At 42.9% G+C, this 66,399-nt stretch overlaps 2 protein-coding genes and 1 long non-coding RNA gene across 5 annotated transcripts; 1 reads left to right on the forward strand and 2 right to left on the reverse strand.

Annotated features, from left to right (window-relative positions):
• Window positions 1-36,731: 36,731 nt before the first annotated feature.
• Window positions 36,732-43,044, reverse strand: C13H5orf15 (chromosome 13 C5orf15 homolog). Its single transcript, XM_085073534.1, has 3 exons — window positions 42,889-43,044; window positions 39,389-39,972; window positions 36,732-38,336 (listed from the first exon to the last, which is right to left on the reverse strand). The coding sequence occupies exons 1-3, from the start codon at window positions 42,989-42,991 to the stop codon at window positions 38,205-38,207; spliced, it is 819 nt and encodes a 272-aa protein (XP_084929660.1). The 5' UTR covers window positions 42,992-43,044; the 3' UTR covers window positions 36,732-38,204.
• A 933-nt stretch (window positions 43,045-43,977) lies between these two features.
• VDAC1 (voltage dependent anion channel 1) lies at window positions 43,978-59,168 on the reverse strand. 3 transcript variants are annotated; one of them, XM_085073535.1, is made up of 9 exons: window positions 59,039-59,168; window positions 52,934-53,003; window positions 52,325-52,374; window positions 51,954-52,106; window positions 51,810-51,862; window positions 49,453-49,680; window positions 46,303-46,453; window positions 45,751-45,808; window positions 43,978-44,917 (listed from the first exon to the last, which is right to left on the reverse strand). In XM_085073535.1, the coding sequence occupies exons 2-9, from the start codon at window positions 52,998-53,000 to the stop codon at window positions 44,826-44,828; spliced, it is 852 nt and encodes a 283-aa protein (XP_084929661.1). In that variant the 5' UTR covers window positions 53,001-53,003; window positions 59,039-59,168; the 3' UTR covers window positions 43,978-44,825. The 3 variants fall into 3 exon arrangements, with proteins under 3 accessions (XP_084929661.1, XP_084929664.1, XP_084929662.1); XM_085073538.1 differs by having other exon boundaries at window positions 59,072-59,120; XM_085073536.1 differs by lacking the exon at window positions 59,039-59,168 and adding an exon at window positions 58,546-58,693.
• Window positions 59,169-59,285: 117 nt separating this feature from the next.
• Window positions 59,286-60,469, forward strand: LOC146431179 (uncharacterized). Its single transcript, XR_014855010.1, has 2 exons — window positions 59,286-59,386; window positions 60,283-60,469. It is a non-coding gene; the product is annotated as an uncharacterized LOC146431179 (long non-coding RNA).
• Window positions 60,470-66,399: the final 5,930 nt, after the last annotated feature.

The raw sequence follows: 66,399 nt of genomic DNA on the forward strand, positions 1-66,399 counted from the left end.
TAGAGTCACTTGAGTTTTGCTGTGGTTTAGAGTGATGTAGCTGGAAGCTACAGGCTTTAGCTGGCAGATAAAGTTTGGCAGAGCTGTCCCAGATTCTGCAGCAGCTGCCCTGATTCACATAGGAGAAAAACACACAAGAAAAGTCGAATCTAAAAGGTAAATGTATCAAACAAGATGAAATAAGAACTAAACAGAAGCATCCATCCAAGGTTTAGGCAGCAAATAGTCCCAGCCCTGCTTTATGATCTCTGATCCAAGATGTGTTAATTCCTCTTCTCCCCCTTCCCAAGCTCATTCAAGAACATCTGGCACAAGGGACAATGCAGTAGTGCCACACAGACACAACATTGAGTGGAAGCCAAGGCCCTTCCCTGACCAGCTTAAATGTTAAGCAAATGCACAATATGCATCTTAATCACCCTCCTTTTTTCTTTCTTCCTGCCTTCCTCTCTTTTTTCCTCCCTATTCAGTCTATTTCCATGGATCCTGAAAACCTTGGAAACAGCTTGGGTTTTTAAGCTGCTGACACCAGTCCCAATCCTTCTTACCCCCATCCTTCCTTTGTTTCCTGCTGGACTTAAATCCATCCCTGGCTGGCTGTTGTCATTTGTCTTGTTGTTGACTGCAGGCTCTCCAAGACAACTTTCCTGACCTTGTACTGGGCTTAGTGAGGTCCTGGATCATGACCAGGGCTTGAAACAATATGGGAATCTCAACTAGAATAGATTTCTGCAGTCACAATTTTGGTGACAAAAAGCACCTATTTTGTCATCACCATGAAATTCTCCTTTTTCACTCCTTGCTGCCATGATACCCTCACAGTGCAGAATTATACCACAGCAGTGGTTTTCTTGACTCAGGGTTAAACTCTAAGTGGTGAAGAAAGATGAATTCCTTTTGAACCTTCTTCCCTCTCAGCTGGTGGAATGATGTCCATGATCCTCAGCAGATGGTGTGGTCACTGAGGTTGGTAGGAAGCAGCTGCAGTCCCTCCCCATCAATAACAGTCAAGCACATGGCTTGACTTTGGCTCCCGAAACCATCATTAGTAATGATCCATCAAAAAGTTTTTGATGAGTGAATGATAAAAGTAAACAGGACATGGTAATAATCAGGCTTTATTTATAGCCAGGTAAAACACTGCTGTTGTCAATTTTACAAAGTGACTTTGAAGGAACTTTTTAAAGGGGATATTGAGAATGTTTCCCCCCCCCACCTGCAAACAACCGTAACCATTATTGATAGCATTTCTAGAATGGCAGGTACAGAGAAACAGAGACTGTTATTTTGTGTCAAAATTGGTTTATGGTGCCATATTTTTTCCTTGTTTAAGGCAGCACCACTCATTCACAACATTAAACAATGTGATTTATGGACTTTAGCAGAGCTTACTACATTTAAATGTTTTAGGCATTTCATTTTTACAACATACCTTGTTCCAATATAATCAATGTGCTTTTTTCTCGGGCTGTGATAGGAATGCAGTTTGTGTTTTATAGCAAAATCAATATAAGAATTAATGGGTGACGAACAAAGTAAATTGTAAAAAGTGCAGCGAGGTTGTGAGATCTCTTTCGCTGTATTGATTCCATTAGCATGAGGTTGCCCAGTTGTACAGAGTTTCATATTTGATAAGCAAGCAGCAGACCTCATATTCTGTGGAAGACAAAATGGGCAAAGTTCAGCGCTGGAATAACTGTGCCAAAGTCATTGAGGTTAAAGCAAGAATGGAGACAAGCCAAGGTGGCTGCTGAAACACAATGAACTTCAGAGGCAGCAGCCGTAAACATCAGATGGTCACAAACGGTGCCACTGACTTTTATTAAAGGCTGTGATACTTGAGAGATGACATTCTTGGCTGTTTTATGCTGCTGGGTTATATGTCTTTTAATTAATTCCAAAAAATGATGAGAGGAGAATGCTACTCACAAGTTTTTCTTGCTAGTAGATGAAAAGCAACATTTTTTTTAAAATGCATGCAACCCAGATTTCTTGTTAGAGACATAAGCAGGGTGGAGCTGTAGCAAGCTACAAGCAATGTCATCTGGAACAGATTTTTTCTTTCTTCTGACATCTTTTCACCCCTGAATTTTACTTTTACTCTTGACAAGGGTACGTGTGCTAGGGACTGGAAAGGCCTCCTTTGAAATATCTCTGGAGTCTGTCTCCCCACTGGGGACCCATAGCAAAGCTCATTCCATGCTTTCCCATGAGCCAGGAGAGAGAAAGCATCGCAGCCCCTTGTATCTGGGTGTTCCCATGAGCAGAGCAGCAGCACCCACGGCACAAGGGATGCCAAGCAAGGGATGTGTTCCCAGCCCCATCCCTCCTTAGGGTCCCTCTTTCCCTCTGCTCTCCATCACCAGCAGCACAAGCATGCTCCTCCCAGGGCTTCCCCCCAGTGCAACACAGTCTGCCCCTGCGGTATTCATGCACTCAGGTTTATGGAAAACTAACAGATTGGGATCAGACATCTTTGCAGGTGTCCAGCTGTCCTGGTTTCAGCTGGAGGAAAATTACCTCGATCCCAGCCAGGACCAGGACACCAGTTAACTCTGATTATTACTTCGCGCCCCGACTCGTATTTCTGTTTCACAATCTGTATCAACAAATTGCAAGGGTGCCCTTCCACCCTGAAAAGCATCTATAATCATTCTTATTCCAAATAACAGATTAGATGCATCTGTTCATGTTGCTACATTACTTTTCAAAGCTGTGACCAAACAAAGCAATTACTGTTCAAATCAGACTCTGGGTATTTTCCATAACCAACAGTAAAGCATTCTGGGGTGCTCTAGCATCTGTTCCTATTCTCATCCTCTCCCTTTCCTTTGGGAACACCTTTTTCATTTCCATAACCATCAACAGGTTTTAACTGAGCCCAGTAAACAGGTCCAAGAATGGTAGCCATGACAAATATTTTCTGCATGAATGTTATCCTCCAAATGTTGAAAATCATCCTTACATGGCACCTTTTGTTCGCTCTTTGTTGTGAAAGTCTGAAAGTTTATTGCTCTTCAGGATGTACTTGGAGCAAAATAATTTAATTATATTCTATTTCAAAACAAATTGTTGATACAGACTCGAAGTGTCAGTAATTAGATAATTTCACAGTGCACATTCCATTATTACTGCCATGCCTAATGACTGTTTATTTGAAGAGTCCTTCCAGCACTGCAGCTACCCCAGTACTAAATAGAATAATAGATGGTGTGATTGGGAAGGTTCACCCATTGCTCTCATATTTAAAGTAATGAGCTCTCCTACTCAAATGTGGAGATTTAGATGTCAAGGAATAAAATGCTGGCCTTAATGGAATTGGTAATAAAATACTCATTGGCTTCCCAGGGCTTAAATATAATCAGTTCCTTGCAAGTAAAGATGATTGGTGACATAAATTAAATATTAAATAAACAATTATTATGATCTCTACCCTGACTTTGAGAGTCAAGAGGGCTAATGTAGGAAGACCCTGTTTATTCACTCATGGACCCCTTAACCCAATTAAAAGCAGTTCTACACACACCAAATCTACATAACAGCTCCTATCAAAAAGCTTAAACCAACACCCTCAGATCTCTGTGAGTCCTGTTCATTCTCACGTGGCTGGAGATGGGGATGAGGTCCCTCAGCAGGGGATGGGAGCAGAAATTGGGATGGGAGTAGAAGTCTTCAACCACATCCACCACATCTTCCACCAGTTCCGGCGCTGGCAGGGAGAGGATAAACCCTGGCACTGCCACAGGAAGAGTGCTGATATCCCAACACAGCCTTCTGCTAAGGGTGCAGAGGGGCTGGGAAGGGAGTCCATTCCCTCTTCTTGCTCTGGGGCTTCCTACCTACTGCAGTGCTAAACTCCCTGAGATTTTGTGTCATTATGCCATGAACTTCCTCTGGGCCATTTCTGGAGCAAAGCATAGAAAATTTCTAATTTCTCATTTAACAGAAGTTGTATTTTTAAGATTTTTCATTTTCTGATTTGCTTTTTTTAAAACAACAAGATATGCAGATAACAGATTTTTTTTTAATTTTTCTATTAAAGTACTGCATAACTAACCACCTATATTTTTGTTATATCTGATTTTGGTTCCTTTTCAAGTTGTTGATTTTAAATACACCGAGCACTGCTTAAACCACACACATCCAAGCGCAGTGATTGCCAATCGCATGGCAAAGCATCTTACAAGTCTCATGTTATTCAACAAGACATGGACTAAATTTAAGCTCACTTAGCAAGGCTGCTTTGAGGAAGCACCAGCTGAAGTATCTGTCAGCATGTGGTGATCTCAGCCCTGAGCAGCTGGAACTTTCAAAGGAAAGCACAAGCATCATTACAGGCTGATATTAAAGATGGTTTATTTTCAACAGCCTTAGCTTAGCAAAGCGTTGGGTAAATAGAATTATCTACTTTTAAAAAGGCCCTGTTCTATTGCTGAAGTGGTGCACTAGATCTGGAAATGAGAGGGAGCTCCATAAAATGCTTTTATTTTAGTCCACTTACCCCAGTGGAGTAGGAGCCAAGGTCTTTATTATAATAGAGTGATTCAAGAAATGTGTTACTGTTTATTAAGAGTGAGATGTCTTTAATGACCACAAAGAAACACAGGCAAGGAAAACACACTCTCCATTTTCAGACATAGTTCCTCAAAATGCCTTGGGAGATGTTTATGCCCTACATGCCAAGATTTATCCTTTTTAATTTAACTTAGGCATTCGTTTGAGCAAGAGAGGTAACTTGCCTATATTTCTGGTCAGCAAAATAATCTAATGCCAGGTTCTAGTGACACAAGGGATAGAGGCTCAATTTCCCAATGCAGGGACAACCACTCTCCCAACATGACCTAAGCATCACAACATGTTCAGAATTGCCCTTCAATTTCTGAAAATTCAGTATTTTCAGTGGCTTTTGGATTCGTTTTGGTTTGCTGCATTTGCTGCAGCCAGCCCCTTAGATGCCAGCTAATAACCTACATATTATCAGCAAAAATGCATAATAACCAAATTTGCCCTGGTTTTACCTGAGCCAAATTTTTCTTCACCACTTATTGGTGCAGTGCTTCCAGAGATTTAATATCTCTGAGCCTTCATCTCGTGATCAAATTAGGGTGAGGCTGGTCAATGGATTCAAAAGACCTGGGGCAGGAGGTGAAGGAAGGTAGAAAACACACTCTCATAGCTCTCATTTACATTAAAAAAATAGGCCTGCAAGGAAAAAGGAATCAAAATATAAAATATACATAAGAAGGTTACAATAACAGCTATCTCAATATGCAGGATGTCTCTGCAGCCTCTTTTTCCCTTAAAGTGAGTAAAGAAACTGTCAGATAATGACCAAATAAATCAGTCAGTATTATCAGCCACGGCTGCTGCCCGTGCCTGTGAAGTGCAGCATAAGCTCTGCTCCAAGACTTAGGAAGCACTCCAAAATTCAGATTGTTCTCCACGAGGCATGCTGAGATCTGGATATCATATTTCACTTTTTAATTAAAATATATTTTTCACTCCCGATCTACAGAAGGAAAAACAACATAAAAGTAATTGAGACTTCACATTTCACATGTCAAATCATGATAGCTTTTCTTATTCACTGGCATGCCAAATAAGTACTTATAGCAAGATTCACCATCAAAAGCAAGCACCCTCCTTTCCAAGGATGACGGAATCAGGCTTAGATAAAATAGGAACCAGCTCATGCTCAAAATGAATCCTGGTGTCAGGCTGCTGCACCTTTGCAAAGTCCTTCATCTCTCTAAAACCTGCCATACTTCATTATAATATATGGGGAAATGCACCAGCTTCTCCAGGCATTTCACAAAAATTACCTACCAAAGCAGACAGTATTCAGAAATTAATGCCTTTAGTACCCATGAGCAGGACTGAGCCATATATTGCAGGCTGTAATTTCAAGGTCTCATTTATCCCTCCCTGGTATCAAGTATTTTGTTGTAGCCTTTTTGTGGAAAGCTTTTATTTCTAGGGCTTCTCTGCCACTAATACACCGTTAAAAGGAAAAGCATAAAAAGGAAAGAAAAGAAAATAATTTCCTGCACTTGAAAGGCACTGCAGGTCAGAAGGGATATGAAGCCACAGGCAGAGAGAGCTGGGATTTTTCAGCCTGGAGAAGAGACGGATCCAAGGAGATCTGAGAGCTCTTTCCAGGGTCCCAGAGAGCTGGAGAAGGACTTTACACCAGGGTCTGGAGTGACAGGACATGGGACAATGGCTTCACACTGACACAGGCCAGGATTAGATTGGGTATTACAAAGAAATTCTTCACTGTGGGGCCCTGGCACAGGGTGCCCAGAGAAGCTGTGGCTGCCCCAAAACTGGAAGTGTCCAAGGCCAGGCTGGATGACATTGAGTAACCTGGGATAGTGGAAGGTGTCCCTGTCCTTGGCAGAGAGGTGGAACTAGATGAGATGTTCTTTAAGGTCCTTTTCAACCCAAGCCATTCTGTGATGACCTTTCAGCAATGATGCAGAGCTGAGAGGGTCTGACAGCACAGGGACTGCTCCTGCAGCACAGGAGGGGTGTGGCCCTCAAAGGGATGGATTTCACAGGGGTCTAGCCTGAAAATAAGCTTTCTTTTTATACACACAAACATAAACAGCATTCAAAATGAAGGTTCAACATGCGTGTTTATTCTTATGGGGATTTTTAACAACCCTTCTAGTGCTGGGGGTGGGAACTCCCTGCCCTGGGATAGTAAATTCTCCTAAACCAGTAAGTGCAAAACTTACTATAATTTAAAATGTACCTGCCTCTGCCATGATGCCTTGTCAACTGCAGAGGTAATTTGGCAATATATTCTATGCAAACTTAGAAAATACGGGACTGAATGGTGCAGAAATAATGATTAGTGTAGTAAGATTTGGAAGAAACCCGAGATCACTGTTGAGGAATGCTGAATTTGCCCATTACCTCAGCTTAATGGAGCGCTTTCAAGTCTAAACAATTAATTTTCTGGAGATTTTCCACAGCTTCCTGAAGATCAGAGCATGATCACAAACTCCCAACACCAAACCAATTTCCTCTCTGCAACAGCTTTTCAATTAGTCTAGGTAGAGTAAGTGTAGAAAATACAGCACTTAGTCTATATACCTTTACAAAACTTTCCAAAAGCAAATAACTGGTGTCAAGGCTAGATAAATCATAAAGGAGAGTTATTGTACTGGATCTAAGACATTAGAAACCTTTTCAATTACTGACATTTAATTTCCTTATTATTTTCATTTGTTAGTTCCACCTCATTTTGGATCTATTCTTTTATTTCACCATTAAATCTGTTTAGTTCAGAGCCATGATCAGATCACGTTTAAGGTCTGTGGATAGCCCAGACATCAGACACAAAAGACAGGTGATTAGAAACCCCACACTTAGCATGCTCTGTCTCATATCTTCTGAAAGGTTGTTACCATAAATGCAAAACCAATGTGGCCTGACACTGGTGAAAGTTGGAAGAGTAGGAGACATAAAATGCATGAGTTATTTTTTACATTAGGTAGCAAACTGAGTTCTTCTTTAACCACTTAATTACCTTTGCCTGTCAGGAAAAAACATTGCGATGAAAATTAGTATTATCTTTATTATGGATGTGTCCCTGAAGATGCTGATGCACTGACATATCTCCATGTACGAGGCCTGCAAGCAATGAAATAATTCTACCTTGTGAGCAGATGCAAAGGTTTTGCACTATCACCAAGGATTTATTACGTAGTTTAATGGTCGTTACTTAGCATCATCTGCTCTTTTTATATATTCTCTATCAGCATACCCATTTTCGTCTTTCAGCCTTATTATCTTATGTATATGAACAAAGAATATGTGATGGGTAGTGGGAATTTAAACCAGACCTAAGTGGCCAAAGGCAAGTCAAGCTCAGTTTCCCTGAGCTCAGGTAGAACAGACTCAGCATAAGGAGTACTGTGTGCAGGACAATGTGAGCACAGTGCCCAAGGGAAGGACAGCCTGACACTTACAGCAGGATATCTGCCTTGCTTCACCCATTTGTGGACACTTTCAGACACCTACATGATTTTTGCAGCACCTCAGGTCTCCACCCAGTGAACAAGGACATTCTGTAGAATTGTTTGGGTTGGAAAGGACCTTAAAGCCCAGCTTGTCCCACCCCTCCTCCACCAAGGGCAGGACACCTTCCCCATGACCATGTAAGCCCCATTTAGCCTGGCCTTGAGCACTTCCAGGGATGAGGCACCCACAGCTTCTTTGGGCAACTGTGCCAGGGCCTTACTACCTTCACAGGGAAGAATTTTTTCCTAACATCCAGTTTAAGTCTCTTCTCTTTCAGCTGTGCACCTCTCTCCTTTCCTGGAGGCTCCACACTCCAGAGCTGATGCTGCCAGACAGGAGTATGAGGTGGACAAAAATTAAAATCTCCTTACTGCTGCTGAGACTGCAGGTCCCTCTGTGGAGAGTTGGGTATGGCATGTGGGACATCTGCCCCAAAAAGCCTGTTTGCTCCAGCACCAAGATAAAGAAATGGTCAGAACCATCTCTGGTACTGTCTGCTGCCATGGGACATAGAATAAATCATTAATATCTCAAAGGAGCAGAATATGTATTGCAGTATTAGCAGCTACCTGTACACACACAATATTTTCCCTCTCAGTACTAGTTTTTCCAGAAATCCCCTCCATCTAAACACTCTGAAGTTAGTTCTAAAAGATTTGTTTCATTTTTCAATAAATTTCCAGCCCCTGCTCCAGATGGACTGTAATTTTTCCTTTGTGCAGGTCACAAGCACAAAGAAGATTCTGACAGACTTTTCAAAAAAATTTTGAGATTTAGGGCAGCAGAAATAAAGACTCATTGTGAATTCTCTATTATATCACCAGGAGAGGTGAAATACAGAGAAAAGCTGTTGGACAGAGACCTCTCCAAGTGCAGATCTCCCAAGTGCACAGGAGATCTTACCATGATTTCAGGCTCAGGTCCTCCAAGTTCTGACCCAGACCCTTCCTGCACTCCCTAAAGGCATCTAAAATCCGACTTTGAATCCCACAGGGAGCAGCAATAGCCCTTCAGTGGTGCAGCCTAAGTGCCTTTACATTACCCTTCCTCTAAAAAATACATGGCTGGGAACAGGACACCTCTTCCTTTTGCAATCCATTTGAATTCTTGAAACAGATGCTGCTGTGGAAAGGCAAACACAACCTCAGTTACCTGTGATGGCATTTCCCTATTGCTTTTAGGATCCCTGTAGCCTCCACATTTGGTTCTTATCACCAGGTTATGACCTGGTTGTTTCCCTGGCTCTGCCAGGTATCCTCCTCTCCAAAACCTGCAGGGACAGTCCCAGCTGAAGTTCAGCCTGTGACAACAAGTTCTTACACTGTGACCTGGGTCACTTTTGAGCCTATTGCATTAGAACTGAATTAAAAAGGGGAAAAAACAGAGATTAATCTGAAATAAAAGCATAACTAAATGATGTGTGAAAACTAAATTGCCATATCACAGCTTAGTGCCCAGCCCAGATCTGGGTATTATGGCACTTATGATACAACAAGCCATTGACTCATCAGCAGCAGGACAGTTAACTGCTCTGCTGACAAGCATAAATCTATTCCACCACTATTTTGTATTATTAATTAGGAGAGGGGGGAGCTGTATTTGTAGCATATATGAGTGGCTCATCTACTCCCTAATGTGAAAGGTTTTATTTGGCTTGAAAAATCATCTATTTAAATTGTGCATCAAGGTCATAACACATGGGTAGTTTCACTCACCGTGGCATTTTGATGGTGGCTCTGCAAGGTGGGAGCTCATATGCCATATCATTATTTCCCACACATCATCTGAAGAGGCAAATAAACTTTTGATTCATAATGGGAACACAATGGAAGCAAGCTGAAAGCCTGCCTCCAACAGCTTCAGTTAAAGGTATTAGGAGTTAAGGTACAAGATTGCAGAAGGATAACAACATAAATCTACCCAGACTCTACAGAAATATCTATCACTATTCCCCAATATTCCTACCTGTGTGTGGATCTGATCAATATTCAGTATCGCCTCCACTGTACCCAGAGGCTGTGCAATATGCTAAATTAGCTTTTTCTATTACCATATCAAAGGTATGCTTGAAATTGAACATCACTGTAATTTAGCTGAAATTACAGGCAGACCAGGTCTGTCTTGATCAGTTTGCAAACCCCTCTACATTAATCATATTAAAGACACTGCAGATGAACAAATCAGCAATGCAGGCAGAAAACTGCCTGCCTTGAAGAAAGTCCTCACATGCCCCTGACACTGGGAGGACTAAATGTCCTTGCAGATGGCTGTGGGCCATGCCAGCACCGTGGCAACCATGCTGGTCCCACTCCCAGTCTCCCATCACCCAGCAGTGTCCCACCATCCCCACATTTCCCATCACCAAACCCTCACCCAGACACCAAAGGCTGGTCACAGGTTCACTCACTCGGGATGTGTTGGCCCTATCTGAAAACACCATCATTTCCCTCAGGGTCAGCAATCCATCTTTCCAATACCTGCCCACAGCTGAAGGTGGTGGCACTGTGCAGGTGGCCTCAGCCATGCAGGGGCACTGGCGGGCTCAGGTCACACACTGGTGTCTCCAGCACAGTTTTAAGCAGCTGGAGGAGCAAGCACAGGAGATTCTCTGCATCCAGCTGAGCTCAAACAGCCCTTCCTGACCCCAACAGGTGTTTGGGTCCTCATTCTGCCCTTTTCTAAGAACAGGAACTCCTGCCTTTGGTTTCTCCAGCCTTTGCTGCCCACCTCCTGCTTGGCCTCAGGCATTTATTGTTCAGTAGAAATTTCTCTTTTTTCTTTCAGTGACTTCCTTTTGCTCGGGATCTCTCTGATTTTGACAATCTTCAAATTATGTCCTTAAAATAAACCTGACAATCAGCAATATATAAATTATAATTTCCTTCTCCACATGCTTCAACTATTATCTTAATCAAGCAATCATGTCACTTCACTTATAGCCCCCAATTATCCAAGTCGTGCCCTGTTTGTATTATATCATCCTTATCTGATGGTACACCAAACCATCTGCAAATCCTCAGGGCTAATGCAATCCTGACTCCTTACATATTTTCCAGTTCTTTGATGCTGCAAGAACTGATTTCTATGTAGAGCAATGACTATTAGGTGACATCCAGGTGATGAGAGGGCTTTTGTTAGATATCCACCATTTTATCTGACTTTTTAAATAAGACTTAACAGAAGGAAAGCATCACTCTGCTAAATACCAGTGACCCAGGGTAGCAGTTTATCTTAAAAGGAAACTCTAGAATCAAAAGGTCTTTGCTGGGATTACTTACAGAAATGAAGCTGGCAACAGTCACGTGGTTTTGGTGACATTTTAAAAGCAGAAATTCTCTGTGGAAAGGCCATACACTTGCCTGGGACATGATCCTCCAGCTCCTCAGTCCCCCTCCTCTTCATGGTCCTCAGCTTATCAAATTCCCCATGGGATGGACATGCATTTTCCTGGGACAAGGTCCTCAGGTCCTCCAGCTGAGCTCTCCAGTCACCTGAGCACCAGGAACAGAACACCTGATCAATGAAACACAGACTCCTAATTCTGCAATCACATCTGACCACTCAGACCTGTGACTTTTGCACACAATCTCTGCCTGGGAAGAACATTTCTAACGTGGGAATGCCCCATTTGTATGCTTGGAGCCAGCCTACCTGCTAACCCAACACCCAGCCTCCCTCCATGCATTATTAATGAGCAATATCAGTCTCCAGTTTGCAGTCAGCTAATTTGTTCTCACAGTCATGACTCCAAATATCACACAAGTAATTCATCAAGTTATTTTAACTGTAGTTAGATAAGCCTGTTAGCCATCATAAATTTAAATAAATTATCCTTTTCTTGGACATGGAGGTGCAAGAGGCAGAGCACCTTGGCTGGTGAGGTTTACCCCTCTGCATCTCTAGTGACATGTACAGTACTGGGTGACCTATATCTGTGAGGAAGTGTGCCCCAATGAGCCCCTCTCTGCTCTGCAGCAGGGAACAGGGGAGTCAGCCCTGGCCACTAGCCCTGGGCCACAAGCCCTGGCCCACCATGAGCACCTCAGATGGGAGGTTTCAGCTGTGAGACTTCAGTGTCCCAAATTTCTGGAGTTGAATGATGAACACACCCCAAAGATGGAGAGGCTTGGCTTGGTTCTACCCCTCAGGAGCTCTTGGTTTTCACTCAGATGCCTCATTTCATTTACTGAAGCCAAACACCTTCTTCCCTCACTTGCTCCACTCCTTTGAAAGAGTGATTTGACAGTAACTCAAGATTTCAGGTATACATCTCCCTTAGGCTTTGCATTGCAGGATCCCATTCAGTGCTTTGAAAGTCTTTCTCTCTCCCCTATCTTTGAGAAACAACAAGGTGTATCGATGCCAGAGCCCTGGGGCTACAAAGGGAGACATACAGCCAGGCAGTATCTGTCACTGTCACCACTTGTTTGATCATGGGGACTCACCTTGCTCTAGGGAAGAGGAATAGCTCCATGTGACCCCAAATTCCTCTGAGGCTTAGTCTCCCCCAGAAGGCTACAGAAGAGGGTGAGATACTGCAAAAAACCCAGTGCACAAACAAGCCATGTGAGCAGCTGTTACAAACACTGATTTTCACACAAGTAACCTCAGCAGGAAGTGACATTCCCCAGATGTAAATCATTCCTGACTTTGAACACGTGAGGAGCACCCTACGCTGCCGCACAGTCATGTGAGGGGTTGTCACAACAAGTTAGCAGCTGATTTTTGCAGAAAAGCCACAAAGGTGTTGTTTTTATTGTTCAGCAGGATGATGGTAAACAACTGTACGTAATATATAGGGAATCTAATTTTAGTAGGCGGAGAAATGAAATTACAGTCTTAGTTTAAATTGCTGGGATGAGGTTTTTCCAAGGATTTTAGATGAAGGTGCAGACAATCAACCCAACTGGTGTGAAAGATGTTTAGTTTCTTAATATCACAGATCTAAAGAAACAGTTTTAAATTAAATTCATACAAGTGCAGAAGGAGCTTACTTCCAAATATTGCTTAGGAAGCATAGACAATAAAAATGTCATTTTCAGTCTAATTGTTCGATTTATTTTAAAAAGAGAAAAAAGGCAACAAAACATATGAAATCTCTGTGAAAGGGAATTAGCCTGTGGGTTTGGATTATTCTCATTTCTGAAGCAAACAGAATGTTGGCTGCCTCGTATCTGTGGGCTACACAGACAGATTCAATAACCTGAAATATTGTGGACCTTTTCCCTCCCATTCATTGTCACACACAATAGGCTGCAGATATGCAGCCACATCAGCCGTGGCAGGGCTGTTCTTTAGCACATCTTTTCAGGAGGACAGGGAAGGACCTGCTTCTCAGCACGGGCATTGATGGGGTCACCCTGCTGTCCTGGCTGGAGCTCCAAGTGCCAGAGCAGGACAGTAGAGACCCTGCTGCTGGGTGGTCCCAGACAGAGCCACCACCACACTTAACCTGGGTTAGAAAAACACCTACACGTCCCTAAAAACAGGAAAAGTGCAGACTGACTCAGCTGCAACCACCTTGCAGACAGAGCAGCACACAGATGCTTACAGGTGCTTTCTAATCCCTTCTGGTGACTCTCATTTTCTCAGACCATTATTTTTGTCAATATTCAAAGATCTTTTTCCTGCCCGTTTCTTGTCACCTTCCAGCTCCTGCTTTTGCCATTCTCTTCTCACTCAGGTCTGTCCTTCCCTAAACTCTCCTGTCTAATCTCTATCCCTTTCTCATCCATAACTTTCTGCCCCAAGATAATTCAGTTCCATCATTCCCAGGAGAGCTGAGAAATGGGACACAATTTTTGACCTTTCCTCCATTCCAGCCCCCATTTTATCCCTCCACTGTACCAATCTCTACTCTCCACTGTGTTTAATATTGCCTCCCCTCCTTAGGTACCAGATCCAAAGCTTTCCTTTCATTCTCACAGTGCTGGAGGCAGCCAGAGGTGCTAGGAGCTCTGTCAGCAAAACCCATAGCACCCCAAGGAGAGAAATGAAGGTGAGAAGTCCAAAACACGGTGCCTGTGTCCTCACACAGCAATTAGCAGGTGGAAAGAGGAGCTGAGGTTGTACCCCCACCCTGCCACAGACTCACTGCACAGCGAGAGCCCCTCAGGTCTGAAATGAATCTCAGACCACACCAGACTATCACAAGACTCAGTTAATAAATATTAGTGAAATGCAGAGATCCCTGGATGAAAACTGGAATGGAGTTGTAGACTGCCACGTTTCATTAATTTCTTATTATCTTATAAGGGCTTCACTGGAGCCTAGAGGACTGCATGAATAGTGCATGAATCTGAAGAGTTTTGCTGTCATCCTCACCTTCAGCTTGAAAATGTGGCTTGTGGGAATCCAGACCTGAAGGATCCCTTGGCTGAGGACAGAAAACGTGCTCAGGAGTTGATCCTGGCTGTCGGGAGGGGGCTGGGCTCTCAAGGCTTTTGAAATTCAGCACAATGTAAATAAAACACATTAAATTAAGGGGGAAACCCTTCCTGGAGTGAGCATGCTGGAGTGATGCAGGAAAGTGATGGACTGTGCAGGTAAAGCAGGAATAGAGTCAGGGACAAGATAGGAGGTGGCAGGAGAGGAAGGATGGTGGTTTTTAGACAATCATAGAATCATTAAGGTTGGAAAAGACCTTCAGGAGTGCACTCCAGTAGTCAGCAGAGCAGCCTTACCCAGCACCTCCAGTCACCCCAGCTCCCATAAAAGATTTCTTTTGTCTTCTCACTGAGAAGGACAATATCCCAGCTACCACAGGAAAACACGAAGGTTAGCATTTGCCTCTTCTAGGAAATCTGCTCTGCCTCCAGATCAGATGGGATCTGGTAGGAAAACAGCACTGCTGCAACTGGTGATGCATCACACTGAGCAAATAAGTCATCTCTCTCACTGCTTTACAGAGGCTTCCCAACTACTCCTCTAATCAGCACAAGGTAACTCTCATCCATTTATAAGCACTTCACCATGTTATTTTAAAGGAAAATTATCTCTCTCTTGTTTAGCTCAGCAGTCTGAAAGTTCATTTGGCAGAAACATGGGAACATCTCTCACCAGGAGAGATAGCAGAAACCAAGTTCTGAAAACAGCATTTTAAATCACCATTGGCATTCATTTTATCCATATAATAGTACTGGTAGCAGCTCATGTGCTAAGAACCACAGTGCTACTGCAACATTCACGTGGAGAGTATGAGGAGACCTGTTAGCCATTAAATCTCACCTTCCAACCGAATCCACTCTGTACCTGGTGTGTATTACAGCTGAAACCCAACTCCCTGCAGAGTGCAGGACTCCAGCAGATCCAAGCAGGAATGCTGTGCAGTGTGAAAAACACCAATTCACAGGTCCTGGCTTTGGTTGTTCTTGGCACTGTATATTTTCTTACCCTTAATTTTGAAATTTGTTGTATTTTATTCCTAAATATAATCTGATCCTTACCCCTCTCTATTCTCAATCAGTGATCTCAGAATCATAGGATCATAGAATCACAGAATAGTTTGGGTTGGGAGAGACCTTGACCATCTAGTTTCAAGCCCTCTGCCATGGGCAGGGACACCTTCCCCTATCCCAGGTTGCTCCAAGCCCTGTCCAACCTGGCCTTGGACACTTCCAGCTCATCTCCAGCTGCTTCCTGCTAAAACACACAACAGGAGATGAGGGCAAACACCAGCAACACAGACTCAGGGTCTGGGGGTGTTTTTGAGGCACTGGTGGCACATAGTGGCACTGACATCTCAGTTTGAAGCTGGAGCAGGATCTGGGCACAAGGGTACAGCTGGAGGAGAAGGAGGAGGTGTTGCCTCCTCGACAGACACCAATATAGCTCTCTGTGTTCGATGTGCTAATTCCAGGCAGAAATATGTGTGTATCCTGCTGCACAAAGCCCTTTCAGATGTTAATGACTCAAGCATTACAGGGCTGGTCTTGGTTAAAAGTCTTTTGATACTGCCTTCCCTCATTTCACTGCCTGCTCCTGCTCAGCACTGGGTTTTGCTTTGGCCCCTTATTTTCAGGACAAAGCTTTTGCACTTTTATAAATACAGAGGCTCCTCAGGCTGCTGCATTCGGTGAAATACAGACATTGATGAACTTTGTATTAGTGACAAGGATAAACCTTTCATTTTTCTACAAGACCACAGGACCTTACAACGCTTAAAGATCTGCTGAGTGTCAGCAGCGCAGGGCCAACAGCACCCAGCAGAGCTGCTCTTCTTCCAACTGGCAGAGAACATCAAACCTGAGAGAAAGCATCCCCTGATGGCACTCCCCAGCCTGGCTCTGGTGCCAGGCAGAGCCCTGAGCACACCCCAGCGACTTTGCAGCGACTTTGGCACTTGGCACAGTTTGCTTTCCCAGCCGACATTGAAATAACTTTGCAGCAAGCAACCCACAGACACCCCGTGCTCCATTTACCTCCCCCGAAACAGAAAGACTGTGCAAAGCACTTTTCTCCATCCAAACATATCATGGAGATGCAGTAAGCATCTTTGCTTCCTAATTGAAATCATACATCACTTACTTAAGTGATACTAAATCAGACGCAAACATCACTGGCAATTCAAGCATTAATAACCAGTTCCCCGCTCCAAAGACAACAGGTCCTCTGCCAGCACAACCCTCACGGCTTCCCACAAAGCCAGGTCCTACCCTGCTCGGGCCAGCCTGTCCCCACACCGCTGCTGTGCACGCTGATCCCACAGACGAGTCATTCCCTCAGTGGTCATGCATTTTAATTTTAGGTGGTGGGAGAAGGCTGCAGCTGAGCTGTGCCTGCTGTGGGACCAGAGGAAAGGGGCAATGACACATCCCTGATCACTCTTGCCTGGGGCTGTGGGCTGCAAGGTGCCCTCCTGTCACTCCCAGGGCAGAGCAGACTGAGGCCACCCCAGCCTCTCAGTTGGCAGAGGCAAACCTCAGCCTACCCCAGCAACCTCTCACGTGAGGAACAGAGCCATCCCAGCACCCTGTCCTGTGCAAATCCCAGCCCCACAAGGCATTGAATCACACAATTATTTGGATTGGCACTTTAAAGCTCATCTCATTCCAGCCACCCTGCCATGGGCAGGGTCACCTTCCATTGGACCAGGTCTCATCACTGGAATGCAACTTTGCCTTGTGGGAGCCATGCAAGAGATTTTTATCCAGGCTATTCTGACCCACAGCTCTTAGAAGCAACAAATGACTTCATTTCATTTTTTTAGAAACACCCTAAAAGATTTTATGGTGGATTTTTAACTTCACTTCCGGTGAAAATACTCTTTTATGAGAAGTAGAAACAAGTTCTAACTCACTTTTTAGTGTGCGGCTCTTGTCCATCTCATGGACCTCTCCTTTAATTATTCTCCCTAAATGCTACTTTTGACAAGTCATATTGTATCCTACAGATGACATAGAATATAGATCATACAGAATATAGATAATATAAAATCAATCACAGAATTGTTTCAATTGGAAGGGACCTTAAAGATCACCCAGTTCCAACCCACCTGCCATGGACAGGGATGCTACCCACCAGATCAAGTATCTTAGAATCCCATCCAAAGCTTCATAGCTTGAAACATGAAGGAAAGACCATCTCACTCCCATAAGAATATTTTGCATTGCTTTCTCCCTTAATTTGACTTTTTGTACTCCAGTAATAAAGAGAGCCCTGCACATGGTTATGAATACAGCTGAGTTAATGTGAAGCAAGCAATTAATTTAACAAACTTTTCCTCTTCAAAGAGGTGCAATCCCCTGCCCAGGCAGCCTCCTTGGACTGAAGATGCTGGAAGAGCTGCCAGTGGGAAGTGGAGAGCTGACATCACTGAGCTCGCTCTCCCCCCCTCCTCTGCTAATAGAGATGTCTATTTAGTTTACCTGTCCTGTGTCATTCTTCTCAGCTCAAGCCTCATACCAATAATAATAATAGCTATTATGAATAATCTCTGTCAATTAACTAATTTACAAGACTATTCAAATGGTCTTCTGAGCTGAAATGTAATTTGCTTGTTACTGAGCCCTCTCGACTGCCCTGCCCCTGTGCCAGAGGAAAACCAACTTCATCTCTGCTTCAGAAACAAAGCAGTTTTCCCCTAACTTTGATTTTCATTTCCCATTCAGCTATTAGAAGAAACCCATTCATCACAGCTATAGGTTTTCCCTCTGAAAACCTTCAGCATTTAAAAGCTTTTGACTGAAATATAACATATTAATGGAAGCTGTGATTGCACAGCCCTCTGCTGACCTTCCATAGGCTGAAATTGCTTATTTTGCTAAATTTATTTGCTAGCCATTTATCAATCTAAATCTAAGGTGGTTTTAAAGGTCATAAACCAAGCAGCTACTGAAATATGATTAAGGAATATGGAAATAAATTATAAACTCACAATGTTATCCCTTCCTGTGACTTAGTGGCAGAAGCTTGAATGAAGTATGGGAACTTTTTTAACATCTTAAGTATTTGGGGATTCATCTGCCTCTGAAGAGTTGCTCAAGCTCTGCTAATTCACAATGTGCTGCTTTGTGCCTACTGAAAGGAGGATTAGGGGGGTAAAACTCTGGGTCAGAAGCAGACTAAGAAAAGGCTTTCACTTTCCTTAGAGGGAAAAGTGTCTTCTCGATGAGCAGACACATTCCAAGAGCTTCCCATTGAATGAGCAGCACCGTTGTTACCACGTGCAGTTCCCAGACTGCCTCCAAAGTAATTAATGGAGCATTAAACTGCCTTAACACTGCAGGATTAATATGAAACACACTGAAGGTTGTAGGAAAAATGAGCAAATCTTTGTGTTCTGTCTGGAGGACACAGGTAAAGGTGAATCTTCACACGAAGCTCTGAGGCATGTTGAGCAAAGTTGGTTATGGTAAAATAGCTAAAGCAATTCAGTGGTGAGTGCCAGGGTGGAGGAGTTTTGCACAGCTGAATATGAGGAGAAGAAACATCATCAAACTGCCCTGCAGGAACTGTCAGAGGAGCACTGGAGGCAGCGTTGGTGCTTAGACAGCATTTATTTGGGAGCATTTGGATATGAACACAAGAGCAGTGATCCTGCTCCCTTCTCCAGCTGCCATCCAGTTGCTTTCCCTTGGGTGTTCCACAGACCATTGCCCTGGTCCTGCCCTGCCATGGGGTGCAGCTTCTTGAGAAGCTGTGAAAGTCCCATCCCTGGAGGTGTTCAAGGCTGGGCTGGATGGGGATTGGACCAACCTGGTCCATGGAAGGTGACCCTGCCCATGGCAGGGGGTCGCAACTGGATGATCCTTAAGGTTCCTTTCAACTCAAACCATCCTGAGATTCTTCAGAGTGAATTGGACCAAGGAAGCCTGTTGTCTCTCCAACATGTATTAAAAGTACCTGGTAAATGATATTGGCTGAAAAACAAACTGCCTGCTCAGAATTAGGCATTAATTCCTGCATGTCATATAAATGATTTTGACTTCATTACCAGAAGCTTTAGTGAAATGAGTGTTCAGGCACTGATGAATTTTAATTCTTGATGAACCTGTAATTGCTTTGCCCAGCAGACTCAGGTAAGCAAACAGAAATGTCTGCATCCCTGCAAAAATCAAACACCAGCTCCAGAAACACAGTGCCATTTCTGCTCAATATCACTTGATTTCGCATGGAACATATTTCCATGTAGCAAGAAAGAACTTTTTGGGTGGGTTTTTTTTTTTTTTTTTAAGCAGATTTACAAAACCAGAGCTCTAGTGCTCTCTGGCAAGAGTATTGCAGGTACCACTAGCAAATGATCCAGCCTGATGTGCAAAATATGCACAGCGCCATTCCTGAGCAGTGATCACTTTTAGCTGTTGGTTTTGGTGCCTTTTTTTCCCCCACTGGTCTAAATTGATTAATGAATTATTAATAAAAGAGACGTGCATAGCAGATAGACACTGTTTCCTAAAGACCTCTTTAGAGAACAGTGGGATAAAGACAAAAAGAAGCGAGGCAGTAAAAAGGCAAGATGAAAGCAAGCAGCAGCCTTGTGAGTGTATTATCAGTAACAATAAACCCAACAGAGGAACAGGAAGGCAAATACTGCCTGGCACAACCCCTGCAAGGGGCTGCTTAAATGGATTGCTGAAAAAAATGAGATGTACCAACACACTACAGCAGCCAGGAATACAGCCTTGCACATCAGACCAGTAATATTAAGATGTGCACACAGTGAAGCTCTCTGATTGCTTATTTCTGGATAGACTCCAAGGCAAAGAATCCAAAGATAAAATAGAGGGTATGAAAGATGTCTTATACCAATTAAGAAAAACAACAGGGCTTGTGACTCACTTGGAAAATCCAGCTCTTCTCCTACTGATCTAAACAAGCATTTCTGCTAGAGCCAGTGCAGGCTCTGCTTGCCTTTGAAAGCCTGAGCTTTGGGAGGGATTTCTGCTCAAATGCAGCACCCCTGCAAGAGGATCCCTCTCTGCTGATTCCCCACTGCTCAGCAAGGACTTGAAGTAATGCTTTAGCCTTTCTTTGGTCTAAATCTCTGAAAAGGATTTTCTCTGCTGCCTGTTTGTTTTCACTAAATTTGCAGGAATATCATCTCTTCCAAGCCTCCACTATCAGAAAATAGAGCTAAAATGCGTTAATAGGTACAAAAGTGGCAAGAAGAAAGGATACAGCCCCACACAAGCATAGGCACTGCCAGCCTGGCACCACAAGTGTAGTTTCTTCAGGAAACCAAGCTAAGAAACTCAACTGGTTCTTGCTGTGACCTGGATCACTTCTGTCGCTCTTAGCCAGTTTTTAATTCTGCGCTCTGCAAATCCAAACTATGTGGAGGCTATTCTGGGCTTAAGGAGCTGGAAAGGGACCAGATGTCAGGAAATTGATTGCACTGACACAGATCCAGAGGAATGCTTCCGTGGATCAGACCCAACTTTCATAAGATATTTTAGCAATTTCTCCAAGTCCAATTAGCAGCTGATGTGTAATGCATTGAGAAAGCCTGTGGTTAAAGAGTGTTTTCCTATTAACACGCTTATTACCTGCAGAGTTTGACATGTTGTCAGCTTAAAATGAATTGTAAAAAACTACATTTTAACTAAGGGTCAAGAAAAGGAATGAATAGGCATAAACAGAATTTTACAGCTATCCATAATAGAGTTGCAGCAATAAAAAATTAGTTAGAAAGAATACATAGCTATTCTGAATTATATGATCACAAAATTATGTCTTGATTGACTCTTAGCTTTAATGCTTGCATTGGCTGGCACAGTTGGATCACAAAATTTCCTTTGAATATATTAACATTTATTTTAAAAATGATCAATTTTGAAGTTATGAAATGCCTTTCTAATTTACTACACTGCCATTTACTGCTAGGGAGACAACCATTTTTCCAGACAGACACCCTGGGAGTGCATTCTGGATTGTTATTTATTTTAAGAAAATGAGTTTGAGAGTAATGCTGCTGGAGGGCAGCTGGGAGAGATGGTGCAAGATGGGCAGCAACATACCAGTGGCTGTTAGGGACTGCTTTTTTTCTTAAGAGCGGCTCAATAACAAAAATAAAAAGAGATTATTCCTCTGTGAGAGGAATAGCAGAGAGAAATTATTGCCCAGAAAAGCCATGGATGCTTCATCCCTGGAAGTGCTCAAGGCCAGGTTGGACAGGGCTTAGAACAACCTGGAATAGTAGAAGGTGTCCCTGCCCATGGCAGGGAGTTGGAATGAGATGAGCTTTAAGGTCCCCTCCAAACCATTCTGTGACTCTATGAAATCAGAATGGAACAATTTTAACTCATTTTTGGGACATGCAGCCAGAAACTAGGGCTTAATCCTGACCTCATAGATATGAGTCAGTGAGACATCCAAAATAAAGATATTTTCTTTTTGCTAAGCACTTGTAATGCTCATGAGCTGCACTGGACACAGATGGAGCACACTGTGCCTCTAAACCCTGTCCAGCTTCTACCAAATAAAATAAAAACCTATAGCTCTCCACCCTACCAGTCACCTGAGCCTCAGCCTATCACCAAGGAGATAGAGAGCTGAACTCACATCCAAGAGACCACTGGATGAACTATAAATCTCATAGCCTATAATGATCCAGGAACAATAGTCCCCATCCCCTGTGAGGCTGATAGACATGAATTAAGCATCACCACCATGAGCAGATGGAGGCCCAGCTTTCCTCTCCACCAGAAGCACTTTGGGAATAGCTTCCCTTCAGCACCAGAAGAAACTTGGATTTGAAGGAGCTGCAGCCCTAGCCCAGCCCAAGACAGTGGTGCCCAACAGCACTGCCTGACTTGGCTCTTCTCCTCCCAAAGCCTGCACAGGCAGGAAGCTGGTCTGCAGAGAAACAGCCCTCAAATGTGGGTTTGGGGCTCAGCTCAGTTAATGATGGCTGTAGGTCAAGATCCACACAGTCCATGTTTCTTTGGAGTTACAGGAATTCATAAGTCTCCTGACAAAAGGGTGTTTATTTGGTAACATGCCTTTTTCCAGATTAAATAATAGCCACATCATTTAAACATACAACTTCAGAAAATACAACATTCCAAGACAAAAGGTCTTCTACCTCACTGCTGAGATTTTCCAGGCTGCCAGCGATTTGATTGCCAAGATCTCAGTAGGACTTGAAAAAATCAATTATTGACGTTGCAATCCAGCGCCTACAACAGAGCTGTTCACTTTGCTGGAGATCTGGCAGCAGGAGAAAGCACTCAACAGCTCTGTAAAACATCTGGACAGGGAGCTCAGCCCACAGCACCCCGATGCCAACAGCTGCTGTCCTGGGAAGCTGGACCAGCCGAGTGGGAGGAACAGGGCAGTTATAAGGGAGATGCTCCAAACCACGTGTTTTCGGCTTAGTAACAGCAAGCAACTTGCAACACATTTGGCTCCCAATCATATGCATCCCAGTTGTCTCATTAAACATTTTGTGTAAGTTTGGAGACTCAGCTTTAGTGTATGTTACTACTAATTGCCTTACTCCTCAGCTGTGCAACAACAAACGACCCTGAAACTGAGTTTTCTATTAGCACCAGGCAGGGATTAACTAATTAGCCAAAAAAAGGAGATTTTCTTGAGATAACACTATAGATATATATTAGATAATTAAAACTCAAAAGCTATATCCAAAAAGGACAACTCTTTTCTTTGCTTTATCTTGGGTATTCCCCAGTCACACATTTTCTTTTTCCCTGCCACGTCTCAGGCATAATAAATCACTAAAACTGGACATGTGTCCAATTAAATAATGAGATATTATTTAGTCTCATCTTCAGGTGTCAAAAAGAATACTTACCTACTTCCTTTATTTATTAACAGCAGTTTGCTGCTCACACAGTGGTACAAAAGGCCATTTCTGTACCTGTTGGTTTAACCAACAAACCCACAGTGTGCAAAGGGCTGTAAAGCTTTTACCTGGGAGAGACCCATAGTTTGCCTAACAATAATTCCATAGTTCAATAACTCAGAGGTGGGAAGTTGGAAGGAGAAGGAGAAGGAGGAAGGGTGAAGGTGTGGCCCAGACAGGCAAATGCCATGAAGGAGGCAGCAATCCTGTCCTGGGGAGAGCAGGATGGTTTGGAGAGGAATGAAAGCATCCCTCCAAACCTGGGAGCAAAGGGAGCAAGGAAAAGCTAAGGAGTTTTGCTCTACCCTCAAGGGGATTACTCTGCAGTGAATGAGAAGATGACTGAGTAGGACCATTATTAATAAGCATTGGTGAGTCTGAAACTGTCTGACTGCAAAGCCTAAAATCCATGAGCGACTGTTCCCGGACTCTGAGAGCATTTGGGATTAGCCATGGCCTCTTCATGCATCCGCTCACATTGTTGAGCTGTGAATCCAATTTCACAGACCACACTGACTCTTTGAAAGGAACTTGTCCATATTTTCTTTACATCAGCCTCTGCACTGATCCATTTGCCACAGCTCTCATTTTGTCTCCCAGATTCATGAGGTTCAGAAATTAGCGCTCAGGAAAAAAACTAATCCAAATCAAAGGGACCTAAAATGTCTTCCCAAATAGATTAGTATCTTTTTCCACCATGGAAAGAACTAGCACACATCCATAAAGTCTAAACAACAGGCTTCCTTCACAGGAATACAATCAAAAAGTTCTCCTGGCTGGCAGCAAACTCACCTCTTGGCTATATTTGATAATACCTGTTCTTTATGCACAGACAGGAGAAGGGTAAAGAATGGCATTATCTCATTACTGACACTGATCACAGTTCAGGCACTAAATCCTGCCCAAGAGAATATGCCTCCAAATATTCATAACTTCTCTTTGCATGAGAAGAAACCATGATCAGTCAGCAGCACAGAGAGCCACTGTCCTGTGATATTCTGAAGAAGACCAGAGCATCCCCATCTAGTTTCATGACCAAGACCAACATTTTCCAGAATTTCATTATGATCCATTAACATTACGAGATCACAGGAAGCATATAGCAACAGGCAGAATAGATTTATATTATTATTACTATTATTGTTATTATTATTATTACTACTACTTCTATTCTTATTATTTCTTCAATGTACCCATAACAAGTCAGCTCTCTTACATCCCAGGGCTTTCCCTTTTGCTTTCTAATCTCATTATGAGCACACATTTGAGTCCTGCTCTTCTGGGAAGAGCACCAAACCAGTAACACACACTGCATCTGTGAACTGAACCAGCAGCCAGCACAGCAGCCTCTGTGGGACACATGTTCCTGTGATTCCTAATGTTTGGAAATCCAGTAGCTGGGAGGTTTATTTCACCTAGGATTTAATTCTCCTGCTTTGTAACACTGTGCATCCATTTACATGCATGTCAACACATGCAAGACAGAAGTGAGGACTCACTGCTGCAGCAGCAAAGCCCCAAGATGAATCCAATCCTTTAAAAGTTCCCTTGAGTGCTTACAAATATTCAAGTATCTATCTAGCACTTGGGTTTTGTTAAGTGTTCTGGTAGCGTGGGTTTTGAAACTCTATTACTACATGCTGAGGTATGATTAAAATGCTTGGCTTTCCATGGTAATATTACCCATCTATAATCTTGTTTCTTAGTGAGATCTGAGGCAACTGTACCAGTAATTTCCTTTAATAATAACTCTTCGGTAATAACTCTGCCCTTTAAACCCAAAATCTGAGGCAACACATGATTGACAGATATCATGGCTTTCAGCTAGTTAAGTGTTCTGAATACTCAGCCATGGGAGGTTGGTTTTTTTTATGGAAATAATTTTAGTTGCCAGACTCCATGTGGCAGCTCTGCCATCACCAAAACTCTGGCACAGCTCTGGGGTGATGCTGCTGAGCAGTGGAGCTGCTCTCCCTCGTTACAGGGGGGCTCACCAGGCTCCCTCCACCTAACTGGAGGTAAATGGAACTCCACCCTCAATTGCACAAAGCACTTAAGCATGCTGGGTTAATTAGTTACAGCAAGGATGATCTTCTACACAGGCAATGTGCTATTCCTTGTAAATGATGCTGCCACTGAAGTGTTGATTCTCTTTGAGGATTAAGCTGCCTGGGTATAAATCAGATGCTGCAACTGCCCCAAAATACCAATTGCTGTGCAAAGATCATAGTCAGAAGCAGGAGGACAAAATGCCAAATGCTCTGCACAGCCTGGATAGGCTTGGAACACTCATGAGATGCATCACATGGATGGGCTAAGAGCAGCTTAACTTTATTTTTTTTTTTATAGTGTAATAGCATGTTCAGCTCATCACAGATTTGAGTGGGGTTTGGGCATTCAGACAGCACTGCAATAAGGTTATTTGCAGTAAATTCTAGAACTTGAACAACTCTAGAGCATGGCCACTTTGCAGGTGTCAGAAAGGATGAGCTCTGCTGGAGTTTGTCACAGCTTCAGCCTCACTGCTGCAACTGCTGCTCTTCTGCCACTAACACCTTTGTACACCTTCTCACATAGCTAAGTATTTGAGAGCCCACCTCCAGCAGAGATGATTTGTTATGATAAATCTCAACCAAATCATGCATTTTGCCAACAGCAGTTGGAAAGTGTCCATGCTTTTATTGCCTGCACATTCTACATATCCCATTGCTACTGTTCAGTAATAAATGTATTCATAGCTCATAGCAGCTTCCTCAGATTCAGAGAGCATTGCAGCTGGAGACGACACCTGGGTGGACTGGAAAACACATTCCTAATTTAACAGCCTCTCTCCCTCTACTACAGAGAAGTCAGGTGATGTTCCAAATTTTGGTGCAAAGAATTTCATCTAGAGCCTCCAGGTTAGCCATAACCTGGGGTACCCCAGGGCTCTGCAAATCCTTGGGCTGAGCTTTGAACAGGCTCCCTGGAAAAAGAGGTGAGCAAAAGGGGGAAAAAACAACAACAACCAAAAAAAAAGGGCAAAAGGTACATCCTTCAGAAAAATGGTCTTTACAGCCTCTGCAAAACTAAAACTGCTCACTTGGCAATTGAGCCTCGGGAAAGTTTTAGCTGCTCTGCACAGAAGGAAGTATTTACATCCTTTAGTCACAGGATGCAGGTGGTGATATTCTGGAGATTACAAACAGATTGTAGGCATCTTGCAGTTTTATTGCTGTGTTATTGCAAGGAGATGTAGGTACATGACAGCACACCCGAGCCCAGCTGGGGCACAGGAGTCAGAAACACCCCCTGAAGGCAGCAGCAGCAGCAGCACTGCCAGGAGGGAGCTGTGGTTCAGCCCCTCGACCCTCCCAGGGATCACGCCAGGCTACAGCACGTGCAGGGCTTGGATCCTGCTGCTTAATGAGGATGTGTGGATCAGCTGCACAGGCAAGAAAAGGCTCATCTCGCAGTTTGGCATCAAATAAAATACATGTAGCATCATGCTGTTAATGAACACACATCACTGACAGGGCTGCTGCATAATTTATCACCACAAAACCCATCTTTCTCCAGAGTTTTCATAATTCTCATATCTTTATTTATAAAGTGTTAATCGGTCTTAAAAAGAAAAGGGGGGAGGGGAAGGCAAAATTTCAAATGTAAGCCCTAAAATGTGGTGAAATAGTGAAAACTCCTCTAAGTGGAGAGGAAGGGATTCAACTACATAATTTTGCAAGTTTCAGATGCCATGTGTTCCTGAAATTTTGACTTTTGAGGCAGTTACACTCAGTACACGAAGTCTAAACCATGCCCTGAGCTTCAGTGGTGCAGAAGAGGATGAGGAGGTTGTGCTAGAAGCAAAAGGTTTTTGTGTGTTTTCAATGGAGGAAAATATTTGAGGGTTTGGCTTTTTTTTTTTTTTGCTTTTTTTTTTTAAGAGGTTTAATGGTAATAGGAGAATACATTACGTAGATCATTTTTGTAGTGAAGACCTTTATCCAACCAGGGATTTCCACAATAAATTGTAAATGCTTGTATAAAAATCTGTAAATGCCCCACTTAGCAAGCAGAAGGAATTGTGACATTCAAATATTCTCACCCAAAAGCAAAAAGACAATCTTTAGCAGACCAGAAATGCAACAAGCAGATTATGTCCCCAGAGACAGAAGAATATGTTTGGAAAAGCTTTTAAGTATCTCAAGAGCAAAGGGCTATTTGAAAACCAACATGTCAGTCAGACATTTTGACATGAACATGCTGGTTCCACCAGCACCTCTAGAGTAAATATTTCAAGATAATCTTGTCCCAAAATAGAAGAGCTGGCTGCTTGGTTTGAATGCCCTCATTCATTTCTGCTGAGTTCCTCACAGCAAACCAAGGCTCAGGAGGACCAAGCTGGTCGAGCTGTGCATTCCTGGGAGTGGGGAGAACACAACCAGGCTGAGGGGAATGATGGCAGCCTGGGGAGGTTTGCTGGTACTGCAGAGAAACCCTCAGACCCAGAGACTTGCTGCGAGTTTATGCAGGAGCTCTCTGCCCATCTCCTGCCCTGAACACTGATGTGACTCCACCTTCCCAAGAAGACTTCCCTAATTTGACAGGAAATCCAGGCAACCCCTTGCCCCAGTCAACGAGGCATTGTGAGTCATGTTTTGCAGCAAGTGCCATGAATGGAGGAAAAAGAATTACTTACTTTTAGAGAAATGGAATCTTTTTCTCCTTTCATAGCCAGCAGCTCCCACCCATACCCCCAGCAGGGCATCCTTCCTCAAGCCAATGTGTCAGCAGAGAGACGGGGAAAAAACACATTCCCCCTGCTCAACCCAGGGCCAAGCAGCCAAACCTCCCCTTGATTTTCTGCATTTGTTTTTCTTCACTTTCCTCACTCAGTCAAAATGTTGCCCCTCTGCTCCTCACTCTCGGAGGAGCCTCCTGCAGAAACCGCTGACATTAATCTCAGAAGCAATTCAGACAGAGGGGGGAAGAGCTCTGTAAACCCAAACAAGATTGAGACCATCTGGCAAAAAGAAGCAAACCTGTTAAGAGACCACTTTGTCCTTCCTGCAACTTCAGCACAAGCTGTCAGTGGTGTTTCAACAGGAACAGCTTTCCTTTACAGGGCTGCACACAGTGCTCAGTTTAGTTTAAGCTTTTTTTTTTTTTTCCCCTTTCAATATTGTTTAGTTTATTGTACCAAAGCTGGTGGGATTGCTTATGAAGTAAGTGTAATCCTGAGTAACAGCATCAGAGCCTGGACCATCATCTCTAAAGCCTCAGCCCTCAATTACCTAAGCATCTGTTTGCAATTCATTGTAGGGAGGGAATTAAACAGCACTCAGAGCAACAAGAAACTGGACACAAATACATACAAAAATTTTAACATCATCTCTGCTGATGCTATTTCCACCTCTGGATCCAGCTTTATGTTCTAGGACTGGCAAGTTACAGAGAAATAAAGCAAGAAGTGAACCCAAAGGCTTGGTAGGTGCCATCATGATAGTTTTCCTTTTCTTTTAGTAATTCTGATTAACATTTGTTAGGAAATCTATCATCTTAATCTTGGGGAAAGAGGCTTGTTAATGGCTGTACCAATATGGTGACCCTTTTGACTTTTATATTCAATTTTATTTTTTGCATGGACCATAAAGAGGAATAGTATGAAGGATTGCCAGGATTTGGAGGCACATCAGAGTCCTCTGAACATGAGCAGAGCTCTGCTCTGAGTGCTCCCTGGTGGGAGTTACAATCAATTTTAACAGAAGTTAATTGCAGCTGTAAACATGAAAATGAATCAGCAGTACAGGATTGACTTGAGTCGCTCAGGGACTGAGGTTCCTGAGGATAGGGATGGCAGACCCTCTAATGCTCTCAACAGTTATGTACTGAATAACTCCTCTGTGCATCTTCCACAGACCTCAGAAGGGTTCTCTTGACCTTTGGTGGCTCAACAGCCACTGGAGGACCCAGCTGGATCATGTCAAGACTTGCAGAAGGAGAATGACAAATGGATACTGCAGATGATGCACAATTCCCAGCCTTGCTCGTTGGTCTGGAGCCTTTTCCAGCACTGGGTACTTTTCCTTTAGCTCTGGGGAAGGAAGGAGGCCTTAACTGGACATTACCCCAGATAAAGCAGTTGCTGTAGAGCCAAAGAACTTTTATATTTCTCCCAAATGGAGAAATTTCTTCCCTGAGTTTCTAAGACATCTTTGCCCAACATTGCAGCTCCACAAGCATTAGCAATTCCCATATGATGACTGCACATGTGTGTAATTGGAAGGAGAAATGGCTAAGCAAGTAATTAGGCAGGCAAACTATTTACAGACATAAAATAACTGTTTTTCAGATAGCAAGTTCAACAAGAACTGGGTATTAGCACTGTGCATATAATTAATCTATTAACTGGTGGTTTGGTGACATATTTCTAAATCTGTATTTACTCAAGCACGTAGCAATCATTTGTATATTGCTCTGAAAAAGGTTAGATGCTGTCAGGTAAAATTCATCATATTAAATCCCATAAATAGCAACATTTTTTTTCTATTAGTTTCTGTTCCCATGAAATAACATTTAGGGAGATTGGTGTCTTTGTTTCCCAGTGTTTTCCTCTTGCATAATAATAGAAATATATGTTAGATAGAGGAAACAGATTTATTTTTCCCTGAGTTAGAGAAGAACAGTGTGATTTCAAAGCTAGACGTTATTTTGCTGAGCCCCCCAAGAGTAAAGATAGTTTTTATTCTTATAAACTCATTACAGCTGAGATGGATTAATACATAAGACTCAGGATGTTAGACACACACATTTTTCAGGACAAAACTAAAAAATAAAGGCCTGGAGATGCAGTGCAAGAAGATAAAATCATTTAGATTGGAAAAGACAGTGTAAGATCACCGAGGTCATTACTCCAAGGTAAAAATATCTGTTTCTTGAGGATTTTTTAAATAAAATAAACTGGGCTTTTTAAAAAAGTAAGTAAACACCCCTTAACACCCCTCCACATCTCGGTTGCTCGATGGGCTCATGCTGTCTGTCTCAGAGTGTCAGTTTTGTCCAAAGGAATTTATCCTAACACTGATTCTTGAACTTATTTTGCACTATTCCAGCTCTTTGCTGGCTGCCAGGTGATTTCCATGGCGCAGCCACACTCCCCCCTGCTGGCTGCTCCAAGAGCTGGCCAGCATCAGGGAGAGTCGTGAAAAATAAATTATTTTAATATCTAAACTGATTATTATTTTTCTTCTGGGTATTACTTCGAGAAAAGTTGTCCTCAGCAATGACAGTTTCACAGCACCAGCAAGGGAAGCTTGCTTGCCAGATAAAATACCTTCCTCTGCCTCACCACTGAATTCTTTTTACAATACAACTTTTATTTAATTCTTTATCTGCTTACCCAGGCCCAGGCAGGAGCAGGCAGCACTCCAGACAAGTGCCAGAGATGACAGCAGGATCCTTTTGTTCTCACAGCCGCTGCCCACCAGCAGCACAACACATCTTTGTGTTGTGATACCCAAAATATTCACACTGAAATGAGAAAGGGTGAGTGTAGGGCTTTTCTGGGCTGGGAAGATAAAGAAACCGCCCAGTTCTCTGGCCTGGTTTTCTTTAACAAGCTCTCCCTGCAGATCAGTCCCGTGCCGACCAAAGATGATGCTGAAGGACATCCTTGACACAAACCACACGGCCACAGCAGAGCACTTAGATGCCACCTCCTCCCCCAGGCCCTGCACTGCTCCCTGTGAGTGTGCCACAGTCACCCCTGGATAAACTGCACACCCTGGGTTAAGCTAAAATTATAACAAATTGCACCAAAGAAGGTTGCCTCACAAAGTGCCCCAAAACTGCTAAGATACCATGTGCCACAGAGCCTTTTTTTCAGTTTGTGGTACAACCCAGCCCAGAACCACTGTACTTAGATAAGATCAAAGACAGTTTTCCTTTCTCTAGAGATCACCTATTCAGATGCAGAGAATCTTTCCCAGAAATGATACAGAAAATGTGACACTGCAGCTTGGAAGATTTTGGCTTTATTTCTGCATGATGCCATTATTGCCTTCTGCTCCAACCTTCTTTCACTCCCCAAACAACGTGGAATATAATTCCCCTCTTCTGAATATCTGGCATTCCAGCTGTTAGGATGCACAATCAGCATGCATTAGCAATTAAAACCTATTCCAGGTTAACGGGTAGAATTTGCCAGCTAATGCTAAAAGGACAATTTCTAGATGTTGAAAGAACTTTGCACCTTTATAAAGGGTAATCAGCTGTTCCTTGCCCCAGTGGCTGCAGCTTCACCCTGTTACAATTTGGAAATTTAACTATTAAGAATAAGTAGGAGTTAACCTGAAAAGATACATCTAAAGCAAGTCATTGGGGCTTGTTAAATGTAAAAACTATGCCATGTGGGTCCTTTTGAATATTTTAGTCACTGTCCCTGACTTGCAGAGGGGGAACAGTTATGTGGAGAGCATAACCATTTTCCCCAGGGACAAAAAGGACTTCCATCAGTCCTTGTGACACAGCAAGATGATGTGGAGGGTGCTGACAAAATCAGGAGGGTGCTGACAAAAATATATAACATAATCCCACTGCCTTGCAGAGCCAGCTGATTATGAGGGTCAGCTTTTTGAGAAACACACACAAGAGTCTCCCAATTCATATGATCTGAATTTTAAATATTTCAGCAGCCTGGGTACACCTGTGAAACTCAACTCCAGTTCTTAACCCCACCAGCTTCCTTAAATAGCAGCATTTCAACATTGTTTACAGAATAGTACAAAGGGATTAAATCTGTTTTCACTTAATCTTTAATAAAGCCTCAATGAGTGCACCTCAATAAAGATAATACAATCTTTGTATCTTATTTTTAATCAAGATAGGAAATTGCATAGATTAGTGATTTTCAGTGTTAATAACAAGGCAATAGACCTTGTAATTAAAAATAACTTTTAGTAGGCTGCTAAATGATTTTGATAATGATTTAAGGATCAATTACAGAAGAGGTGTCATTCTTCCCTTTCCAGTTAAATATATTGGAAACAGTGAAGCTGAGAAGTTCTCATATTAACCATTTTTTATTACAGTGAGGACATTTATATGGTCTGTATCAGAAAAGTTTAACAAAAACCAGTACAGGGACTTCTCTTTAAAGGACACTTGATGGTAAAAAAAAAAAAAAAGGCATAAAAATGATGTTGTTAGTTCTGCTGCTTTGTGGTGCCTGGGATATATGGCCTTGAAGATTACTGCTCTATCAGCCTTACATGAGGATTTAGCACTCCCATAAAGCTACTCAGCCTTGTAGGAGCACAAAATGCAGCTTCAGTTTGGATTTGGGACAGGACAGGGGGTGCTGCGTTGGGAGCCCTGCACACACAGGCACTGCCACAGGGCAGCACCCTCAGCCTCCCCAGAGTCTGCTCAGAGATTTCCCCACAAGAACATTTCCACAAAAAACAACACAAACCAAAAGAGACCCCAAATCCTCCATCTGGCTTGGCCTCTCAGCAACAAAAATCATGATGCTGAGACTGTAGCAACCATCGCTCACCTGGCCTCTGCGGTGTGAAATGTTCTTGTTTTGGCTTGGCTTTATGAGACAGCTGAGAAACAGATCCAGAGCCACAGAATGCCAGTATGGTTTGGGTTGACAGAGGCCTTAAAGATCATCTACGGCCAACCCCTCCTGCCACGGGGCAACACAAGGTTATGAGAACCTGTATGATGTAACTGTAACCAGAAACGAAAATGAACCATTTGCTGCTGCTGAACTGGGATTGGCCAACATTCCATCGCTGGCCTCAGCCAGCTCCAGCACCAGTGTGGCTGCACAGTGAACCAGCTCAGCACCCCAAAATGACTGCACCTCAGCCCAGGAGTAAGATTCAAAAAGGAAGAGGAAGCCACTTACCTTCCAGAGCAGGGAGCATGGCGAGGCAGGGAGGGCAGGAGGCTCCCCTCAGGGTTCAGACCCTCAGTGACCCAGGTGTGGCTAACTGCCCACACCACCTCCCACCACACACCTGCAGCCTTCAGCCCCTGGCAGCAGCTCAGGTGAAGAGCTCTGCCAGAGAGCCTGCTCCTTTCCCTCCAGAGCAAGAACAGCTGCCAGATAATATGTCCTTCCTGCCCCCCAACCCCAGGAGGCTTCACTGCCTCCAAATTTAGGCAGAAAATTGAGGCCTGAGCAAGTACCTGCTGCCAGCCCTATTTCTCTTTGCTCAGCATGCCAAGTTCCCACCAGCAATAAAAGCGAATAAAATCTCCCCCACTGTGGCTCATCACAGGTTTCCTAAACTGACCATAACTTGGAAAACCCCTGACCAATGTTTTTATTAATAGCAGTCTGTGTTAGAGACACAGAACTCTCTCTTCCCTTTCTATTATTTTTATAGCATTGAAATTCATTTAAGAGATACCACATTTTTCACCTCCACCTTGCAAATTAATTTCCCGTAACTCAAAGCACCCTGCTCAGATAAACCCTTCTCTCTTCACCCTGTACACAACTGAGCAGCAGCCAAGGACACTTGACTTAGAGCTGAATAATATGCACTAGTGCTAAATGAAAATTAAACCATAAATATTTTAAAATACCTGATTTCCTGGATAGTAAAAGTGAAATGTATCATTTGTTTAAACTATCCTATTCATTATTTCTTTCCTCATTTCATAAAACCCAGCCACTAACAAGAACCTACATAAATAGAGCTTGAACTTTCATCTCGGGAAGTTTAATCAGAAAGCTCTTCAGGAATATTTTATTCCTTTTATCAGAATATTGATGGAAGTCATAATTCACCTTAATGTGAGAAAGTTTCCTTTCTTCACTAAAGAAATTCATCAAGACATTTCTTGTTGGTAAGATGTGACATAAATCCGCTTGCTTTTTCCTCTGTTTGATCTCAGCACTTTATGAATTTTTGATTGCCTGCTCTTAATTTTCCACAAGCAAATTCAATTAAAGAAATTAAAACCCAGTAGTTCAACCCTGATTGCCTCATCAGCAAATGGCTCTTTTATTGCACAGTGGATGACATATGCCGCACTCTCCTGGTGCTGCTGGAGCCCTTGTAAAACCGGATCAGGAAAAACCTTTCCCTCTTTATTGGTGCTATTAGGCAACAGCTATTGACTGCCCAAGCCAATTCAGCAAGCACTTCCCTCGCTCCGGCAACAGTCCAAGGGCTTTGAGAATGAAAAAGGTATCCTTGAAAAAAAAGTCAAAGTCATTGTGTGCATATCAAACCTTTCACCTGCACGAGGGCGAGGTCCCTTTTCCATGGAAGAACGACATACAAGCGAGCTGGAGAAAAGCTCAGCACAGCCTCGGGCCAGGGTGGAGCTGAGAGATCTCTCTCTGCTTGCCACCTTTGTTTCCGGGATCACCTCACTACAAGTGCAGGTTCATTTTTATATTGCAACACAGCAGGTACTGGATGGAAAGATGCCTTCTTTAGGATACAAATAACTGCTGTTAATTGGCACTGCAGCCTCTGTTACTGACCGCTGGGCATCAGCAGTGGACAGGTTTTAAGAACATTGATATTAACATGACATATCATTTGCTGTGATGTATCCACAAACTTTGGTGTGACCAAACTATCTTCTGGGGCAACTTGCTGCAATAACCTGATGGAGACAGACTTGCACAAGGACTTAAAATAAATTAGTATCCTAGAAGAGGATGTGTTTAGGTAATTCCCCAAACTAAACCCACTGTTTAAACATCAAGGATTTCAAATTAATAATAATTCCCTTTGAATCTAAAAAAAATTCTTATAAGCTGCCCTTATTATCATTAGAGAAGGACCTAATTTTTAAAAAAATTTGCATATTAAAAAGTTTTTCTTACTTGTGCGCAGAAGATACACACCATAGTAGAGCAAACAAAGAACTGCTCATCACAAGTGAAGTACGTGAGTGAGGCAAAGCTGTGCTCTGCTGGAGAAGACACATATGCAAACCATCATTTCATTACCTCAATATCACTTACCCAACTCTAAAGGTTTCAGGACTGATATGACTTCCACGAGCAAAAGGCTCATAGTGTGATTTTCTCCTCTAAGGTAACCTCATAAACAGCATTTTCACAGAACATCTATAAGGACAATTCAGCAGAGACTTGATTAACACTTCCAGTCCAGCCCAAGGGAGCTGCAGGTCATTAACCCTAAATACCTAATGAACATCCCAGATCTGTGGGACAGGTATTGTCATGGCACAGCTAAACCCACGAGCATTTCAAAATGTGACTGAAAAACAACCCAGTTTAATATATGAGTTTATGCCAGGCCTTCTTTCTGTGAGCTTTTTAGGGAAAGCTGTCACTCTTGCCATTATCTGTGTGCATTTCTCCTCCAGAAGTTAGCAGAGGAGCTTAGCTGTTGTAAGAACAGCTCAAAAGCTGTAAAGATTAATACCTTTCTCTCCTTAGAAAGAGTTTATCCACAAGGACAAACAATTTGAGGGAAGGAGGGCAAGGAAATGCAAGATTATTGCACAAACATATTAACATACAGTCTTAAAGAGGACAGTGTTATTTGTTCAGAAAGCCTGAAAGAACATATTTACATTGGTTTTATTCCACCAGTTGAACTGTGCTTCAAGAGCTTTGGAAGACAGTGAACATGGAAGAAGTTCATATCTATGAACTCCAGAAAATGACAGAATATGCCTCATTTCTACAAACTCAGATGGATGTTAATTTTCTGTATTTTTTAAACAGTCCTGTAGCTATAGTGAGGGAGGTGGCTGAAAATGTAACATCTGCCTTCATGGCCTAATTCACTGGGTAGGTTGAAGAGAAAATGACACTTTAAATGAAACCTCTCACATGGGTATCACTGTACTTCTGCACAGTCAGGTTCTTCAGTACCTCACGGAGGGTTTTGTGTAAGGTCTGTGGTACCAAGGTGAAAGGAACACAAGCGTCTGCCATGGCTGAACGTACTAATTTCTACCATAAAGATCACTACACTTTATGAATATTGCTTAAGGACAAAGTTACTGAATTTCTTGGGTGCAAAAACATTAGCTACCTCCTCAAATTCCAATATTTAAACATCCTAAAGAAGCTTTGCAAAGCAACCTTTCCCTTTAGATCTTGACCACAGCAGGGTTACACTTTAAAGTAGGTATGTTCAGGTAAGAATTTCAAGTATCTTCCACAATAATTATTAACTATATAACTCAGGCTAAAAATCTGCATGTTAAAGAATGTATTAATCCCTACAGCTTAAAAGATTTCTTTTAAGTCTTGCTATCTACCCAACACACCATTTAACAGATGCAAAAAACAAATCTTCATACAGCCAGTATGGGTAACAGAGAAACCGGTTTTGAATTGGTTTCCAATTCCAAGCATAAGCAAGTTCTTTATCATAAATTACTGTATAAAAGCAGTGAAATATTTAAGAAACACAAGCTTATTATTGTCATTTATTTTAAAAACCTTATTCAAAATATTAAATGATACAAGTCCAAATACAATAAAAATTACTGCAAGAAAAGAGGTTTGGGATATTTTGTTTGTGCTTTACTTCCTGTGGTTATGAAAAGAATGCATTTAACAGTAGCATATAGAACTTTTAGCACTTCATTCCTAAGACAGTATCATGCCTTCAGACTCCTCATGCCAACAGGCGTGAAGTTGATTTGTTTCCAAATGTTACATAACTACTTGAATACCAAGTCATTAATCATGGGGTTCTGATTCACCATTATTTACAAATTTATCAGTTTGAAAACTAAATCACAAACAGAATGTACAGAAAACTAAAATTATATATTTTACAACTCATGAAAATATAAATAATGGAAGTACAAAAGACAAATTAAAAAAAAAACAAACCTAAAAAAAACTACTGTACCAGTAACTTGATTTACACTAATGCGTAAATGTTTGTCAAAAATGAGAGTGCACTGTCCACAGACTGGTAGCCCCCACACCCTCACTTTCACCTGTCTGTTACCTGGGTCAGAAGAACAATCAAATAAATTATTCTTACAGCTTCTCCCATTTATAAAATAAGAAATCACATAGCTATTTCCCAACTGTCTTAAAATTCAACAGAAAGCTTTGATGTATTGAAAGCATGTCAGCTATCTATATTTTAGTAAGATTATTCAACAAGGCTTATTTTCCACTCATTAATTACAAAGACAATGAAGTAATCATAAATAGCATTAGCGGGAAAAAAAGAAAGGAAGTCAGGAAGCGGCATACCTTCACAAACACCTTAAACATTTTAGGAAATATATGGTATAAAACTTCTGAAATAAAATGGGTAATACATAATTATTTTTAAATTATTTACTGTATGAACACATACAGTAATTATGAAATTGCCTTTCTACCTATTTTGCCTAAAATAGGATCAAATTATGCAACAAGAAAACAGAATCAGAAAAAAACAAGATGAAAGACTTGCAGCATGAGGATTTAAGCACAGAAAAAAGTAATTATGTTTTAAGTTTGCAATATAGTGGAATTTATGAGCCATGTAAGTGATTAGTAAAGAGATCATTAATTTGATTTAGTGATACCAAAGTCATTAATTTATTAGACCTAAAATATTTTATGCTTATTTTTTTGTAATGTGACTATTCAGACTGCTCCAGACAGAAGGGATGATGCCTAATGAATGGAAAAAGCACTAATTTATTATACTCTGTATCTTTATAGTTGATATAAAACCCGACCAAAGTAGCAAACAGATGGATCATGCCCTTGATCTTCCATCAGATTTAATCTCCAAAACATCCAGGTCACAGAGAGTACATCTCATTTCTGTACAAGCAGCTTATTTAGAATACCTGAATATCATTACATGACTGGGCAGGCAAAAAGTGATAAGTTCAGCAAACTCAAATCACAGTGCTTTCAAAACACATAGTCATTGGTTATCTTCAGGGAAGGCATTGCTTCATTAACATTTTGATCTAAGCGATGATATTCCACTGTCCTGGAGCACAGGCCATCCCTCCACCTTCGGCTCTGCACCAGTAAGAAGATCTGAAAGAAAAACAAACAACTTATAGATGCTGTGCAGAAACATTTTGGGTTTGATAGACAGCTTCACAGTGGTACTGACATCACAATTCTGCCCCCCATGATGGCAAGGGCATTACTGTGGCAAAGACAAGGCATTTTTAAATCACTTATTTGAACTGCTCTCAGACAAATTTTCAGATGCAACAGTCTTCAAGATCTTCCCCTATAAAGAGCTAGCAATGTACATTACAAATAGGCCACTGCACAGTAAAGAAGGTTTGGGGGTTTTAGCTGCTTTCTTCGCAGAGTTGTGCAAATCCTCACCCAAATCAGTGTTCTCCCCAAAGACAAACACTAAATTTTCCTCATATCTAAAATCTAATCCACAGTTGAATGCAAATTTGTGCATGCACCTCTACTGGGTCTGGTTGGGCTGAAGTTAATTTTTAATGCTAGCAATGTATTTTTAAATAATACCAGTCAGGCTACTTTTGAGATACAGAGGATTAGCTTGTACTGAAGAAACAGTTACCTGAAAATAGTACCTTCTCCATGTAAACCTGGATGCAGCGTTAAACATTTTCTAAAAGTTTGCAGTTAAGCCCTCAGAATGTCTACGTTATAAAGCCCATCTTAAAGTGAACTATTAGAGGGATTATCACAATCATAACAAGAACATTTCTGCATGATTTGCAATTAACCCTCCCTTAATTTGTTGTTTATAATCCTGTGCAGGAGAAAAATCAGTTAATCATTCACCCCCACTTGACTTGGCTCAGGTCTCCTTTACAGAATTCATGTTATGCACTGCCAGTGTCTATTAATGTACTGACTGATTACCAACATCACCAATTAACTCATTTTCTAATCGAAAATGTTTCATTTGAGTTCATTTTCACTGTGCAGATAAATATGACAGTAATGGTCTGCACATTAGTATCACCACAAGACTAAGTGGTCAAAGATTTCATTCTTCAAAAAAGCTAAGCTCCTCTTCTTAAAAAACTGTACAAGGCAATGCAACTTTATTTTAAACTCTAGCTATTTTTCTTAACCTTTCAGAGCACACCTACCTTCCTCTTATTGTGATAGGTGACATAAACAACAGCTACTAAGAAGGCAACTACAACCAGATGAAAAAAGAAATGGCTGTCTTCTTCTTCATCCAACCCTGAAACAGAAACACCTTTTATCTTCTCGTTAAGGGTCTTGATCTCCTCATTGTAATTACTGATGGTGTCAGAGTTGTCATCTTCTGCCATCTCAAGAAGGTCTGGGTTGTACCTGGAATTAGGTGTCATTTCATAAGCGTAGTCATCTCCATCTGACTCCATAGTTTCTTTTATGATGGGTGGGGAACTACTTAGTGTGTCTTTCAAATCTGTTAGAAGATCCTCTTCCTCAATGTTAGTATCTTCAGAAGCATCAACCTCTACTTGTGATACTGGACTAGCAGGGACAACAGGTGACAAAGAGTCACCATTCTCTGTAGGTGGCTTTCCTGCAGTCACCGAGTTGGTTTTGGCTGTTGCAGGGAATGCCTTCTTTCTTGCTGAGGTTAAACTCTGTAAGCTGTCTGTCAAATTTTGGGATCTACTCAGTGTTTCATTCTCATTAGAAGAAATATTGTTTTGAAGTACCTCCGCTCTCACAGGACCTGAGAAAAAAATGAGAAACGGTCAATACTGTGCACAAGGCACTGACTTTTCCTGCAACAGAAAACTACTGCCACAGATTTCCTTCATAGACAAGAAACCATATGAAGAACACAGCACATGTCACACTGCAAACTTTTTAGCATTCATATGCAGAAATACACACTCCTGTACTTTGGCAACTTCCAAAGAGAAGGCTTGAGTGGGACAGGAACTAAAGCTTGGAAGCACTTGCCTTCTAGATTAGTATGGCAAAGTGTCCCTGAAAAACTAGCACGCCTGTTTTCCAGACATAAGAACTTCAAAGACATTTCATTCTTCCCTCGGTGGATTTATGATGTCTTGTAGAATCACATAAGAGTAGCATTTTCTCCATCATTGAATTCTTCCTCACGCAGAATGAGCTGAGGTCTACAAAGGAGGATGTTCTCAGGAAAGCTTTTCCTGCAGTTAAAAGTTCTTAATCTTTCACCATTGCATGTTTTAACCAACAAAACAAGAGAGGACATTGCAAAGTCCCCTTCAGTGAGGACACAAGGTCCCAGCACTTCTTGCCACTAATTTTTATTGAATTTGTAGAGAACAACACTGAAAAAGATTTCCAATCCTATGTTAACTCAAGTGAAACCAGTGAACCACAGGTTAAAAAGAAACACTGAAGAAAGGACAATCTGACTGCCCACGCTCCTGGAGGAAAGCCTTTTGTTGGTAGTAATTATTGTAATAAAATAAGTCAGAAAGAGCACTGTAACAATAGAACCTCAGGCAAATTCAGCATCTTTCTAGTGCTGGGATGGCTTTGCAGAACAACATAAAAAACAAGGTGAGCATTAAATCCAGATGCAGAGCCCACTGTCCCTCTTCTCTATCCAAAGGATAGTAAAAATAGATACAGAGAAAGCTTATAAATAGCCAATTTTTTTTAAAACTAAAAATCAGCAAACTATGCATGTTTACAGCACATGATTTCCAGATTCAAATCCAGAGGCACCTTTAAAAAATGTATTACAAATTTTAGACTTTCAGTCTGCATTTTCACCTAAATCAGGGAACCACACTTGCCTTGTATTTTGGCATGCCAAACTAATTTTTCATTTTAAAAAAGGAACAATACTTTCATTAAACACTTCCAAGGCTCACTGGAAAGTTACACACTCTAGAAACAACGCAGTCAACCAACTGCTTGTATAAGTAAAATATTATAGAGGGGACACTGAATCACGTTATTCATGAAACTTGTATATTTGCTGAAGCTCAGTTACAACAGAGCTCTCGTTTACACGGCACACTTTTGCAGTATGAATTACTCTTTAACCAACTGTAAAACAGAAGACTCAACTCCTCTCACGAGCCAGACACCATGGTGCCTCTCTGCTGAAGGTCAAAGTGAACTATTGCACATCTAACACACTCCTTGCTGTTGAAAAAACTACTTATTTAATTATGAGTTACCATATCAACACTAACTTGTTCAGTTCTTGTCCAGAACAAGTTTAGGGAATTCTGATCTCCCCTCAGGAGACAAGCCAGCTAATTGCATATGCAGAGATGAATATGAGGAAAGGCAGTTACAAGACAATTTCATATTTAAAGCTAATTGGCATATTGTGAAGTCAACCTTACTGCCACCCTCCCCAAACAGACAAAAACGATTAGAGAGTAATAGCTAAACTGTTTGAAATGAAACAAGCATATGTGAAACAAGCATATTTCTCCTGTAAAAATATGTTGCATCTGGCACTACACTTCAAATCATTCTTGAATTCATTTTAACACGGAAGTTTTAGAAAGATATATGCTTAAATGCAAGGGACTCCCACCAGCTATTGCTGCAGCTTCAGACTGAGAAAGAGCAATTTCCTATTATTCCTAAAATAAGCTTGGGTTTCTTTGTTTTAATAGCAGCTGGAAGTTTAGCAGCTAAACCACAACTGATTTATTATATTTACCCAAAACTATTTGGCATTATAAACGGTGGTTGCACTGCTTACGGTTACACAACACTGTCAGATGATTTTAGATCCAGAGATGCCTCAGCTGCAGAAACAGATATTAATGTTCAATCATGGTGACAGAATTAGCAACACCTCTCAGTAAACCGCTTAGTAAACACCACACATAAAAAACATGTCACAGTTAAAATTCACTTCCAGGAAAACTGCTTTTAGAAAGCAAGTTGTTTCATGACTCCTGAAGTTAAAAACTCTCTGTTTCCTACACATTTCTGTCCCAAATTCTTACTGCCTACCCATTAGAGCAGCTGAGGGGCAACACGAATAGAGCTGGTGTGGATATACTGACTGACAAGCATGGAAGGAACTGATAGATCAAACAGTTCCCTTTATGTCCTTCGCTAATTCCTTTCTCTTCACTGCCCAGCCAGTACTCCATCTAGAACAAAGAGAAACTCAGTGCCCCTGAAGCACGCATTTCTTATTAGCCTTCGGTTACAGCTATCTGCAGGTTTAAAGTGGAGAAAGAAAACACTTAACTAGGAGTCAACTGCAGAATAACGTAAACTTAATTTCTAGGCGAGGGGGAGACTAAAGCCAGGCACACAGCCAGAGTATTCAGGGAAAAAATCCCAAATCTGATGAATGAAGTAACCAGCTACAGTGCTCTTCCCAGCAACAAAAGCCTTGCACACCTGGCAGGCAGGCAGCCTCCCGCCCTCCGCCCCGGGCTGCCCTTCCCCTGCACACAGCCCAGCGATCGCTGCCCCCAGCCCACTCCCACACACGAGAGGCCGAGGCCGGACCCGCTCGCCTCAAGGCACGACCCGCCCCGGCCGAGGCCGCACAGCGCTGCGGGCCCAACCGAAGAGACCGGTGAGAGAGACCGGCGGGGCGGCCGCGCAGCGCCCACAGCCCCCCCAGCCAGCCCGCAGCCAGTCCCCCGCCCGACCCCGCGGCGCTCACCGGGGGAAACCTGCCCGCGGGCCGCCAGGGCCCAGCCGCAGAGCAGCAGCACGCACACAGCGCGGCCCGCCGCTCCCCGCCGCTCGGCGCCGGCCGCCGCCATCTTGGGCCCTCCGCGGACGTGGCGATGGCGCCGCCCCTCGCGAGGCCCCGCGCACGCGCACGGCGGGAAGGCGGGGCGGCGCGCAGGCGCTGAGGGAGCGGGGCGCTGTCAGAGCCGGGGGGTTTGCAGTGAAGTCACGGACTGATGGAACTGTACAGGCAAGGAATCGTCAGAGCTGGGAGAGACCCTTTAGACCGTCCTGTCCAGCCCTCCGCCCAGCACCGCCACGGTGACCCCTGAGCCACAGCACCCAGCGCCAGCTCCGGGCCCTGTTAAACACCTCCAGGAGTGGTGACTGCACCACCTGCCTGGGCAGCCTGGGCCAATGCCTGACCGCCCTGACTGTGAAAACATTTCCTGCTAGCTGATCCGAATGCCCCAGTCTCAGCTTTAGGACAGTTCTGCCATGCTCCTGTGATCTGTCTGCACATGGTTCGTTTGGATGAGTGAAGTCTAGACGGAGATCACTTCTCCTGGAGTGCTGGGTTAAATATCTGAGGAAATACTCAGCAATGGCTCCCCTAAGAGGGAAGACAGCCTTGCCCAGTCTGTGGCTCTGCAGTGTCACACTGTCGCAACAGCATTGCCTCATGGGGCACATCCTCCCGCACCGCAGCTCTTGCCCTCTGCAGCCACCAAAGCCAGGGCTTAGACATGGAAAAACACAAACTACTAACGAATGAACAGCCACTGAAGTTGATCCAAACTGCTAACTGTTCATTGCCCGCACTTACTTGCTTATAGAAAGGTAATTCCCTAACTAAATTCTGCAATCAAAGACAAGTCATGTTACCTTGTTTTATCCATGAGCTGAACGTGTATGTGCAGCTGTCAGAGCTTAGAGAACACTAAGAACAGTGCCATGTCTGGAATTTAATTCTACTAAGTATTTTTGGTGTGCAACCAAGATGTTGCCAGTGTTCTGCTGGAGCCACAAAATGTAGATGAAATTGTTTTCACAATTAATACAAAGATGGAGTAAAAGATGACATTTCAATATTTTATTCAAGTCAGGTTTGGGTTTTTTAGTCATTTTTAGTAGTGTCAAGTACAGCATTTTGGGGTCTAGTTCCACACAAAATGGAAGACTCTCTAAAAATGTACCCATTTAGTTGCTAAAAAAAAGTGGTAATAAAAGAAAACTCCGTTTTAGAATTAGTGATGCAACTATGTGATTGCAGTTGCAAAGACTCTTCCCTGATTATGTCCATTGTACAAGCTTTTCGGTCAGTGCAAGGGGAAGGAACCACAACACAGGACAGGCAGTATTGGCTGAGTCACATCAAACCTCCTCCACAAGGACTCGGACAAGGTGAACAACCTAAAGCATTCTGGAGACAGCAGTAGGTGTGGGATAACCCAATAAGACAAACCATTGATTAAATACATACCTAGAAAAAATAAATTTTAAAATCCCTTTTTCAGACAAGTTTGCACATTCCCTCATTGATTGAAGCCTCAAGTATCAGAACATTTTGTTTACAGAATTAACACCACAGTATAGTGGTCTGCAATTCCCAGGTTTTATAATCACGTTTACACATTCCTTGTGCCATCAGTATGTTAGTAGAGGTAATCAACACCTTCCTTCTTCTTGTCACATGGCAGTTGACAGATGTGATGAACAATTACATAAAGAAAAAAAGACAAGTTTTTTTTTCATGATATTGTCTCCACTTCTTTAACAACATTTTTAAAGCTTAGCTGTCTTTAACCAGGACTAGCAGGACTGATACGTAGCAATACTTGCACCCCAGACAAAACATTGAAAGGTACACTATTTTCTGAAGGTAGCTATGCTGTATTTTCAGATTAGCAATTGTGAAATCACTCCTTATGCTTCGAATTCCAATCCTAGACCAAGTTTGTGACCACCTGCATTGACATTCTTGCCATCCAACAAAGCTGACAATGTCAGTTTGACACCTGCAAAATAGAGAAATAGGAAAGAAAAGTCAACTTAAAACTTGGAATGAGCTTTACGTTCAGGAAGTGTCATGTCTGTTACTGCTTTAATTTATTGGTAGCCAAGTTAATGGGATTTGGCAGCTGGCCTTGGAAGGACTGGGCATTTTAAAACAATTTGCAGATAAGAAATCTCTCTGAATTATGAAATTTATAATAAACCATGATGATAGATTCTGCTTTTTATCACTCCAAGTAATTAAAGCACTGAGCCAATTCACTGCTGCTGGTCTACTGATTAATCTAATTTTAGAGTCCAGTACTATAAAAAACTGGGACCTTGATACATACCCACCTTTCTAAACCACTTCAAAATCTAAGTATGAAAAAGCCCAAGCCCTGTCTGCTGTAATATCTCATGTCAATCTGCTCAGTATTCTGGCAGCAGATTTATTACACTACATTATAACCCATTTTGCAGCAGTAAGATTGTCCTCTTCCTGGGCCAGGGGACCTTGAGAAAGTCACATTTTTAAGAAGAATAAACTCAATAATAGGAAGCCTCTGAAATATTAAAAATTTAGTTACTGATCTGTGACACAAATAACTCTGGATATGTTTTATATCAACATAAAAGACTATCTGACTGGTCAGTGGACAACGGTCTCAAATAATTCTGTTTTTAACAGACGTCCTAAATTAACAGAGCAGCCCCTAGAAAAGTTCATCTCTGGCTTGCCAAGCAGAAGAGCAATCTTACAAAACCCATCACACTTTATCACCAAAAAGCTTCTGATATTTCAAGATTAGAGTATCACTTTATTGAGTCTAATTTTTTTTCTGCATAGACCTACCTGGCTTTAAAGTCTGAGTGTATCCTAACCCAATCAGACTGGAGTTGTTCACTTTAGCCTTAAAGGGAAAAAATAAAAAGCACTGTTTAGTAATAAATAGTAAATTTAGTAAATAATTTAATATTTTTCTTCAAAGTCCTTACCACTTGAAAATTAAGTAACAGCCTTTAAGCATGTAAGGATTTCAAGTTTTAAATCCCAAAAAAATCTAAAGTTTATTTTTCTATAACTTAAATCTCCAATCTCAAAGAATCTACAGTCACTGCAGAAAATAATGGGTTTCTTAACATAATTTTAATTTTTTCTCCAGACTGACATAAAAACAGTCTCAAAATAGTGCCCAATAATACTATAAAACATTCTGTGTCTCTTTTAAGGAAAATCCAATAGTTGTGCTGTCAAGCTGCCAAAACCAAAACAAACAGATCATGTGCCAACTACACAGCACAGAACTGCATCAAGACCATACTCTGCTGACGGAAAGGTTGCTTTCCATTTCCATTATGTGCACTTATTTTCAAATGCATACAAATGTACATGCACAGGACTCACAGAAAATGAGGCATCTGGGTCAATCTGATACTTGGCTGCTATTCCAAAGCGAGTGTTGCTATTTCCAGCTGTCCAAGCAAGATTCACTGCAGTTTCCAGTTTATCATTCACCTTCTGGTAAATGGAGCCACCAAATTCCGTTCCATCATTCCTGGAAGGAATGCATTAGTGTAGTTATAAACAGCACCCCAAAACAATCATCTTTTATTTTTCTAGTAAGAGCTGTATTTGCACAACATCCACTTACACCTCATTAAATATCCCTGTAACAACTAGGATAGAGACATTAGGCCAGATTGGTTATGAAAGTTATTTTCAGCTGCTTCAATTCATTGCAGATTACTATATTTCAACAACTTCTGAAACTGAAAAAAAAAACCCAAACCCACCACGACAAACTATCAAAAATTAGACCAATAATGACAGCTTCCAATTTTCCCTTTCCCGTAGATGGGAGTCTTCATAGTAGAGAGATTTATTTTTCCCTGTGTGTCTCTGAAATAATTATTTTCCCTGGCAAATGTCTCCTTGTGCCCTGAAAGGGCTGCACTCCAGTCACAGAGCCTGAGTCATCCCAAAGCTGCCATGTCAGCATGCTTTTACCAGACACAGCGGAACTTATCAGAAGTGAAGATGCAAATTTAATGTCTAAGTCTATGGGCTTTTGCAAACAAATTCCATTTGCAACGGTCCTTATGGTACATCTGTGCTATGGTCTATGGACTAGAAACAGAAATGGAACTAAGATTTTGCTTTGCAGAGAGCACTGGCCCACAGCTGAATGATGAGTTGCACAACTTCCAATTACTACTGCCCCCAATGTCATACACATAAAGTGTGGTAAATAAAAGGCAAAATGTTAGGGCATGCAGATCATAAAAAAAACCCCAAAAGACTCCTAAAGGCCTTGCACTCCTTGTAAACCAGTGAGCATCTCAATTTCCATTTTTGCTCATTTTCTTAAAGAGAGGATACAAACATATTGCAGAAAACAGGCTTTAAACCCCAGGAAGATCTGGGGTTATTTCTAAATTGTAAAATAATCTGGTTCCAATTATTAGAGTACACCAGACCTTTAGTGATTACTAAAAGAGGTAGATTTAGGATCTTTTCCCTTTTACCCCTTTGGTCTGATGTTCCTTAGTTCATAACAGTTGCACAAACAGCAGTTATACGCCTATTTAAAAGTTAAAGCAATAGCAACAGCCTTTTAAATTGTTAGAACAATTCTTCCAGAAAAACACTACAATACTTACTTCAGATAAGACTGAAGCTCACATTAACTGCATGTGCTTGGCTCTCAAGAAAAGGAGGGATTAAAAAGGAGTGAGGAGAGCTGGTTATACAGGCAGATTTTGTGCAAGGTTCCCACACAGCTCTGTCTTGACCTGCAACATTAGGGGGGGCGGTCTGAGCTATGCTTAAAAAATGAGGAAAGTAATATTTAAAACTAGAATTATCCAGCCCTACCTCCCTTATTTTTATTATTAAATAATAATAATAATAATATTAATAACTTCAAACCTCCCTTTAACTCTAATAGTAATAATAGCACTTTTCTATGCACATAATAGCACCTTTTATGTAGATTTAAAAAATTTTCATAGTCCCCTATGAAAATAAAATAATATGAAAATTAATAAGGCACCCTTAAGGAAAGTAACTTGCTGGAGTCCCCATCTGGTTTGTATAATGCCAGGAACAAAAAAAAAAAAACATGCTTCAAGCCCCACCTAGCTATATTATCTGCTCTGCCACAGCATCCCGCTGAAACACTGACCTGTGTAGATGTAAAAACCAAGCAGCCTAGTGAGGGGACTTCCACACACAACTCTTTCTGGGATTATATAAAAGCTCTGACACATTTTCAAAGCTGAAACACAGCAATCACCTAACTAATCTATTATTAACAATAAATAAGATACCTATTCGTATCATGCATCTAGGGTTTTGTACAATAACAGCAACCTGAGAAACAGACCCTCAGGAATCCAAGAAACACCTAGATCTAAGGCCCCTGCTGCTGTTGTGATTTTCTGCTGTTGCTTTAATTAAGAGTAATAATAAGCACAGCATTTTTTAGCGGAAGTCAATACTACAATGTTTTAAACTGCTACACCACAACAAAATTGAAAGTCATTGCCCTTGAAGGAGTAACTTCAAACTCCTGAGTGGAAGGGGACCCCACATATTGTTTTGATGGAAGTTTTCTGCCCACATCTTTGTGCTCTGGCAATCCTTCAAACATACTGTCTGGGCTGTGGGGGTTCGATTGTTCTGTAAGGCAGCGGGAGCTTCCTAAACCAGATCGCTGCAAAACAGCACGAAACAGAACAGAAGGCCTTTGAAGAAGTAGCTCTAGGAAGGCAGAACAGTTGTTCAGCCTCCAGATGGAAACAGCCTGGAATAGCTCTGCTACATGCAAAATATCCAATTACCCAAGGGCACGGAAAGGGGAGGCTGGGAGAATGGATTAGGGATTGCCTAATCTTAAAAAACTGTCTTCTCCAAAGGCATAAATTGCTTTTTTAGGAGGAACATGAGACAGAGAAATTAAAGTTTTCATGGAATTCTATCCTGGTTTCCTACTGTTGATGTATTCCAAAAGGACAAATGCTTGTGTAAATATATTATTACAAGTTGCAATACCAAATAAACTTTTACATCATACCCCTACCAGTACTGAAACAAATCCAGTCACTGACTCTTGCAGTCACTCTTTTAGCCTGCCCTTGTTCGTCCTCTGATTAAGTGTTTCGTTCACACATCAAACCACCATTTTGTTTGATGTTGACAGGTGCAAAAGGAAAGCATTGCTTTTATTTCAGCTTCAACAAAGAGTATTTTTATAACTTCCTCTTTTTATTGCACCATTAATGGATTCAAATAGTCCTTATCTGTTAGACAGGCTGACATTGGACCCTTGGGTGCTCAGTGAGTTCCAGTTCCTTCCATCATGCATTTCCTGACCCACACAATTCAAAGAAACAGTAACACAGCTAAAAAATACAGCTTGACGTCTTTAATGAAGAATTAATTTCAAATTCACCATTCCCTTGTTCACCACTGCTGAACCTCTGACCCTTCACTGTTTAGTAAGCAGCAAAATCCTTTCAAATTCCTTCTTAGCGCCTCTCTGCCAGTACTTACACATTAGTATGAAGCTGGAATTCATCAGTCTTATAGCCAACAGCAAAGTTGCTCTGGGTTACTCTAGACTTCGCTGTCTCAAAAGTCATTTGGTAGCCAGCCAGCCACCCCTCATAGCCAAGCACGAGGGCTCCACGTATTGAAGGACGCGCAATATCAAAATCCACGTCGCAGCCGATGTTGATGTGTTCCCTTTTGTACCCCGACTTAATTTTAGCACTCTTTTTCCTGAAGAGAAAAGAAAGAATCTCGTATCTTTGAAAAGTTACATTTATAGGTAGCAATTCCATCAAATCACTTACTTTAACTCAGTGCAATAGTTCCTGAAGACAATGTGTACATCCCTGGAGAGCCACATGACATGTCACCTTCCCAGTGTTCACCTTTACAAAATCCTAACTCAGCTACAGTGAATTCTTTGCAAATGAGCAATAAAATGTGGTGTGGTGCCCCACAAAGCACTTCTGGGCTGTTTTCTGAAAAGCAGCAGCACACAGATGGGAAGTGACAAAACCACATCCTCATCTCCAACTGCTATGATGGTTTTGGAAGTTTGGTACATACAGGGAAGGAGTGGAAACTGTAGAAGTTTACAGGTTTGCCACCAGAAGTCCACAGCAAACAATTTTTAGACAATCGTAGTGAATTCTGTAACTTTATTTACTGTGGCAGACATTAAGAAATCACTACTTTGTCTGCAGTTTCCTGCTGTGACGCAAAGCAGGCTGCTTCAGTACCTCTGACACCCCGATTTCTCCCTAGGGGACTTCATGAACTTTAATGGTTACAACCATTTACAGCCACCAGAAAGCAACCATGTTAAGGCAGAAATAAACTTCCCTGAGTCACCTGTTTATTTTTATACTACTGGCCAGGACAGTGTTTTCTCATGTGTCCTTAGGTTGATTTACATCAAGGGTGCAGACCCTCACAAGGCAAGAGAGTTATATCTAATATATTCTGCTACTCTTATTTAAGTTTTTTTTCTTCTCTTATTACAAGTGTCTTCTGTCTCTGACCAAATCTTTACTGAAATCTTTCTGAGAAAGTCAAGCTAATTTGGAATTTCAAATCAACCTTTCCTATCAGCTGACAAAAACAACCTCCAAGAACAGTATCGGTGCTGTATCAGAACCACACAGAGACTGCTCTCTTTTTTTTATTATAAGCTCAGACTCAGGAATTTCTTGTGTTTTGCAGAATCAGAAATAAAGTGCAGGAGTGCCAAAAGAACTCATCTGCAATTTCTGTTAAAGTCAGCAGTACCTCTCCCACCAATGTCAACAGGGACAGAGGTAAGAACACAGAGTGCTCCTAAAAATGACTTGACTTGTTGAAAGACTCATCACAGTTGGTAAGTAGTAAGGAGGGGAAGAGGTCTCATATTCAGACATGGTGCATCCCTGTCAAAGTCAGCCACGTCACACCAGGATTGAATCTCACTCCATTTACCCAAATTTAACAGTCCTCTCAGGGCAATCATAACTCAGATACTTCAGGGTCTGTTAAGTGTCTAAGAAATAGTTCTAGAGCTGTAACATCATTCTCATACAAGGTTTTTTTCCTTTTTATTTCTCTAAGAATCCTACCAGTTAAAGAAATAGAAAAAACCCCTTGAGATTATTCTGATTTCAAAAAAATCTCATTAATCTAGAATTAGGAGTGGGCTGAAAGCAGCTGACAATGCAGAACACTGAATCTAAAAGGGTGAAAGTTCCCCTGGGACTATAACCTGCAAAGCCCGCAGTGCAGTCTGCTGCTCTGGGAAGCTGATGTGCAGAGTATTTTGACTCACTGGCAGCACTGCTTGCACAAAGATAATCAGGGGAAAAAAATAAACCAACATCTAGACCTACAGCTGCTGCTTAATCCCTCTGGCCCACATAAAACATGGCATCCAATCGCCGTGTCAGAAATACCCATCCACCACCAAGGCACACCAGGGCCAGCAAGAATTCAGATGACAAATTCAGCTCGGGACAAGAGCCCAGCTCTGTGTCAACCTATCAGAGCTAGGGCCAACTGGCTCCCAGAGCTTGTTAAGCTTTGCATTACAGCTGGCTTGTTTAGTGCTTTTATTCAGGCAGGAGTTCATCCTCTGACATGGCCAGAAATACACAAGGGAGCAAAACCACAATTTTTTATTCACTCCCTAATTCAAAAGATAATTTTCAAGCTATTGTGTGTAAAAGTTTGCTTGCTATAGTTTAGGATTAAAAAGGAATTGTTAACTCTTAAGATTTAAGTGAGATGTACACAATTTCATCATACACAACCTGATTATTACCTGTCTTGATGTCTCAGGACAAAAAAGTTAAAAATACCTTTCCTGTCACTTTAGCTTACTCACTTCTTACCCAGTGTTAGGAGAGAAAGTGGAGTCAAAGGTCAGCTTCAGGCCCCGTGCAAGCTGAACAGAAAAGAAATTCATTTGGTTGGATTTCTAATTAGAGATTGGCATAAGTGAATTTGCAAATTGCTTTTCTGGAGCCAAAAATTACCTGATCTTCAAGAGTAATCTCAGTGCCTAGTGTGTTGTCAGTGTTCCACTTTTCCGTGAACATCAATCCATACTCCACCCATTTGTACTTTGTTTCCAAACTACCGCTAACTTTGTTAGTTTCTGAGTTTGCTGAACCTGAGCTTGTAAATTCCTAAAAGAAAAAAAATAATATTTATTTATAATCTATATATTTGTCAATATATACATATATGCAATCAGGCAAATATTTATACTTGTAGAACATATCATTCATTATAATTTGTTAAAAATTAGTTCAGGTAAATACAAATATATTTATTTTTTAAAGAAATATACAGTAAGCACAAAAACATTGCAATGTTTAGGATTTCAGTATGTTTCCAAACTCACCAGTCCATTTTCAGATCTTGTTTTCAAATCAAGCTTTATTAACCCAAAACCTAGAAGGTGAGTAAAAAATATGAATCATATATATGTTGATGTAAAAAGCATTTCTGATTTATTTCTTAAAAATCTTTTCTAAATCACCGGTGAACTATTAAATAGTTAAACCAAGGGCTCAGTAACCAAAACGTGTTTTTAAAAAGCAGCTTGTACTCACTTAATATAGCACTTGACTGATGAATTCTATTGACCTCAGCAACATAACTGGGACCAAATTAGGAAATAATACTTTGATACATAGTGAGCAGCATTCTGTTCATAAGCAAACTACTGACATCAGTGATACTGTTCATCAATACAAGGGAAGAGCCAAAATACAGGACACAATTTTCTCTGAAAACCAGAAACAGTTCTATGGAGAACAGGAAGAATTTCATCAGAAGAAAAGTTACCCTCTCTTTCCAAACACCAAGGGCCATGTGAAGCTGTGATAGAAAATTCTGTGGATTCTAATGGAAATCATTAGACTATTCCTCAGGGGGAAGTAACAAAATCCTAACAATTTCAGGAATCAGGTAGACAGCAAAAGACCACACTTAATTTAGGTTTATTTACCATATCCCTTGGTGAATATATCTCTGGCAGATTTGCCCAGGTCAGCATAAGCAGGTGGAACAGCCATTTTCTGGAAGGGAAAAATTAAGAAATTTTAGAAAAGGAAATTTCTAAATTTCAGTGTCCAGAAACTTACTTAATTCATTTAAGCAACAAGAAACTTAAGCCCATTTTCAGCCATTTTCATTTTGTACCCCCACCTACCACTTAGACACAGCCTGAAGAAAGCAGCTATTGCAAACAGTGTGATTTCATTTTGCTCAGGAGCCAGCAGCAGCAATGACCATGCACTTGCCACTGAGGATGTGAAACAGGCTGCAGAGCAAATATATATTAAAAGAAAAGGAACTGTCTATGCCTTTCCAAAGAGTTAACTGTTTCTCTTATCAGTGTAACTGCATAAATGAAACTTCTGTTTTTTTCAAGCCATTTCTCGGAAACATTTCTCCTGTTTCTTGCAATGGATCTCTGAATTCTGATGTAAAGCATTAGGGCCCCAACTCATTCACTCAGGAAATGTAACCAGGACAAGCATCTAGCATCAGGAACATCTCTCTTCCCCTACTACAGAACAGCAAACAGACAACATTTATGTCAGCAAAATCAATAAATGGTCATTCTTGTGCTTCAGTTTTTGTTAATGGGTTAAGATGTCTCCGTAGACATTGACCTTGAAGTGTTTTTCTGTGCACCTGAGACAAAATGAGCTTGCTGAGAAAAATTCAGACTGCAGGGAGACCACCCTGTGAAGTCAGGCCATCGGGAGGGCAGCCACAATCCTGCTTCAGCAGCCAAACACAGACTGGAGCTCCCTGCAAAGGCACAGCCCAGTGGTGGGGACACTGCAGAGACAGCTTTCTCGACTGTGTTTTGTTTCCTAGGGATGCCCACAGTGCCATAGAGGTCCTCACTTTCCCATCTTCAGCAGGCCCTGACGTTCTTAGTTCAGTGGCCTCCTGCAAAACAGATGAATGCATCCCATTTTCTCAGCCCCTGGGAAAACTGTCTCACCATGTAAGGAGGAGAAAATAGGATCCTGAGAGGAACAAACCGAGCAAATCTCCTTTTTTTATCCAGGTACAATAATTTCTACTCCCTTATTCAAGTAATTTCTTTAGGGGAAACAAAGTCAAGCAATCTGAAATGGTGTAGATCTTCTGTCTTTATATACAAGATTTCTCAATTTTACACAGCAAAAGAGATCAATCATACTTACAAAACTAATCCTCTAGATACCAGATGTTGCACTAAAATTCCATATTCACAAACTTTTTGGCTATGCAAAAGTAATAAGCAGTTTACTACACATGCATGCAAATGCTAAAAAACCTGCCTGCCATTCTTACTCCAGAGTATTCCACGTTAGCAGAAAACTACTCCTTTAAATGCCACACAAACCCAGTAGCTCTGAACATGAGGGTGCTTTAATAACCTCCCTGGCTGCAGATTGGGATGCAGTTCTCAGGCAAGCTCACCATCCATGAAGATCAGATAGGGACTTTCAGCAGTCACTCAGCGCCCCAAGCACTCCAGACAACAAGCTGGTGCCTGTTAAAGCAGGATATTGCTATTGCATAAAGGAAAAATCCCTATCCTAGAGGGAACAAAACAGATCTGGTGGCTAAATAAAAGCAAACAGTCTTTTCAGAACATAAATATACTTTACTTATCAGATACTATGATGTAGCTTCAGTTGCAGATTGCTCCTCATTGAAGTCACTCGAAGCAGATACAATGCCCTGCTCAGAAATCACACCCCAAAGTAAGGCAGCACTCAGGAAAGGGATGGCAGGAGCCACTTAGAGATGTCTGTGTGCAGCAAATGCTTCTGCCCTTCCAGAGCAGCCCAGCCCCATGAGAACCATCTGATGGATATTGCCATTTAGCATCATCAAAAATTAAAAATATTACAAATCCCTACACATGAAAAATCAAATAAGCATTGCTTTGAAAGATAACACACCGTTCTGCCAGCTGCACCTCAGAATCTATTGGATCTATTTTTTTAGCAGTCCTTTTGAGTCACTTCATAAAATCAAAATATTTTCTTCAAAAATGAATGCTTTGCACTTTTGGGTTGGATTTTCTCAGTTATGTTTTTCCCTTCTCCAAACCCACGAAGCCAAGTTTTGTTCCCTGAAGCCTGTGGATCCCCTCTGGCTGTGGCCTGGCTTGTCAGGTGCCTGAGCTGTGCCAGGCTGCTCCACTCTGGGCCCAGAACAGTGGGAGACATGAGAGCTCCACTTAGACAATTACTATAATTAGGGGACAATACTGAAAGCCAAATCCCTGCTGGTTGTAAGGCAAATCATGTAACACGCACAGAGCAAGGTGTTTAAAACTGCTGAGTGTGGAAAACGCTAGGAGCTGAGTACCTGGTGGTTAACCTTACTGCTGTCAGCAAGAACAAAGCAAAAATAATTATTTCTGTGTGCACTGGCTAATCAGAAGCCTCTTGTTTAACAGATGGAAAACAAAACTGATTACATCCTGTGCGAGTACAGGTTGTAAGACAAGCATGCTTAGCAGGGATTCAAACTCTTAAAGGATCAAGGAATGGCCGTGGCCGAGTGCCCTCGCTTTTCACCAGTGGGATCCCTGCACATTAACTCAGATTAGGTTTGGACTGAAATGAATTCATTGCTTTTATCCTTGTCCAACTGTGCAAATAGCTCAGCGTGACTACGGATCTCGACTCCTGCACAGAGCAGGCCAAGTAGAGTATGTGTAATGTGTTCTAAGTGGGAAAATACTTTGGTTTTCTTGAGTGAGAAACACCACAGCACAAGAGATGACTGAAGAAAACCTGAACTAAGGAGTAAGCCCCAACTGCTGCTGTGAGCACACCTCCAGGAAAGCCTGATTTACAGCTGCCACAGGGAGAAAATCAGGAGCTCCCTTTGGAGCTGCAGGACCCAAGAGGCATCCCCAGTGAAGATTTCATTACAACAGGCCCAATTTGAATATTTTCCAGTGTCACAGATGGCAAAGTTTTCGCTCTATGATGCAGTTCTGGGCAATTAAATCAAATTCAGTTCAACAGGCAGCAAACCTACAGGGTGCACTTGGCAAATACAAGGATTGGCTGCAACCAAAAGCAAACTCCTCTCTGCTTGATAACTCTCATACATGCCTAGGTTAAAGCTTCCCTGCACAGATTTATTGAGTTCATGATATTTACATGGGGAAAGGAACAATCTAAAAATTTAGGATAAGAATAAAATCTATTATAAAATAAAATTGCCATGAAGACAACGGAAGTCTATCGATTCAAGGCTAAGAAAGTAAAAAAGGTTGGATTTATCATTATGCAGCCCCAATTTTTTTCCCAATAAATTTGAACTCATGTACCATTTCTTGACAGTACCAGTAGTTCTGAACATTCCAGCTCCCTATCTCCACGAGCATGGAAAGATGCTACCTGCAGGGTGGCATGTCACAGCTGCTGGGAACAGCTGGAAGGGACAGACAGCATTGGGTTATGAGACCAGGTACAGTCTGTCAGCATGGGGAAAATGCCACATGAGGGTGTCTTTCCTGAAGGTTAAAAAGAATATTAAATTATTTGTTATTTATCTCCTTCATTAACAGAAAGACACAGCTTTTAGGTGCCTTTCTGGACCCCCAGCCTGGGCAGTGTCATTTCCCAGCCAATGTCTGTTGTGTCAACAGACCAAGGACAGGGCTTTGCTCTCAGACAGAGCAGAGCCCAGCTCTCTTCACATCCCCTGGCTGGCCAGAGGCACCAGCTCCACTTGGCACCAGCATCCCTGTCCAACATCCCAGGCTGCCAGGGGAGCATGGCGCTGGCTCCACACTTCAGGTTTTATGGTCCAGATCCCAAATTCCTTCAAGTCATGCCCACAGTGTGCTCCAAATCAGGTTCAGCAGCCTCACTGTGAACATATAAGAGCACACTTACCCGTAAATACATGCGCAGTCACGCAAAGGTCAAACATCGAGTTGGGCACATTCATGAGGCTTTTGAGAAGCCAGTAAAAGCACGTGGTTTGTAAATACTCGGCATTATTAGACACAATACTTAACAACACCTTTTGTCCCAACTTGCTACTGTGCCAATGTCATATAATCCGTGCACCATTATGACTCAAAATTTAAGACTGGGAGTCCACAATTTCTTTTATGCAGGCATTATAAAGCCATGCAGCATCCCTATAACACTCACAGGATCCCAGCCTTCCTGCTGGAGCTGTGCTCTGGAACTGCATGCATGATGGAGCAGTTTTAAAAATGGTTTATGCAGTACCTCTGTAGCCCAATAAACAGAGGAGCATAGAGGAGATAAACCCCCTTAAAAGCCAATGTAAATATTATTATTTAGGCTATACTAACTACAGAGTTAAAGAAAGAGACAGCTTGCTCTTAATTGAATGGGTATAAATTAAGAACTGCAGTGTTGTATGGCAACCCCTTATTAAACTATCACATATAAATATCAATTAAATTAACTTGGGGGATGTTGCAGCTTGCTGTAGCTACTGTAGTTACTGAACTCCCAGGGAAGAACACAGAACCACAGACCCTACACATTAAATTAAACATTCCTGTTAGCTACTGTTTCTGCTCAATACCTGCAGAGGAGGAGAGGAGCAGCGCTGCTGTCCCACCCCGTGCCTCCAGCATGGCAGAGCCCAGGCCAGCGCACGCCCCAGCAGCGTGCTCAGGAAGGGACATGTCCCTTGCTCCTGCTGCAGGAACACCCAGCGCCAGATCAACGGGCATGAGTAATTAAAATGGAACTTTGCCTTCCAGCACGATGGGACAGCTCACACAGAAGAGAAGCATCTACCACACCGGTGGATGGGCTTTTCCCCACCTGCAGCAGATGCCAAGCCCACGAGGGCCTGAGCTGTGTGTCCTGCCTGCATGCCAACAGTGCCAGGGCTGGGGACATCCTCCTGCTGCTGCAGCAACCAGCAGTGATGTCCCCCACACCTTCACACCCCCATACACACACCCCAAAATGTGGGCAGGAAGAAAAGATGGATCAGTGCAAACCTTTGACAGAGAGTGCTAGGGGGAGGCATTATTCTGGAATGTCATTGCAAGAGTGCAAGAGCCCATTTCTGACAAAATTTTGCAGGTGAAATGCCATGACAAAGGTGATTATTCAACCATCCAACAAAACAAACTGCAACACACCTCTATTCTCACAAAAGCATCTGAGAAACAAGCTGGGATGTGTTTCTGCTGGAATCACTATAAATATTCCCCAGAGACACAACCCTGCATTGGTCACTGATGATGAGTCAGCTCCGCTTCATTTTCCGAAATTTTTGTTATTGGTTTTGGGTTGGTTTTTCTTTTTTGCAAATACTCAAAGACTGAATGACTCAAAGACCTTCCCCCTCCAGCAAGAGTTGTTCCCGGCAAGGGCTGTGACAAGGCAGAATAGAGGCAATGCTGCTGTGGCCCCACAGTGCTCCGTGCAGAGGGGAAAACCAAGCCATCAGGAATTTCAAACTGACATTATTCCCCACAATTAAAAAGCTACATTCTCAGAATAAGCAGAATAAAACGGAAGAAAAATCAGTTTGGCTGCTTGGCGTGAGGCTTGAGATTTTGGTACATATCAGAATGAATTTGCCAACCTGCACGAAGGATCCCAAGGGTGCGGAGGAGAGAGATGAAGGGATGTCTGAGCCAAGACGGTGCTAAACCCGGGCAGGTACAGCCACCTTCGCCCTCTGCTTCCCGGGAAGGAGCAGAACGATGCCGCTGCAGCGCTCGCCAGCACCGCACGCCCGCCGTGGCCCAGTGACCTTCCCGCTCCCGTCACGGGGCCGGCGCCCGATGCTCCCAGCCCGGCCTGCGCGCTGCGGCCGCCGGCATCCCGGGATGCGCCCGCCGTCCCGCCGCCCGCCCGGCTCGGCCACCCGCGCCTCCCCCGCGGGCCTCCGCGTCGCCATGCCCGGCGTTACGTAAGGACACGGTTATCCCCGCTCCGACGGGCCGCGGGTGGGCAAACCCGCCCGGGGCGCTGCGGGCTCGCCCGCTCCCACGCGTGCCCCGCGCCCGCCGCCCGTAGCGCCCTCGCCGCGGCTCCGAGGGGACGGCCCGGGCCCCCGCCCGGTACAGCCCTACCTGCCCCCGCCGCGGCGGCAGCTGCGCTCTCCGCTCCGCCTCGGCCTCCTCCGGCGGCGGCTGCCCCTGTCCGGCGCCTCCCCGGGCTCTGCGGCGGCGGCGGCTGCGTGACGGCGGGCGGGGAGCGGCGGGGCGGGGCGGGGCGGCCGCGGCGGGCGGGGCGGTGCGGGCTGCGGGAGCTGCTGCTCGGGCCCGGCGGCACCGGAACACGGCACAGGGACACGGCACCGGGACGCGGCACCGGGACGCGGCACCGGGACGCGGCACCGCATCGGTCCTCGGCTGCGGCATCCCCGCGATGCACCAATTCCAGCCCCGGTACCACCCAGGGCACCTGCAGCCGCTTGGGTACCAGAATCCCCATCTCTGCTAGAAACGGGACTAGGTGACCTTTAAAGGGCCCTTCCAACCCAAACTGTTATGATTCGATGAAACGCTCCATTTAGTTTGAATTAGCTTAATTAGAATTACCTAGAATTACCTAGAATTACCTAGAATTACCTAGAATTCGATTTAGAATTTAAATTAACTCCCTGTCTTGTTAAAATTCCAATTCCCCATATCCTTGTTGAGGCAAGAGTAGTGGGAAAGGAGGAAGAGAGAGTTCAAAAGGGTCAGTGAGCAGGTGAGGCTCTGTCTGATGGCTGGTGAGTGTCCAACGGAGCTGTCAGGGGTCAGACAGGCAGCAAAACATCCCCATGAGGATGACTGTAGGGCGTGGAGATGCTCCCATGAATTAGGAAGTTGACATCTTTCCTAACTCCCCCTCAGACACACGAATCAGCCCTCACAGCTTACAGGGAAGCTGGGCTGGGTGCAGAGCAATGCTCTCCCTGTGACAAGAGGTCAGGCAGGGAGTGCTCTGCTATCAGAGAGAAACATAAGTGAAGCTGGGCCACTTTCAGGATGAGATACAAACCCAGTCCTGCACTGTTGGAGGTCCCTGGGATGCTGATGGCATCACCCACAAGATAAACAGGGGAATCATGACATCCAGGAAACTGCAGATGGTCTGGCTGGTCACACTTCTGCCCCCACCACGCAGGGGAGGTCTGTGTTAAAAAACCAATCCTTGCTAAGAGTTCACATCCCACCCACGGGAGCACTTATTTTATAATTATTTTTTTTTTTTTTAATTAATTCTTTCCCACTCTTTCTCCCTCACACAGTGGGAATGGATGGCGAGAGGAGGCAATTTCCCTGCTTGCGCTCTTACCCAGTTCATGCCTTTGCTTTCCCAACAGCATTTCTCTGAAGGGCACTGCTCCCACAGCCGTGGCAGGGCTGTACCCTCAGCTGCTGAGCGGTGCCTGCCCCAGCACAGCCCAGGAGAAAGGTCGGAGTCATCCTGCTCACACACACTGAGCACGCACACAGCACTTGGGAACTTTGGTCGGGGTTCAAACTAAATAAACCCTGCCAGGAACTTCATGTTGAACTGGAGTGTATAAATGAAGTGGCGTGTGGAATTCAGTTGGATCTCAGGAGCTTCTTGGCATGGCAGGGTGGTAGAGGGGAAAGGATTGTGTGTAGTCTCATATTGACCTTAGAAAAGCAGCTGAGGCAGCAAAGGCTGAAGGAACTGTGCCGGATACCAAATCCACATTAAAATAAAGTGTGCAGCCCGCCACCAGGGTAGGAACCCACGGAAACAAGAGATGTCTTTCAAATTTGGAAAGCTCTAACCACAGTCATTTTGTTGATCCAGGCACCACTACGAGAGTGGGTGTCGTAACCAGAGCATAGAGTTGCAGTCAGGGTGAAGTGTCAGCTCTCAACACCCTCTCGGTTCTCCCTCTGGCAGCAGCTGGTGCCTTCCCTCTTCTCCTGCATCCTGGAGCTTGTCAGAGCCTGCCCTGGACTTCACTCACTGTCCCATGACAAAAACATAGCCCAGCAAAAACAGTGGCAGGTTCCTGCTGGGGTGCACTGAACCTCCTCCTGCAGGAGTCAGAGGAGCAAGGGAAGCCAGGGGGCTGCCAGTGCAGAGGGAGGACCCCGGAGGGAGCAGGGGCACAGGACATCCCCTATCATCACTTTGGCTCAGTCGCAAGGGTGCACTTTCACCCTGAGCAGCAGTTCCTCAACCTGCCCCTGCCAAAGTGCAGCCTCAGCTCTTTGCCCTCTGCAAAGGTAAATCTCACAGTAATGATTTGTGGCGCACTGCCTCCCAGCCTTGCTCCCTCCCCGTGCATCGTCCTGCTGCTGCCCCAGCTTATCAAATATATTCTTTTATTACCTCCAGGCGTAAAGAACTGTTTTATTACTTGCAGACATGCAGAGATCACAGCCTGCTCCCTACAGCTTTTCTCTGAGCAGCAAGACCATGAAGAAACCAGCCCAGCCCCTGCCCCACATTCAGCCCTTGCAGCCCCTCAGGCACCCGCAGGGATTTTGGAGGCTCCTTGGGGTGTCATTGGCTGAGATTCATTTCCACGGGCTGCCCCTGCAGTACAGGCTGAGTAGGCACAGAACGAGAGAATCATACAATTGTTTAGGTTGGAAAAGAACTTGAAAATCATCAAATCCAACTGTTAAGCCACCACTGCCCAGTCCAGCACTAAACCATGTCCCCAAATTCCACGTCTACACATTTTTTAAATCCCTCCAGGGGTTGATGCAGCATGTGGGCTAAGAACGAGCAGAGGGAGAAAATGTTTAGTATTCGTCAGAGATAATTTTTCATTACTTTCTGGAACACTCATCTACCAAAAGATGGCAGCAAATCTCCTCGTATGGAGTTGGGCATTGCTGTCATCTGCTCTCTTGGGCTCTGTTTTTCCTGCAGGTAGATTATCCTGGGCAATGCCAGAAAAACAGGGGGATTACACTAGATGTCCTCAGTGGAGAAAATCTGTGCTTGTGACTTCGGTTTAAATTTTACTCCTTCAGCAGTATAAGAAATCTCCAAAATGCTGTAAATGTCAGCTCCCTCTTTTATTTTGGCAGTTCTTGGTGTTTGGTAATGCTACATCTTAATTTATTTTAACGGGTGAAAATTGAATAGAAGTGAATACATCATAATAGATTTGACTAAAAATAATACCACAAATGGTTCACATACAGGCTCTGTCTAAATGCTCCTTTGCCATCACAGGCTTTAGGTCTCGAGCACTCAGAGCAGCTTGTTGAACACCAGTTTGCTGGAGAAATCTGGAACTGCCCCATCCTTCATTATATAAATCTGCATGTCATCAGAGGATTATTTTTAAGCTCTGTTCTGCATCACTACTGGATATAGCTGTGACCCTGGTTCTGATACTATTCATACCAAATTAGCTGGGAATAAATCAAAGTCAGTAGAGGCACTACAGGTACCAATGCCATGAGATGACAGTCCTGGGGCTGGGCTTGCAGCAGCTCTGTCCTCTGTTCCCCTGACAGGGCACAGCTTTACAAAGCACACCACAAAACAAGTGTTTTATTCAGGAGTTTGTGCTGAAAAGGTGGGAGGCATGGAATGATCAGCCCTTCTGCATTTCAAAATATGCTTCTGATTCAACTTCTTCATAAAATTAGACTATAAATAGCATTTTCATTGATCAATTTTACATAGCTAAATTAGGCAAAACATTAATTTCCTCCAAAAATAACTTACCTTCTTAAAATACAGCTATGAGAAAAAAATTGCAGCTTGTGAATTCTGCATGAACAGCTACGTCTAACTCAACTGCAGTTTCATTTATATCAGATAACATGTTTGAACAGCAGAAAAACTCATTAGCCAGAGATCCAAGATGTATTTGTTCAGTAGAGTTTGATTTGGCTCTGTATATTAACAAAAATGTTTTCAGCTTGTTAACCTGCAAGGAATTCATTCATAACCAGTCAAGAACATGCTGATGGAATGATAAAATAAGCAAGGATGCCTCGCTGCTGGGTATCACACTATCTAAGCATGTCTTTATGCCTCTTACACTTGTAAACTCGACCCAGGTTGTGTTGCTCGGAGCCAAGCCCTCGCTGCCTGCTGTGCCCGTGGCACAGACAGGTTGTTTCCACTGCAGAAAACCCTGCTCTGGGGATGCTTGCACAGCTCTGGTGCTCCATGGGGCGTCTCTGTGTCAAAATAAACAATTTCTACCTGTGCCAGTGTGGTGGAGCTGCTGCTGGTCTCTACAAATGAGCATAAGCAGTTATTTGCCACCACCAGCACAACCCTCTCACACCCACCCATGTCACTGCTCCCTCCTTCCCCATTCCCTCAATGTGACACAAATGCCTTAAAAATTCTTTTAAATAGTTGTGCGGTTTTAACTCATTATTTTCACAAAACTAATCATGCAAGTTATCCTTGAGGGTCCATGACCTCTGGGCCAAGCAGCCAGGAGAGAGGCCACACTAGCCAGCCCAGCTGCAGCCAGGACAAGCTGCAGGCACTGCAGCTTCATACAGGGGGGGAGGATGAACTGGTTCAAACTGTGGACTCAGCTCAGAAAGGTCACTGGTTGTTCCATTCCCATTTGTCCAGTCCATCACCTGCCTAGAGTTTCCAGGCACTGTTGAGCTAGATAATCAAGATGTGGCTCCTCAGAAGGTTGTGCTCTGAGGAGCAGCCCAGAGCCTGGTTTTCCCCAGCACACCAGGCTCAGTCCTTCCTGGTGCTGAAAAAACCACCAGAGTTGGTGCTGAAGGGAAAAAATGTTATTGATGGAGTTCTGTGGATGGATGCTGATCAGCACATTTCTGGGCTGAGAGAGCTCCATTCAGGCTTCTGTCCTGGCTGCACCCCAGCACCCTTCATCAACACAGCAGGGTGAGCTCCACTGAGAGAGTAAACCCTAGGTCAAAACACAAAGGATTATTGCCATATATCTTCTGAAGAAGCCCCCACAGGCTGAGCACCCCTGAACAGTGTGCTGCACCAGCACTGTGCCACACAGCCTGCTGTGGGCTTGGGGTTAGCAGGGGTGGGGGGCCTGGGGGTGTGAGAAGCCCAGAGAGGGCTGTATTGGTATTTGAGAAAGAAAGCCAAAAAGTAGGAAACAAAAGGGGAAGGCAATAAAAGCTAAACTCACCCAGCTCCTTTTGATCTTGGAGAATAACAAAGAGATTGACCTGACATTATTACACCCCTCGCTCACTCCCTCTAGGTTATGTTTTTATTTCCCTGAACCAGCAATGATCAAAGCCAAGAGCCCCTCCATCGCTGTATATTTTCCTTTTCACTCCGAACAAAAGTTGCAAAGGCTGCAACGCTTTCTCTCACACCTGTCCTGGACCAGTGGTCTGCTTCAAACAGAGCTGTTTGCAGGAGCAGCAGCTCCCATGGTCTCAGTAACCTCATCTTCACACTGCAGGGACAAATGAGCCCCTCCTAAGCAGAGGAGAGGGAAAGTGATACACACCCTCCTCGTGGGGTGCAGCCTGTCAAAACAGATGTCATGGCTTTTAAAACGGGAATTGTTTGGGGAGAGGTGGAAATTCGATATGTCAGGGGAGGCTGGCTGGAGTAGAAGCCTTCTTGAGGACAGACCATGCACAATATATACACAGCCAGACAGTGACGGGGCCAGGCAGAATGGTTTTAAACTAAAAGAGGAGATAGATTAGATGTTAGGAAGTAATTCTTCCCTGTGAGGGTGATGAGGCCCTGGCACAGGTTGCCCAGAGAAGCTGTGGCTGCCCCTGGATCCCTGGAAGTGTCCAAGGCCAGGTTGGACAGGGCTTGGAGCAACTTGGGATAGGGGAAGGTGTCTCTGCCCATGGCAGGGAAGGTGGAACCTTTATGAGCCCTTCCAATCCAAACCATTCTATGATTTTATGACATCAGTAACCACAGGGAAGTGGTGAGTGACACAGAGACATCAAGTGTGCCATCATTGCAAGGAGCTGTGCCTGCAGGTCTTGAAGAGATCTTAGAATCTTAGAATCACAGAACCATTTAGGTTGGAAAAGACCCTTAAGACCATCAAGTCCAACTCTACTTAACCCAGCACTTCCATGAATTGTTCTTCAGAGTAGAAAAAAGACAAGAAAGAAGCTGAAGTCATGACCTCCTTGCATACATTTTTTCTGCATGTATTGAAGAATGTGGCAGCCTTCTTCACTTCTCAGAGAAATTCAAACCCAAAGTTATCACAAACCACAGTATTTTCTAAGTATCATGATTATCTTGTCTTGCAAGTAACACTAGGGAAGCAGTGAGATATGGTATGTCAGATAAATAGGTGATAAATACATGCCAAGCAAAACATTATTTGTAGGCTATTTAAATTCAAGCATTGGTATTAATCTGACAGATAAGTTTCCACATTGTGGTTACAGATCTGTAGACACAATTATTAGCTGTTAAACAGTATAACTCATCTTTTACTTGTCCAGGACCAGACTGCTGAATAGAATTGGAAAAAAAGTCATTGAATCATTGGGAAAAAAATTAATTGATTAAGGATCAAGCAGCAGAAGCTGTAGTGATGGGCAAGAGGACTCAGGGAAGGAAGAAGCTGCCAGGGCTTATTGCTGACTGCCAGCATAGGTGTGGCAGGAAGATTCAAAGCCATGTAAAACAGTCAAGGAAAACTCAACTTGGCAAATAAGAGCTGCTGGAGCTAAGGGGTTGCTTGTTTCTGCCATCTTCACAAATGGAGTTTAAGTACTGGAACACTTCTGGAAGCAAACAGAGACTTGGCAGCAAAATATCCACACTGGATTGATATTTGCCAAAAAAAAAAAAAAAGAAAGAAGTGGGGGGGAATGGTTCAGCTCTATTTAAATTATTATTTAATCAGGTCATATTTAGGTTGCTTGATCAAATAATCCTGCAAATACAGACGGGTAACACTGTTGGTTTTTTTTAAACAAAACAAAATTAAGAACATCTGTTCTTCAGTTGCAGAATTTATTCTGTGCAGTTAAACCGAAGGTATGAGATCAAATCTAAATGTGGCTGCATTATGTGTGAGCATCCCAGCCTTTAATGCAGCTGTAGCTTCAGTACCCAATGAAACAGGGCATGTGGGTTTAGGCTATAGGTCTTTAAAGTACTCCAGGCAAAACTGAGTGTATAGAGAACTTCTCTAAGCATTGTGACAACTTGTTTCTGCTGTTGCTGAGTGGATACAACTGGGATTATCACTGAAGGAGATGGTGGAAATTACCACAGGTCCTGTTGGGGTGAGCAGGCTGGGCCATGCTGCTGAGAACATCTGCCCCACATCTGCTCCAGGCTCCTTGGAAAGGAGCTCTTTATGATCCTTTCAATTCACACATTCCAGCCAAGGATTGCATGGAAAGTGCTGCCTGAGAGCTCTCCTTCAGTGTGCTTTACACTTACAGAAATACGTAAAAAGAGATTTATTCCTAAAGAAATATTTTCTAGAGCAGGTGATGAGTGTTGCTGGTTGCCTTGAGGTCATCCC

This window comes from Lichenostomus cassidix, chromosome 13 (genome assembly GCF_008360975.1).
Source record: "Lichenostomus cassidix isolate B80296 chromosome 13, HeHo_3.0, whole genome shotgun sequence".
In the NCBI taxonomy this organism is placed as follows: Eukaryota; Metazoa; Chordata; class Aves; order Passeriformes; family Meliphagidae; genus Lichenostomus; species Lichenostomus cassidix.

Coding starts and splice junctions, on each gene's coding strand:
- C13H5orf15 (XM_085073534.1), bottom strand. CDS start 42,991: ATGGCGGCGGCCGGCGCCGAGCGGCGGGGAGCGGCGGGCCGCGCTGTG. Junction 39,973..42,888: donor CCGCGGGCAGGTTTCCCCCG/GTGAGCGCCGCG, acceptor TTTTTTTCTCAG/GTCCTGTGAGAGCGGAGGTA. Junction 38,337..39,388: donor CCTATCACAATAAGAGGAAG/GTAGGTGTGCTC, acceptor TTTTTCTTTCAG/ATCTTCTTACTGGTGCAGAG.
- VDAC1 (XM_085073535.1), bottom strand. CDS start 53,000: ATGGCTGTTCCACCTGCTTATGCTGACCTGGGCAAATCTGCCAGAGAT. Junction 52,375..52,933: donor TATATTCACCAAGGGATATG/GTAAATAAACCT, acceptor CTCACCTTCTAG/GTTTTGGGTTAATAAAGCTT. Junction 44,918..45,750: donor CACTCAGACTTTAAAGCCAG/GTAGGTCTATGC, acceptor TCTATTTTGCAG/GTGTCAAACTGACATTGTCA.